General features: G+C 55.7%; 5 protein-coding genes across 8 annotated transcripts; all 5 read left to right on the top strand.

Moving 5' to 3' along the window:
• Positions 1-5,386: 5,386 nt before the first annotated feature.
• Positions 5,387-6,957, top strand: ID3 (inhibitor of DNA binding 3). The gene is made up of 3 exons (XM_084222588.1): positions 5,387-5,895; positions 6,111-6,182; positions 6,644-6,957. Exons 1-2 carry the CDS (start codon positions 5,575-5,577, stop codon positions 6,165-6,167), a joined length of 378 nt encoding a protein of 125 aa, XP_084078714.1. The 5' UTR covers positions 5,387-5,574; the 3' UTR covers positions 6,168-6,182; positions 6,644-6,957.
• Positions 6,958-13,376: 6,419 nt separating this feature from the next.
• E2F2 (E2F transcription factor 2) lies at positions 13,377-20,425 on the top strand (the record flags this gene model as incomplete). Its single annotated transcript, XM_084222673.1, has 6 exons — positions 13,377-13,661; positions 18,521-18,608; positions 18,967-19,186; positions 19,273-19,431; positions 19,588-19,702; positions 19,940-20,425. The coding sequence occupies 6 exons, from the start codon at positions 13,377-13,379 to the stop codon at positions 20,423-20,425; spliced, it is 1,353 nt and encodes a 450-aa protein (XP_084078799.1).
• Positions 20,426-23,717: 3,292 nt separating this feature from the next.
• On the top strand, positions 23,718-40,993 carry ASAP3 (ArfGAP with SH3 domain, ankyrin repeat and PH domain 3; the record flags this gene model as incomplete). Of its 3 annotated transcripts, XM_084222600.1 has the most annotated exons (26): positions 23,718-23,840; positions 27,658-27,730; positions 28,292-28,437; positions 29,923-29,997; positions 30,282-30,331; positions 30,593-30,719; positions 32,744-32,829; positions 33,593-33,668; positions 33,788-33,874; positions 34,121-34,230; positions 34,464-34,533; positions 35,076-35,163; positions 35,677-35,725; positions 35,813-36,000; positions 36,115-36,248; positions 36,642-36,736; positions 36,999-37,179; positions 37,509-37,594; positions 37,702-37,817; positions 37,901-37,968; positions 38,141-38,248; positions 38,385-38,628; positions 38,716-38,989; positions 39,479-39,623; positions 39,772-39,894; positions 40,161-40,993. In XM_084222600.1, the coding sequence occupies 26 exons, from the start codon at positions 23,718-23,720 to the stop codon at positions 40,233-40,235; spliced, it is 2,997 nt and encodes a 998-aa protein (XP_084078726.1). In that variant the 3' UTR covers positions 40,236-40,993. The 3 variants fall into 3 exon arrangements, with proteins under 3 accessions (XP_084078726.1, XP_084078725.1, XP_084078724.1); XM_084222599.1 differs by having other exon boundaries at positions 38,385-38,989; XM_084222598.1 differs by having other exon boundaries at positions 35,813-36,248.
• A 937-nt stretch (positions 40,994-41,930) lies between these two features.
• On the top strand, positions 41,931-48,666 carry TCEA3 (transcription elongation factor A3). 2 transcript variants are annotated; one of them, XM_084222748.1, is made up of 14 exons: positions 41,931-42,182; positions 43,616-43,678; positions 43,774-43,879; positions 44,194-44,359; positions 44,610-44,678; positions 44,865-44,933; positions 45,058-45,132; positions 45,406-45,483; positions 45,601-45,755; positions 46,031-46,092; positions 46,955-47,104; positions 47,628-47,774; positions 47,854-47,925; positions 48,063-48,666. In XM_084222748.1, the coding sequence occupies exons 1-14, from the start codon at positions 42,114-42,116 to the stop codon at positions 48,069-48,071; spliced, it is 1,290 nt and encodes a 429-aa protein (XP_084078874.1). In that variant the 5' UTR covers positions 41,931-42,113; the 3' UTR covers positions 48,072-48,666. The 2 variants fall into 2 exon arrangements, with proteins under 2 accessions (XP_084078874.1, XP_084078875.1); XM_084222749.1 differs by lacking the exon at positions 43,616-43,678.
• An 11,342-nt stretch (positions 48,667-60,008) lies between these two features.
• On the top strand, positions 60,009-67,002 carry OPRD1 (opioid receptor delta 1; the record flags this gene model as incomplete). Its single annotated transcript, XM_084222579.1, has 3 exons — positions 60,009-60,262; positions 65,396-65,745; positions 66,470-67,002. 3 exons carry the CDS (start codon positions 60,009-60,011, stop codon positions 67,000-67,002), a joined length of 1,137 nt encoding a protein of 378 aa, XP_084078705.1.
• Between the last annotated feature and the right edge of the window lie 1,020 nt (positions 67,003-68,022).

Below are 68,022 nucleotides of genomic sequence, written 5' to 3'. Positions count from 1 at the left end.
TGGGGTTGGTGTGATTTAGGGCTAGGCAATGCAGGGTGGGGGGTTGTGATGAGTTTTAACAGTCTCTGATTATAGTAAGGGCAGCCTGGCAAAGCCACATCTGCAGCACAGCAGGAACTGGGGAGAGGAATTTGGGGTGCTGAGAAGGGGAGGGATTGGGAGCAGGGGCTGCAGCGAGCAGCAGAACTCTTCCTGGGACCCCTACATAACACAGGCTGGGCTCCTCTTCCCCATGCCTGTTTCCCCTCTTTGGACCATGCCAGGGCAGCAGCACCCCATGTTTGGGGGGAGGCTGTGGCAGACAGTGCCAGGTTTGGGTGCCCATTGCCCCCCTGCTGCCACACCCCAGCTCCCTGAGGATATTGTGAGAGTTGCTTCACTGTCACCCTGGCAGTGGCAGCAGGGCCCAGGCTCCTCTGAGTGAGCCTAGTGTCGCCACACCCACAGCAGCCAGGGTTGTTCACACTTGCAGCCTTTGCACCCCCAGCCCCATCCTCCTCCTCTTGCAGGGACGCAATTTGGATGGATGTAATTTGGGAAGGGAGGAATCAAAAAGGTGGAGGGAGAAGGGAGCAGAGCAAGGGGTGGGCTGAGCACCAAATTGTGTGTGCATCTCCAGCAGCAGCACCTCAGCACCTACCCTGCTGGGGACACCCACATGGACCCCCTCACCAGGGCCTGGGTTATGGGGGGTCACATGACATGAGCTGATCAGTCTTGGGCCCCTTAGGGTAACACGGGGGTGTGCTGCTCATTAGGGTAACATTGAGGGTGCCCCAAAAGGGTCCCAGGAGGGAAAAGACCCCTCAGGGTGCAGATGGACTCAGAGGGGCTGTTACCGTGTCAGGGGTGGGGAGGGGAAGGGTGGGGTCTGGCCAGCCATGGGGGGAGGTGGTGAGAACGGTGGCTAGGGCAGGGGGGTTGGCACAGGAAGCAGTGGCAGTAGACACAGTGCTCCCGGCTCCCCAGATGCACCCGTGAGATAGAGCAGCAGGAAGCAGCTGTGGGGAATCCTGGTGTTGGGAACAGCCACTGCTGCCTGCCCAACACTGCCTGGGCCCAGCCCCACTGTCTCTCCCCACTCTGGGTACCACTCAGGTATGTTCCAAACATCCCAGCCTCTCCTCTGCAGGGAACAGAGGTGTCCAAGGTTTGCCCTGAAGAAGCAGCTGTGACTCCTCATGGGAATATATGGTTCCCTCTGCCTCTGAGGATGATGGAGGCATGGCTCTGCTCTTGTCAGGGCTTTGGATGAGAGGAAGCGTGGGGAAACTGAGGCATGGACAGTGACTGAGCAGCTTGGCCACAGTTCATGTCACAGTTCCTGGTTCTCTTCCAGAGAGATGAGAGTGTTCCTCTCCCTCCCCTGAGTACTCTGGAACAAGGTAATGCCTCATGGTGTTCATTTGTTCCCCGATGATCACCAGCAGGGACCGTCCTGGGTGCTGCCTCCAGGCTGGGCTCAGGCTGAGGGGAGGTTCCTGGGGCTAATCCCCTACACAAACAGCTGCACATTCCCCAGGGCTGGATCAGGTCTCCTGGTGACCTGGCTTGGGGGGGGCAGGGTACCTCACTGCTGCTTTCTGAGTCTAGGTGCCACTCCTTTTTCCCCCCTTAATTCTCGGCCATTTTGTCTGCTCATCCAGGCCCCTTTGTGGCCCATTATGGAACCTCTGGCATTTTCTGGCTCTGGCAGAGGGTCCCTGTGGTGGGTGAGGGGGGTAAACTGAGGCACAGATCCTCAGAAAGGAGCCAGGTTCCTTTCTGCATGGGCTGTGGACTAACATCCATCCATCCATCCATCCATCCATCCATCCATCCATCCATCCATCCATCCATCCATCCATCCATCCATCCATATCTGCCAGCTCCAATTTATAATCTCCATTGATCCTGAAACACCCCAAATCTGGGACATCATAGCTCAATGTAGGGGTGTCACTGTGGCTACAGGGACCCCAGGGAGGGTTTGCCAAACTGGCACAGGGACCTTTCAGTACATTCTCTGTGTGACCAATGGCCAGAGCAGGGCCACAGTTCCTGTCCCTGCCTGTCCTTGCCCATCTTGGACCCACTGTCCATCCAGGAGCATCCACTTAGCTCCAGCACGAATTGAAATGTCAAGAGAGCTGCCACACAGTGTTCAGCAGGATCACCAAATGCCACTGGATTGCCTCCCCATGGCCTTTGAGAAAAAGTGGGAAAGAGATCTCAGAGCCCATTTAAGAAGCCAGAATCCCTTTTTGTCCTTGAGTTTCCATCTAGATTTCTTCTCCAGCACCAAAACTCCCTCAGATTGCTGCTGTGCTGTGCCATGTGGGTGCCCAAGATGGGGAGGGGGTTGGCTTGAAGCATCTCCAAAAATCAGTAAATGATCTCTGAACTCTTGTTCCCATGTTGTGCTTAGCCAGAGCAAGCCAGCCAGGTCCCTCAGCTTCCCTTGCTCCTGAAGGATCCTGAAGGTCTCTAAAGATCCCTGGAATATGGGATTTACACCTCAGCCCCATCTGAAAGTGAATCCAGATGACCCCTGGGGAAGAGCCCTTGCCTTTGTAGCTGCCTTGGGCACCCTGCCACATCTCTGTTCCTGTCCTCTCCCATCAAATCCCTGCCCCGCAGCGAGCGCTTCCAAACGGCCTCCAGCTTCCAAAACACAAGAAATTCCTCCCAAAATGCTGGTGGTGTTCCCCCAGGACACAGGGACCCCCACACTTGCCCTCCCTGCCCTGCAGCAGCTGCGCCAAATCTGGTCGTCCCTCACATCCTGTCACCTGTACTGACTTATTTCAGGGGAAAAAAAAACCAAGCCCAAGGGGTAGATTATTTTGGGGTGGGGGGAAGCAGCTACTTGTGAGGCTCCCCCCCCCAAGTTTTGAGGACCTTTACAGGTATTTGCAGCATGGGCAAATCCCCTGGGATTAAAAATCTGTTCCCAGGATAAGGAGAAAGGTGGGAAGGGAGTAAAAGCTGAGCTGTAGTACATGGTCACCCCTCCCCCAAGGAATTTGGTATGATTTTGGGGTGCTTGCTGAGGTGGAAAATCCCAGCTCCTGCTTCTTCTGCTGATTCTTTTACTTTTCATTTTAATAAAACACCCAGTGTGGGCCCTTTCACCACGAAATCGTCATGCGCCAGAGCATTCCCACTCCCTTCCTCCCCCATTTTCTCTCCTCCACACCAAGAAATCCACTCCTCCCGCAGCCACTGTGTAAGGGCGCCCCAAACCCGGAGCTGCCACAGCAAGGGCACCCTAAAAGCACCGCTTTGCCCCTGGTCAAATGTGAAGAGACCCATCCGGAGGAATGAGGGGTTGTGACACAAACTTGGGGTGATCAGAAAAAAAACATTCTTGTGCTCCCAGCCCTCTCGCACACTCGGGGTATCCCAGCATTGGAATGAATCCCCCTGGAATACGGCGGCAGCGTGGCCGTGGCGGTGGCGGTGCGGGGGGAGGCGGGGGGGGGAGGTTGCCTTGGCCACGCATCCCTCTGTGAATGCATGACGTGCGCAGGGCTGGCGCCAGGCTGTCTGGGGCCGGGAGTTAGATCAACACAGCTGGAGGGCCCGGGCCACAGCTGGGCAAAGGCAGCGGGTCCCGCCGCCCAGGCAGGGCCTGTGGGAACCGCCGCCAACAAAACCCCCCTGCAAACAAAAGCTCCCCTCCCAGTCCCTCTGAAGCCTTTCAGCGCCCCCCCCCCACCCCCCCCGCCATCCCTTGGGAAATGAGAGGGGGTGTATGGGAATAAGCAGAGGCTGTACGCTGCTGGTTTGTATTGAGGGGAAGTCATAAGAAGGATTCAGGTGGTGGTCTGAGAAGAGTTTCTAAATGTTTTGTAAACATTTTAAAAATATGTGTTAATTTCATTAAGTTTTACACTTATCATTTATTTTTAAAAGATGTTTAATTCTTTCATAACTTTATTTTGTTCGTGTTTTTTTGGGGGGAGGGGAGTTGGTTAATGAGGGTAATTATGCATCTTCCCAAACTGCCATCCTTTACACAGAGGTGATTTCCCACGAAATTCACAACGAGTGAGGTGGGGGGGTTGGGGAGATTGGGGGGGGGGGACGGGACGGGACGTGGAGAGAAAAATAAAAGGTACAAAAATAATCCAACCGCAGTGTTGGATGCTACTCTCAAGGTTTTTTTTTTTTGCTGAGCAGCTCATGCCTTGGGGGAGATGTGGGGAGGAGAGGTGCCCTCCAGCCTGCAGTCCCCAGACCCCTTTGCGGGGGTGGAAGTAAACCCCAGCACCACCAAAATGGGATTTGGGCAGATCTAGAATAAATCGCTGCCGTGGGCAGGAGTAATTTGGTCCAGGTGCCTGTACCCTCACCCCCTGCGCCCCTCATTAGCTGGGAGCCCTGGGCCAAGCAGGGTCCCGAAGTGCCTCCCTCCAACCCTCTTGGCTGTAACATTCCCTTCCTGCACTTTCATAACCAAGCCCCCACAACACCCTCCATAACTAAATCCCACCAAAGTCACTATTTGGGGGAGAGAGGATTTTTCCCCTTGGGCTCATCCTGATTCACTGCCGGGGTGTTGCAGGGTTGTTGCTACTGCGGGACCCCTCCATGTGCCACCCGCTGCAGTGACACCCACCGGGGACCCCACATCGCTCCAGCTTTGGGCTTTTTCTATGGACATTCTCTGATTCTGTAAGTTTTGGGGCAGCAATGGTTCAGTAGGGCAGTTTCCTTCATATCCCGCCGCACCCCCCCCCGTTCCCCCCCGCGCCAATCACTTCTGCTGGGATAACCCCTTTGCCTATAAATCTCCTCTCCCACCTCCAAAATAAAAAACCTTCCAGGCCTCTCACAGGCGCTGACCTAAATCTGGTTTCTCCATCGTAACCTCAGTTTTACCGCAATTAATTTTTTTCTGCTGGTCACAAGATAATTCCTGACGCCAGAAAGTCTGGAGGTCAGATGAGAAGCGGATTGAGGAAAAGGGCGGCACTAATTTCCTTAAAACAGGGAGGTTGGGAGGTGAGAAACCCCACCGTCCTATCTAAAAATAGGGGGAATTCACTGGGAAGGGGAGTGGGACAGTTTGGAGGTGCTAGGGTGTTGAGGGGGTTAGGGGGGGATAATCCCCAAGAGGTTTGGGGGTCTGGCCATGGGGATGGGGACCTGCCCCGTCGGGCCATCAAGGTTCAATCTGGGGGCTGAGGGGGTGAGGTAGAGGGGTTTAAAACTTCATTAATGTGTAGGGGTGGAGTTTGCTGCTTTATTGACACTCGGAGGCGGGGTTTAGGGCTTCGTTTACATAAAAGGGAAGCGATTAATAGTTATTTTACATAAAAGGGGGTTGTGTTGTTCAAAATTTGCATGTAGTGGGCGCGGTCAAGTGGCGCAGTCTATATAAAGGCGGCGCGCGTGCTTCTCCCTCTCCGATCTGCCGGCGAAATACGAAAGTTGGGGGTCCAGGACGTGAGAGTCAAAGCTTTTAGGGCTACCGTCTTTGGCCGTCTGGTGCTCGAAGGTCCCAGCAAAACCCCCGCTGCCGCGACAGCCCCTGAGGCTCCTAGGTATCCCCCCGTCCTGCATCTCTAGACCTGCTCTGAGCCCACCATGAAAGCCATCAGTCCGGTGCGCTCCGTCCGGAGCTGCTACGAGGCCGTTTGCTGCCTCTCGGAGCAGAGTTTAGCCATTGCCCGTGGCAGCCACAACAAGAGCCCGGCCTTGGAAGAGCCCATGAACTTGCTCTACGATATGAACGACTGCTATTCCAAGTTGCGGGAGCTGGTGCCGGGCATCCCTCAAGGCACCAAGGTGAGCCAGGTGGAGATCCTGCAGCACGTCATAGATTACATCTTCGACCTCCAGATTGTGCTGGAGGAGGGGTCCAAGGGCCGCGACCCCTCCTCCGAGGCCACCCTACTCTCCCTTAAGGTAAGGGTCGCTTCGGACTGGGGGCTAGGTATATCGATTTGGGGAGAGAGGATCTGTTAGGTTGGAGGTTATAACAAGTCGGGACGGGGGTGGTCCTGGGTCCCCGAGTGTGTGGGTGGGTCATGGCACGGTGGGGAATGGGGAGGAGTGGGTGGGGAGAAGGGGGGACCACCAGCTGCCGGGGTGATCTTAAGCCCCGTCCCTTCTCTCTGCAGGCGGCTGAACTCGCCTCAGAACTCCGCACCAAAGACGAGAGAAGTTTGTGTCACTAACGCCACCTCCACCAGGTGAGTGTCGCCTCCAATCACCACCGCCACCACCATCCGCAGCCCAGTTCTCCCCATATGCCTTCAACCCAGGTGGCGTCCAGGGGCCACCTCCCGCCCCCCAGCATCAAAATCCCCAGCGGACCGATCCCCAGCAACCCATGCTCCCCTCTCCCTAATTTCCCCTCGCCCCAATTTTTCACCACCCCAACCCAGCACCGATACCGATCCAAATAACGCAGACCAGTGCTCCCCCTTTCTGCAGACGCCCCCCGAGTCTCCCGCCTAAACCCCAGTCCCCACCAGCACCAACCCATCCCCAGCCGGGAGCCAGATACAGTCCCCGAGGAACTTGGTTTCCTGGCTCCCACCCCCTCTTCCCAAATTTCCATCCCCAACTCCACTTACCGCCGCACTAATTACCGCTATTATTTTTTTATCCTCCCTCCCCCTCTGTTCTCTCACCTCCCTGTGCCAATTAGCAAACAGGCAGCGAGTGTCGGTTCCTGGTTCGTTATCAGCCGGAGGTAAATAGCAGTTTCCTCCGTGGCGCCGGGCTGTCTGCGACCTGCCGGCCCCGGCATCGCCTCGCCCAGACACCGCGAGTGGGGAGCGGCTGGTTCCGAACCCCCCAGCCTTCCACCGCCAGCATCCCACCCACGGAGCTCAGCATCCCAGCTTGGGACCCGAATTCACATGAGATATTTTTAACGATAGACTGATGATGAAGCGGAGGTTGTCTGTATATTTTTGGATTATAGCAGCGAGTCCTTTTTTTTAAAGGTCTTTAATGGGATGGCGGGGTGGGGATTAGGGGGCTTTGGGGAGGGGGGGGAATAAACATCCTTGAGTATGAACTAAACTCTCTGGGGCTGTGGCCTCGTGTATTGTGGAGCTCTATACTAGAGTATAACTTTTTGTACCTTTTGTGCAGGAAGGTGATTTTCTGCGAATATGCCTTGTACTTGCTTTATAAACTTTTTATAAAAGTTATCATTTTTGCATAATAAAAACCAGATAATTTTGATTGGTTTTTCTCCTTCATCGCTTCGATGGAGGGAGCTGGGGTGTACCTCTGGGTGGGAAAACCCCCTGGGGGGGTGGGAGCCTCCCAAACTTTGATGGGAACTTCTAGGGTTACTGTAGGAATCTCCATAATTGTGTAATAGTGTTGAAATGTCAGCTCAGGTATGGGAGGAATTAACCCTGGGCTGCCAGCTCCTGGCCGGGGTGGCTGCCAGCTATTTTGAGTGCTGCTGTGCTTACCTGATACTGAAGGAGTGAAGATGGTGCTGAGCCCTGGGGACCCATCAAGAGGTGTAGCTGGAAGGACTCCAGCTTTTTTTCCACTTTTAGGCATGTGAAAATGGGCTGATAGGTGCCCTGATGCTGGATTTGAGCTTCTATTGGGCTAGAAGGGGTGATGCTGCTCCCCCAGAATATACCCCATATGGATAGAGGAGTTTTTGGACTGCTTTTGCTGCCCCAGGTAGTATTGAGAGAGCAACCCTGCTTGGCCCAATCTCCTCTGGGTCAACACTGCAGGGAAGAGGTGTTGGGAGCAAAAATGCTTTTCCCTCCCCTTGGGTAATGCTGTGGTTTCCCTTTGGCCCGGGAGCAGAACAGATGTGACCCTGGGCTGGCTCAGCTGTGGAGCTGGATCATGTTCCCTGGGGAAGGTGCTGGCCTGCCTACGATGAAGTTAAATTGACTTCACCCCCACCTGTAGCACCGTCATCTTTATTCCCTGTGCTAGGCTCTGGTTTTGCTGCTGTGGGCTTAGCCAGTCATGATGTGGATCCTGCCCTGTGGCATTGGGGTGTCCCCCAGGGTGCTCCAGCATCTGGGGTGCATCAAGGGTCTCAGAGCACAGAGTGATACAACGCTTCACACACACACACTGGCTTCAGCCTCTATCCCAATGGGAGAACAGGAGTTTGGGGTGCAGCTGGCACCTGCCAAACACTCCTTGTCCATGGGCATTTCCACAGAGAAAAGCAGGACGCGGAGCTTCCAAAAAGCACCACCTGGTCCAACTGGATCACCAGCCCCTGGGAACTTTCCTCCCTCCTCCAGCTTGATGTCCCCAGGGCCGGTGTCCTCCTGCACCTCTGGGTGGGGTAGGATGCGGTGACATGGGCTGTCCGGGCATGGTGAGACGCAGGTGAAGGTGTCCATCCAGAAAGCACTGCATCTGGGAACAGAGCTGCTGTTATGCTCACAGCAAAAAATTAGCTTTTGCCATCTCCACTGGTTTTTAGCTCTGGAGGAAAAGGCAAGGGGTGGGTTAGGGGTGAGTGTCCGCACTTTCACCCCAGTGTCATGATCCTCCAGCTGTGCCAGTGCTGATGTGCCAAAGGGATTTAAGAGGATGGATGGGAAAAGCATCCTGGGCACAAGCCAGGGGACAGGGATGAGTCTTGGTACCTGGAAAGTGGAGCTTCTTGCAGTGTGAGCACTCCATCCCAGGTCCTAATGGGTCCCTCATCAGAGATGATGGTGGTGGAAATCCTGGAGTCCTGGGAGCATTAGTGAGCCTACTTTGGGGCTGGGATTACTTGGAGAAGTGGGGCTAGGCACTGATGCCGTGGGAGAAACCAGTCCTGCTGGGGCTTTTTGGATGGAAACGACACTGGGGAGGTGGAGGGGGACTGCAGCTCCCGGAGATTGGAGGTGGCCCCTGCCGCTGTCCCCTCCCCGGCATCAGGGCAGGGGATTCCCGAGGCCAGGGGCTGTGGGGGTTCGGCAGGGTGTATGTTCGGCTCTAGCTCCCAAGAAGCCTCCCAGGGCCGTTACCTCCTCCCCCGTGGGGGATGGATCCCGGCGCCTTGCCCGGAACAGCCACCGCGACATTCCCAGACTCTGGCACAAGCCGTGTTCAGACCCCACTGGCTCCCTGGACTGGGCTGTCAGTTGCCAGAGCTTTCTTTGAAACGCCTCTAAATTAAGGAGAAAAAAAAAAAAAAAAAAAAAAAAAAAAAAAAAAAAGAAAAAAGGAAGCCCCCCACAACTAAAAATAACTGCTGGGACCTGGATTTACATCGGGGAGTTGATGGGATGATTTACCCCGGGGGACAGATAGGATTTACCTCGGGGAGAAGATTTACCCCATGCAGCAGATTTATCTTGGCTGTTGTGGGATGCCGACTCTTTCCTGGAAAACCCTGATTAAAAAAAAAAAAAAAATTAAATAGAAAACGGGAAAAACACGCAGCTAAAAATAGCCGCAGGGGCCGAGATTTACCTCGGGGAGAACAGCTGGAACGAGAAAAATGCTCCTGGCCGAGTAAGGCCGGCGTTACTTTTACCACCCCAGCTACACTGCAGGGGTGCAGAAAAGAGGGTGAGGAGGGCAAAAACTAATACCGGGGGACGGGGAGGGAGTGGTGAGGGTCGAGCGCGGCCCCGCCGCGGTGCCGGTGGCCCGTGATCCGGCTCGTTCGCCTCTTGGCAAGCGCCGGAGTCTGATGCAATCGCTGCGCTGACGGAGGCGGCGGTTCCCACCTGTATTTGCCATTGTGTGCCCGGAGCTGTTTGCAGGTGTTTGCTGGCGCCGCGCTGTCTGAGCCGCACTTCCCTCCTCCTCCTTCTCCTCCTCCTCCCGCTGCTGCCCCGGCCAAGGCCTGGCCCCGCGGCCCCCCCGCCCGGCTCCCCGCCAGCCGCGCTGACACAGATGCTGCGCGCACACGCGTGACCTTGGCCAGGCGCGCTCCCGCGGAGAGGGGGGTTCTGGCCTTTGAGCGCGGGTGCGCACACGCGCGTGTGTACTCACATACACTCACTGACACGTGTGGTGTGAGCATATTGAGATGTGTGTGCATGTATGCACGCATGACTGTGCATTTGCACACACCTGTGTGCACTTACACACGTGTTTACAAACACTGACACACGTGTCTGTGCACGCTCACACGGGCAGATATGCATACGTGACTGTGTTCAGTTACACACAGCTATGTGCACTCACACATGTGTATTCAGATGCTGACACGTGTCCAGGCACACTCACGTGCCCATGAATACTTACAGTATGGCTACAGGCACTGACACACGTCTGTGCACACTTAAAATACAGGCACGCTTGTTGTATACGTGGTGCATGTATGCATACATGTGTGCATTTACACACGTGCCTACACACAACATGTGCATGTATGCACAGGAGGCCTCATCCTGCAAACCAGCCCGTGTAGGGGCTCAGCACCCCCTTGGTTGGACCCCCCAGAGATGCTGTGGAATTCGAGGAAGCTATTCCTCCTCCCTCCCACCCCCGTGGAGACCATCCTCCGTCGTGGTAGCCAACTCGCTTGTTCCTGTCAGCCCTTGTCTTCCCTCTCCCACAGGTGACATCAGAGCTTTGTCCCACGGTGGGACAGAGGCTTCACTCGCGTCACAAAATCTGCCGGGGACGACGGAGGGTGGAGCCGGAGCGGTGCGGGCCCCGCAGCCGCGACTCGCTGCTGCCGTCTCCAGGGCAAAGGAAGAAGAGCCCGGCTCTCCGGAAAGGTTCTCCCCTCGGGAAGAACTGAGATTTCAGATTTCCTCTGGTGTATCCTTGGAAACGACCAGGACTTCCCCCGATGCCTATCCCGGCAAGAATTGGGATCTCCTCTGGTGCTCCCCTTGTGAAGGATCAGGACCTTCTCTGGTGCCCTTCCAGAAAGGACTGAGACCTCCTCTGTTGTCCCCATTTCAGGGATGTGTGGCATTGTGCTGTGGGGGCTGCTGGCCACCTGTGCTTGCCTAGTGGCCCATCACATGCTCCTTGGACAGTTGTTCCCCCCACTCTGGGCAGAGCCATAGGGCATCAGCACCCCTTGTACCCTCTCTCTCCTGGGAATGTTCCTTGGCAAGGAACATTAGGGGATGGGATCTCATTTGGGGTCCACAGCCCAGCTTCAGCCCCCTGCTTCTGGGATGTAATCAACCTCCTCCTTGTGCTCTGCATCCTGATGAGGTCCCTCACCTCCAAGCTGAATGTGCAAAAGAATTTCCAGATCCTGAGGTGAGCGACGGTGTGGGGGCCGTACCCCTAAGCCTCTGGTTGTGCCCTCTTGGTCTGGGCAGAGATGCAGTGGCCCAGGTGTAGTGCCACTATTCCATGTGCTGAATCTGCACTGGGAAAAGCAACATCATTACTTGTTCTTTCCCATCAGCTCTTCACCCTGCTTTCCAGGTGCAGTTCAGGCCCTCCCAAGACCCTCAGGGGAGAAGCTGGGAGAGGTCTGGCTCCTCCCCTCACTATGGCCAACACAGTGACGGGATCTCTCACCTTGCTCCAGGGTGAGGAGGCTGGTCAAGGGACTGATTAGGGATGCTTCAGGCCATCCAGGAGGTCATCCCCGATCTCTGTAACATGACAGAGTGAGATGATCTCTAAGTTGCTTTCCAATCCAAAGCCCTCTGGCTTGTAGGGTGGAAGCTGGTGCATGGCCTGCCCTTCTGGACACCTTGGGGTCACAGGAAGATACAAATCTGTGTCTTCTGGTATGGGAGAGGACTTTGCTGGTGCAAAGCCATGGGTGGAAAAGGCTTATTAAGCAAATATTGGCTAGTGGGAAACATGACCTTGACTCCTCCCTCAACTGTCCCTCAGCACAGCTAAGGGGATTGAGGGCCAACAAGTTTTCCCACCTTCTGGGTCAGCCCTTACCCCAGTGAGGTCCCACTAACAACACGTGGGGACGTCACCTCTGCTTTGTCCAAACTGGAGGAGTTGAGGACACAAGCTGCCAGGCCCACCCCATACACCAATCTCCTTATCCCAAGAGTCACCCACTGGAGCGAGCCCAAGGCAGGCAATTGACACAAATTTATCCACTCTGCTGGTCACTGCCTCATCTTTGTGCGCTGGGATCGGCACAGCAGTTCTCTTCTTCCCACAGAGAGGAAAAAAGGTCTGGGTGGATTGATTTGCCAGGCTCAGCCACACTCCTGGCACAGGGGTTGCACTGCCCAGCTGGGATAGCATTGCTGCTTCGAGGCCTTTTGTTCTGCCTCAGAGTCTCGCACAGTGGGAGGCAAATGTCTATTCTTGGTCCAAGGCTCCTGGCACATTTCTGGGTGTCTCTCCCAGCTGAGTGTCCTTCCTCGTCCACAGCAGAGGCCATGCCCAGCATGTGTATCCATCTGTCTGTATTCTAGGAGGCTTCTTCACACAAAACTCCATCTCTGCATGATTACCTCTGCAGGATTATCCTTATCCTGACCTGAGCATGGACTTGGCTCTTCCTGAAGAGGAGAATGAAGGAGAGAAGAAAAATGGGGAGGAATGAATGGGTGGAGGCAACCAGGTAATGGAGATGAATCATGGGACGGAGGCAAACAAGGTGACAGAGAGGGATAAAGGGAAACCAACTGCTGTGACTTGGTGGCCTCAGCAGGATTAAACCCCAGCCTGTCTCAGTGGCTGTGGTGGCCTTTTACTGGTGCCAGTAAGGGTCAGACTTGCCCTTGCTAAGGGGTTTGCCATTGCCTCGGTGATTCCTGTTACTGCTGCACTCTGAAATGCCCTGTAGGCCAGCTTGGGTGCCCTTCCTAAGTAACAGAAAATATATCCTAGTCCCGATCCCCAGCGTAAAAGCCCTCCACCCCCAAAACAGACGCCCCTCCCGCCAGCAGGTGGTCTCAAGAAGGCCCCTCCCCTTATTTGCATCGATGACCCCACCCGCCGCGCGGCCGCTTTAAGGCCCCTCCCGGCCGCAGCGGGGAGGCGGGGTCACGGCCGCGGCCGCCAATCAGCACGCGGCGTTTTCCGCGGGAATTCCGAATTTCGCGGCACGGGTTTTGGCGCTTAAAAAAAAAAAAAACCGAAAAAAAAAAAAAAAAAAAAAAAAAACAACGAAAAGGAAAAGAAGCGCTCGGGGCCGGGCACGGTCGGGCGGGAGTGGAGCCGGGCACGGGGGTCCCGGCCCAGGCGGGGCCGCTCTCCGGCCGCCCCGGCCTCATACGGCCCCAGTGCGGCTGATTTTTGGGGCCAAAAGCGAATTTTCCGCTGGTTTCGGTGGCATCACCGCGTCTTCTTCTCTGCGGGTTTTTCGCGGGGAATCTGGGGACCGACCGGTGACATCGCCCGCCGGAACGCCTTCCTGCTCCCCCAAAATGCCACGGCTGAGATTGTAACCCCCCCTCCCCCGCCCGCCCCCTCCCAGCTACGGAATCGCGGGGTGCTCCTGCCCCCTTCCCCGGGCCGGGCTTCTCAGAAAGGACTTTGCAATGCTGCGGCTTCCCAGGGGAGTGTCCCCCGCCCCGGGGAGGGGGGGTACCGCCCTCCCGCCCCCCCCTCCCCTCCAGCACCCGAAGAAGGTCATGTCAGTGATGGTCTCCTGTGATCCGGGGGCTCCCAGCCTGGGCAGCCCCCCGTTATCCACAGGCTGTTTCACCCAGGTCTACACGCCAGCGGCTGTCAGCGCCCCCGCTTCCCGGGGCGGGTGCCTCTGTGACACCCCCCAAGGCCCCGAGCTCAGGACCCTCTGTTCAGCCTCGGCGGGACGGCTGCCGGTAAGATGTCTGCATCTCGTCTCTTCCTCGGGAATTGCTTCAGGGGCACGGGAGGCTGGGGATGGTGCTGGGTGGGGAGCAAGGGGTGGGTGACCTCAGCATGTACAGCCCCCTCTCAAATTTTGCAGTTTATAATGTGTCTTTCTGGGAGTGGGGGAGGGTGAGGTCTGAAATCAGAAGTCGCAGTGAAATGGCTCAGATGTTTCTCAACTTCCCCTCGCCCCTGCGTGCCCGTGGCTCCAGCTTCCGCTTCTTGGCCTTCTTCACCTTCATTTCCTTTCTCCAGCTTGCAAAAAGTCCGGGTTGTGCCTCAACACCCGGTCAGCAATCCCAGGCCCTTTGAGAAGCTCTTTCTATGGTGGGGAAATGAGGAATGGGTACAGGCAGAGCCCCTGCCTGCTCCGAGTGGGGGGCACCAGCCGTGCCCACTGGCTCTCCCCACTTTGAACCTGTGACCCCCGGGGTGACCCGGGGAGGTGGGGGGGCAAGGAACAGGGGGTGCTTTCTAACCTTGGTTTCTTCCCATGGCTACAGTGGCACTGGCTCTTTTTTTTTGGGAGGGGTCTCATCCTCCATGGATCACCTCAAGGCTTTATAGCTCAGACCCTGGTGCTGGGAGCTGGGTAGGGGGTTACTGTCCTATATCCCTGCCGCCAAGCTGTGGGGTCACGGTTGTGTTTATAAAGCCCAACACTAAGCTACAAAGCTACCCCTAAACAGAGAAAGTGAGGTACAAGCCGGGTGCTGGCCCCATGCCCATTGTCAGGGCGCACAGGAGGCTCTGCCCAGCCTGTCCCTGCTCCCGGAGGGCCCCCTCCGAGTCCTCAGCCTGCCAGCAGCTGGCATTTAATTCCTGCTTGCTCCAGCCTGGGCACACATCCAGCCCTCACTGTGAGCCTCTGTTTTCCTCGGTCCTGGGAGGGATACCAAACCCCACTAACACTGATTTAGTGTTCCCAAAGCTTGATTTATTTATTTATTCCTCTCCTGCCCCCTCCCCTTTTCTCAATCTCTGCTGCTTGGTGCCAGCTGGGGACATTGCCGCAGTGGAGGGAGAGGGATTGTCTTTGCTTCCCCCTTTGTGCCATGGCTGGGGGGCTGGATGCGGCTGTTTCGAGTCCCATCCCGGGGGACTTTGGGACCACCTGTCTCCTCCCCGGCCTCTTTGTCTCTGAACTGTGTGAGACATCCTGCACTGCCCGGGTCTGTTGTTTAAGAAGACCATCATTGCTGCCCCCTCCCTTAAAAACACCCCACAGACTCCCAGTACCTCCCAGTCCCAGATTCTGCACATCTGTGGATGTGCAGAGCTGGTTTTGGGCTAGTGGCCCCTTTGTCATCATCATCATCACCCACTCCAGTGCTCAGGGAACTCCTTCCTGCTGCTGTCCCCTAAATGTGGCTGGGGAGGGGTGTGAGGGTCTTGTGTTACACCTGGGACATGAAGTGCCTGTCCTTAAGTGACATCTGGGATGAAGAGGTTTTGGGCTAACTGCCTTTGTCATCACCACCATCATCACCCACACAAGGAGATGTTCTGCGTGTTGCTGCCCACAACTATCCCTTGTGCAGGATCTGGGGGCTCATGTCACAACTGGGGACATGACAGGCTCCTCTCTCCCCCTTGGTGGCTTGCAAGAGGCATTCCCCCCTCTCCTCACTTCCCGTTGCCATTATCCCATTTGCGGTGCTGAAGATACAGTTTCCAGCCCCAGTATGGCACTCGCAGCCCTGACAGCTGGGGTTCCTGCCGCACACACCCTGTTTATGGCACAACCTTTGTGTGCAGAGCTGCGGCAATCAGATACCAGCGTTTCCTCCCAGTTCCCAAGCAGGGCAATTGCAGCCGCTCCTACCGGCTGTGTGCCACATGAGTGATCTGGGATCACATGGAGAAGCCTATCACCCCACGGGAAAGCAGGATGGGTTGTCTCTCACCATCCAAAAAAGCCTTGAATTTACCATACTCTCCAATTTGAGGGTTCTGGAGTAATTAAATGTGTTTTCCTCCAGGGAAAAATGTGTATTTTGGAGTGGTTTTAGCCCATGCCAATCCCATTGTCAGCATTTGCTGGTCTCTATAAGGGCTTAGGGCTATGCAAGAGCCCTGGAGAGAGGGGTGTTTCTGCCGTGGGATCCCAGCTCCCCACCCTGAAGAGGGACAAGAGTCTTCTGAGGTTCTGAATGAGCTGGCAGGGCTGGGCCATCTGTGCAAAGAGCACCCAAGACTGGCAGCCCCTGTGGGTGCTGGGTTGTGGGAGAACCTGCTCAGCAGCAGCCAAGTTTCTACAGGGGTGACATAGTCCCATCGCACCTTGATCCCATCAAAGGGTTTTCTGCATGGGCAAAAGGGAGGATTTTTGGGGGAGGGATGGGTGGGGAAGTGGTGATTGTGCTGCTGGCCTTGGAGGGGCTTGTTTGGCTATGGCTTGTAAAGCTCCTCCCTACCGAGGAACATCTCCCAGGATGGGGCTGTTGGAGGGGATGCAGATGTTAGCTGCACCCCAGAGTAGGGAGCAGTACCTGGGCTGAGGCTACTGTCTGCTTCCCCAGTGCACGGTGGTCTCACTGTCTCCCAAATCTGGGATCAGGCTCCATTCCCCTGTCCGCCTCTCGTGCACTACTAGCCCTCAGCGACCCCAAGGTAGTGGGGGCTGTACATGTGGGGGTCTGACCCAGCAGCCCCTTAGCACAAGCAGCAGGATCCTGGAGTGGCCCTTGGCGCCCAGCCCCGGGTGCTGCGTTCCCACGCCCCCGTGGGGGCGGCGGGGCTGCTGAAAGGTGGAACCGGGGGGAGCCCCGTGAAGGGCCGGGCAGAGCCCGGGCAAGCCCGGAGAATGCAGCGGATGCTGCTGAAAGGGAAGGTTGGCAGGAGGAGCCCTCTGCGGGGGGGCTGAGGGATGCTCTGATGCTTGGGCTGGGCTCAGGGTGTAGCCCCTGGCGCCAGGGCTGGGCTCCGGGCTGCTTGGCAGGCAGAGCTGGCAGGGGGCCCAGCCTGCCCCCTCACTGCCTTATACACACCTGAAATTTTGGGGTCAAGCCTGATTTCCCACCCCGCACCACCATATTGCATGTAGATGGTATGTTCCCACATCCTGGGGAGCCATGGCTGGGGGCCTGGTGGTCCTGCCATGTCTTGGGGGGGTCTTTGGGTGGGGTCCCTGCTCCCCTGCCTAGTCTGGATCACCTCCCCCCCCATCTTCCCCCATGCTGGGAGCCCCTCGCTGTGCCCCACTCAGCTGTTGTGTGCCTAATCCTGCCCAGCTCAGGGGATGGCAGCTGGGTCACAAGAGGGAGCCCCTTGTCCATTGTCCCTTGCTGGTAGGTCCCAGAACTCAGGGTCCTGCTGCTGTGTGAGCCCACCAAGTACCCAAAACTGCACCTGGGGAAGCAGGGGTCCCCTTTATCCCCTCCTACACATGGGGATGGGGGACTCGGGGGCTTTGGAGGTGTCTGGAAACACCAGGACCTGATGTGGGTTGCTCTGCACCTCAGTTTCCCCCTTGCTTGGGGTAGTGGGGTGCAGCTGATCTCCCCAACAATGACGGGAACATACATTAGCCATGGCCATCCATGCTGGAGAAGCAAGGGATACCGGCGGGGGGGCAGGGTGCTGGCAGATGGATGGGGTCTTATCTGAGGCAGGTGTTTCCCATGTGCTTGGCGTTAACTGTTGTGGTGCCGGCAGCTCCAGGGCAGATCCGGGGGCACAAGGCTGGGGTTGGAGGTGAGTTCACTGGGAAAAACCTGCTCGGGGAAGGGTGGGAGGGAACAGATTCCCACAGGAGCTCGGGACCAACCTGGCTTGCTGGGGGGAGGAAAACAGCCCCTGGCACCTCTCCCGCCAGCCCCCTCAGGTGGGAACGAGGCCGAGGTGCCCAACCCTTCCCTGCAAAGTGCGTTGTGCTCCCAAGGGAGCCGTCAGAGCAGGCACAGGGACCTGGGTGCCATGCGGGATATACTGGGGGGGACCCTGTGGGACAGCCCGGCCTGGGAGCAGGTACTGCTGGGGGGTTGGGATGGGGCTGGGGGGCTGATTTTTGCTGCTGAGCCAAAGCATTCCCCCACAAAACACCCTGTGCGTGTTTGTGGGTGTGAAGGAGTCTTGCGGGATTTGTTTGTATTGGTGGGGGGGGGGGGTTGGTGACACCCTCCAGTTCTCCTGTGGATTTACTCTGCTGCATTTTTCTCTGGGTCCCTTCTGCCCAAGTGCTGCTCGGGGTTCCTTGGTGGGGTTTCAAGGCACTGCTTGCCATGGTGAGGGGACAACAGGTGCAGGGATGTTTGTCTCCCCTCCCAGAACCCAGCATATCTCCCTCACCCCAGTTTCCCTCCAGCTGGGTACACATGTCCAGGGCACCCAGGGGTCCCAGGGGAGGCTGAACCCAGCTGGTCCCAGGTGTGCTGGTGGCAGCTGGGTGCCCTTGGCTGCCTCAACCATGACCTGGTGAGAGGGGGGAAGTGAAATCCTGCACCCCAGTGGGCCGGGTAGAAGGGTGATAATCTGGCTTTGGAGCTGCTGCATTTCCAGGGGTCAGCCCGTGGAGCCCTGCCAGGAGCTGGGGGTGAGGGGGATCCCAGTGGGCTCCCTTTGACTTGCCAGGGTTTGCAGGAAGTCATGGGGAGTGACAGGACCCCTCATCTCCTCTCTGTCCAATGCTCCCAGTGGCCTCTCACCTCATTGCTGGGTGCTGCTGTGCCCCTTCCCAAAAGGAATACTGCAACTGGATGACCCTCTTGCAGGATTCACCCACCCCAGGATGTGGCACCCAGGGCTTGGCTGATGGACCTGAGGCAGTCTGGGGAATCAGAGGGGTGTCTGGCTTGGCCACAATGCAGGGTTTTTTCTCATGCTCCAGGCCAAGAGGAAGCTGGACCTGGAGGGCCCCGAATTTCGCACGCCCAAGGGGAAGGGCTGGACACTGGCACAGGTCCCCAGCCCCAGGAGTAAGTGATGCGGGGTGAGATGGGGCAGGGGAAGCTGGGGGGAGCAGACCCCACTTCTCTTCCCTCTTAGAACCATGTCCCCTCTAGCAATACCTCATGTCACCTCCAGCCCATATCCCACACAAAGGAGAGGATGGGGAGGGGGGGGTTTCTCTCAAGTCCAGCCCAGTGATACCTCCATCCCACGGACCTGGCTATGGAGAGGATGGGGAGATCTCTTGTCTCCAACCCTATATAATCTCTGTCCCAGATCTGACACTAAAGAAAGGAAAACATGGCCTCTCATGTCTACCCCATGTCACCTCCACCCACATCCCAAATTAAGGAGAGCATGGGGGGGTCTCTTGTTTCCCCACAGCCCCGAAGTCTCCTGGGGAGAAGACTCGCTACGACACCTCACTGGGGCTGCTCACCAAAAAATTCATCCGTTTGCTGAATGAGTCTCCCGACGGTGTTGTGGATCTCAACCGGGCTGCTGAGGTGCTGGAAGTCCAGAAGCGTCGCATCTACGACATCACCAATGTACTGGAGGGCATCCAGCTCATCCGCAAGAAATCCAAGAACCACATCCAGTGGATGTAAGTGATGGGACACAGGGATGGGGCAGGGTGGGGGATGCATAGGGTGTCCTGTGCCATCACGCAGATGCCATCTCTGTTGGCAGGGGGACAGGGATCTTTGAGGATGCAGTGATGGTGGCGAAGCAACAAGTGCTGCATGGGGAACTGGCCGAACTGGCTAGGACAGAGAGGATGCTGGACCAGCTCGTGCAGGACTGTGCCCTGCAGATCCAGCAGCTGGCTGACAATGAGACCAACCAGAGATATCCTTGCTGAGGGAGATGGGTGGGAGGGCAGGGTCTTGGGGATCTCTCTGAGCCCCTTCTCCTCTTGGATCCCCCTGGGCTTGGGGGGTGTTTGGAGGGATGCGATGGGTATGCTTGCAGCCCCTCCTTTTCCTATACCTCGTCCCTGTCCACGCTGGCATATGTCACCTACCAGGACCTCCGTGCCATCAGCAGCTTCCAGGAGCAGACGGTGATTGCCGTGAAGGCTCCCCCTGAGACACAGCTGGAGGTGCCAGACTTCAGCCAGGTGTGTGGGTGCTGCTGGATCCATGACACACTCAATGGGTCTCTCTGGGGTGTCCCAAGGACACAGCCCAGCGTGACCCTGGGTGGTTTTGGGGTGTCTCCACGGGGCCGTTTGACCCTGAGCTGGTCCTCCAAGGGTTGCAATGCCCCAACTGGATCCCTCATGGGTTGGGGCTAGTGGAGTGGGATATGGGTGACCTTCTTGGTGCCCACCCTGAGCCTTACTCTGCCCTCCCAGGAGAACTTCCAGCTGTACCTGAAGAGCACCAATGGCCCGATCGAGGTGTACCTCTGCCCAGAGGAGATCATGGAGGAAAGCCCCACCAAGGACCACCCTGTCCCCTCTGCTGCCACCTCCCCACAGGACCACACCGTACCCCTTTGCCTGACGAACAGCTCCCCATCAGCCACACAGCCACCCCACCCCATCTCCCAGAGCTGGGGCGGCACAGGAACTCCTCTCTCACCTCTATCTCTGCCTCTCCCCATTCAGGGGGGACCCAGCTCACTGCTGGAAATGGAGCCTGGGCTCCTGGGCTCCCCTGCCCACCTTTTGCAGCAGACAGAGGACCAGCTGCCCTGCACCCCCTCCCGCCTGGACTCGGGACCCTTTGTTACTTTCTCGCCCCCCCTGGAACAGGATGACTATCTCTGGGGGCTCGAGGGCGAGGGTGTCACAGACCTCTTTGAGACATATGACCTGGGAGACCTGCTGAAGCACTGAGTGTCCCCCCAGTCCCCACTGCCTTTGTTCCCTCTGGCCACTTGTGTCCTGAGCATGTGGGATCTCTGTGGGGTGACTGGAGAGACTGGGATATGTTGGGGAGCACTGGATTTTCTGAGGATTGGGGGGAGAGGGGGCCTCATGTGCCTCACACAGTGTGGCTTCTCTGCACTCTGGGTTGGTTGTCAGTTCCACAAGAGTGCCTTGTGATCCATCCAGGACCCATTCCAGCATCCCCCCCATAAATCCAGGGGGCACCGACTCTTCCCACCATAACCCCCGACCACCTTGGGGATGTTGGTAGACTGGGTGTGCCTTTGGGTGCCCCACGTGGGTCAGGGGTGCCCTTGGGTGGCAGAGGAACTTCTGCCCAGAATGTGCTGTGTCACTCCAGTTCTCCTCAGTTAAACTGGTTCTTCATGGTCACAACAGGTCATTTCCAGTGGCATTTTCCCCACCACGGCTGGAATATCCTTAAAGAACCATTGAGGCAGCAAAGCTGAAGTCACCTTTGGGTGAGGGAAGGGTGAAGCTCACATGGCTCCGGCAAATCTCTGGCCACATATGGAGCCATATTCCCTGAGGGGCTGCATCCCCTCTGCCCCAGTCCCTGCAGCCTCTTGGAGTTGCTGGTGCTGGCAGTATCAAAAGTGGAATGTACTGGGAAGAGATATGCCTGGGGGAGGCAATGACCTCCAGAGAGGGGCTTGGGAAACAGCTTGGGACAAGCCCTGGGACATGGGGTAGGATAGGGCTTTTAACTGTACCATTCTTTGCTAAATATCTGTAATTACCGCACTGTATTTATCCGGGTTCCCCCTTTGGTGTGGGGCTGGCAGGGCTGGGACGGGGTTGGATTTGTCAGTGGGTGTATTTAAGTTGTCCTTCCTTGGGTTGTTGGTGCTCTTGTAGGTTGGCTCAAGAGATGGTGTGGGTGAGAATATGTTTTGGCCTGGATAAACTTGTGGCACTTGATGTTTTCTGCCCAGAAGGGGTTGAAATAAAATAAAATTTTGGATTTATAAAGGGCTGTTTTCCTCTAAGCAGCAAAATGTTGGAATGGTTTGGGGGGAGAGAGGAGCTGAGCTGGTTTTGCTCCTGTTTCAATGGCTTGGTTTGGGACTTTTTAGCTGGCCAGCCTGCTCTGTAGGCACTTGTGGAGAAGGGGTTTGAGATGAAGCTTTGAGTGGAGTGAGGAGAATGGGTCTGACCTGCGCAGATTGATGATTTCCAGCCCAAATCTGGCTGGGATGAGCTTTTGCCTGAGCTAGAGCCCCTCTAGTGTAGGAAAAGCCCCACCAGGGCTGGGCTGGGGGTCAGCTCCCTATGGATCTTGGGGCTGGGTGGGCTTGTGCACCCCAGTTTGGGGTCTGCAGAGCAAGATCCTGGGGGAGCTGTCTCCTTGTAAGGCCCTTCCCCATGTGTCACATGTGACCTGGGGATGCCACCAGTGCTGGTGGCAGAGTGATGGTCAGTGACACCAGGTGATGTCCTGCGGCATGTGGTGGTGGGTGGTGGTGTCCAAGTGATCTCTGGTGGTACCCAGTGATGGCTGGTGGTACCTGATGTTTATTGGTACCAAGTGAAACCCAGCGGTACTCAGTGATGTCTGAAGGTACCTGGGATCATGGCACGTCTTGGCATTGCAATCGTATGATGGTGAGGAGGAGGAGGAGAGCCCCGGGCCAGGTGTGCAGGGCGAGGGGCACAGAGTCCACATCCCCCGTGCAGATGAGTGTCCCACAGCACCAAAGGGGATTTCCCTGCGCGATTTGCCTCCGCCCGCGCAGTCCCCAGGTCAGCCAGGAGGTGGCAGGGCCACGCCGGCCAAGGGACCGCAGGTACCCCGGGGGCAGCGGGGGGATCGGGGGCTGCCTGTCTGCTGAGAGGCTCGTACCCCAAATCCCTGCTGCTCCAGTCCTACTCCAGTCCTGCCTGGGCTGCAGCCTTTTAACCCTCTGCCTGCCAGAGCCCTGCCGAGGGAGATGTCCTGGGAGATCTTGGGTCCTCCCAAACGCGGGGAGGACACCCCAAACCGTGGGCTCGCCTACGTGCTGGTGCCAGAGGGGTGGGATCTTTCAAGCGTAGCTGTTCACCCAAGGCTTGTGATGACTCTTCCTGTACCCCAGTCCCTCTCAGCACCTCAGTAACAGCGTGTTAGAGGGCTTGGGCTGGCCCTGGTTAGGCACATACCTGAGGTTTGCTGAGCCCCACTCTTGCCTCAGTAAAAGGGTGGAGGGTCTGATCCACCGTGGGTGAGTAGTGCAAGGGGCATGGGGACGGGTCTGCAAAGCCCCCTTGCACCCATGCTGGCCTCTCTCATGGCAAACCAGTCACAGTAAGACTTTTTACCCCTTTCTGTTTCAGTTTGTCACCAACCCCAGCCCTGCAGTGGGATTTGCTCAGTGTCTGTTCAACCTAATTGCCTGCACCTAAGGTGTCCTGGCTTCCCCATCCTCCGTGAAGAGCAAATAAACAGGAATGGGACACCAAATTCCATTGAGAGGTGGGACGAATGAGGGGACAGGAGAGGGAACAAAGAGGTTGCCTCCAGAGGGACAAAAAACCAAAGGCTCCAGTAGTTATCCCCTGTCCAAGGGTTGTCCCCTCACGGTCCTAAGAAGGGCAGGGCAGGAATGACCTCCAGTTAAACCGGTGTTCGGAGCAGACTGGGCATAATCCTAAACCGTCACTGTGTGTGTCTCCATCTCCTACCAAGATGGGGAGAGGTGGTTGCTGGGGTCCCTGGGTGAGTACTGGAGTGCTTGGGGTGAGGTGGGTTCCGGGCGGCGATGGGTGCTGGGGTCACTGGGTGCTTGGGTTAGGTGGCTGCTGGGTGCCTCGGAAAGGGGGGTGTTGGCGTTAGGGGGGTGATGGTGCCTGGGGAATGTGGGTATTGGGGTTAGGGAGATGCTGGCTGCCTGGGAAAAGTGGGTGCCGAGACAAGGCTGGGGGTACGGATCCACCCACACCGCAGGGTTTTCTCTTCATCACACCACAGCACGGGGGAACCCCGCACCCCCGACGTCCCGGCATGGGGGTCACGGAAGTAGTTCCTGGGGAGCACCGCGGCTCTTCGCCTTTAACGTGCGGCCGGGCGGGGCCGCCGCGTGACGGCGGAGGGAGGGGCGCAGCGGCTCCCGGCGCGGCGCGGTGCGGGGCTCCCGGCGCGGTGCGGGGCTCCCGGCGCGGTGCGGGGCTCCCGGCGCGGTGCGGGGCTGAGCCGGCACCCTGGGGCGCTCCGCAGGGGAGGCGCTCCCCGCCGCCCAGTGCCCCCGGTGCCCCCCGCACCATGCCCGAGCAGCTCAGCGTGGCCGACTTCTTGGCCGTTGCCAGCGAGGACCTCGGTTCCCCGGCCGCCGCCTTTGCCTCCAAGATGCAGAAGTGCCGAGGGGCCGTGGGGGCTCTGGAGGAGGTGAGCGAGGCCGGGGGGTGTGGCCGGGGGGGTCAGACTGCGCATCCCGCCTGGGAACATTCCCCGCATCCCGCCCGGGAACACCTCCGCACCAATAGGTGCTAGTCCCTTGATGCTTGCGCCTCCCTTGGGCTTCTGTTTTTTAGGGCCCACCCTTTCATCCGGAGACTACGCTGGTCATCCTAAACGGGTGGTTTGGGACCCTCGGATGGGGGGCCGTTTGCATCTTCAGAGCAGCCCTAGTGTACTTTTATGGGGGGCTAAGCCTGTAGAAATGAGCAAAGGCTTCTTTACAGCTCCAAGTGCCCCCTCACCCCGGGGCCAGGACATATCCCCCAACACCCTGAGGCCAGGGCGGCCTATTTCCTTGTTTCTAGGGCCAGGGCATCCCCACCTGCCCCTCCTGGGGATCAAGGCATCCCTCCCCAGGGCCAGGGCATCCTTCTTTCCCACCAGGTCCAGCACACCACCCCTGTCCGGGGACCAGGACATGCCCCCAGAGATCAGCCCCACATTTCTATCCACTATGGAGCTCCTGTGCTGGAGCCAGCCCTGATGGGATGAGGTGTCGCTGAGGAGTATTTTCAACCTCCCCCCAAAGTCATCAGCAGCCGTTTTGGGAAGGGTGGAGGTGGTGGGGTGCCTTCATCCTCCTTCTCCCGCCTGGAATAAAGGCAGTTTCCAGCTGGTCCTGTGGCTTTTGCCAACTCCTATTAGCTAAGGAATGACTTTGAAGGAGAGCCAGGGCTGGCAGGGAGTGGGGGGCCCCCGGTGCCAGGGCTGCTGGGATACCTGGGGGCCATGGGATGGGTGTCCCAGGTCTGGCAATCTGGGAAGACACCATATAGCATCCTGGTCCCTGTCAGCACATGCTGGTCACTGTCATGGATACTCTTCCCAGTGGGGAAGGAGGAGGCAGCTCTAGCCAAGAGGGAACAGCAGGAATTTTGTTTGGCTGCTTGGAGAGGCTGTGGTTAAGGGATGCGGGAATGGGGAGATCTATCCCTCGGGAGTGACAGGGGGTCTCTGGGATTGGCTTAGCAAAGCTCCAGCAAGCATGAGAGATAGCTGGGAATTGTGACTGCTGCGCTGTATGTGCCACGGAGGGCACAGAGCTGAACCCTCCATGCCACTGGAGGCTCTGGGGAGGAGGCCAACCCGCTGCTGGACCTCTGGCATCCCCCTGATCCCAGCACAAGGGGAGGAGGGAAATCTGAGCTAACCAGCTCCATGCTGTCTTTGGAGTCGCAACATGGAGATAGCATGAGGCCAGGGGGATAATCAGTGGTGGATTTGGGGATCACTGGGGGAGGGGAGAGACGCTCTGTAACCAAACTGAGCCATGATCTTTCCTGTCACCACCCCCAAATACTGGCAGGTGGCTTGGTGAGCAGGAGGGAGCGAAGGATACTGGTCAAACTCCAGTGACTGCTGGGTGGGAAGGGATGGCTATATCCCACCAGCACCCTGGGACAGAGCATAGCCCCATGCATCCAAGATAGGAGCAGGTCTCAAATAGGGGGCAGGAGCAAGCAGGGAGAGGACTGGAGATGGCTGCTCAACACTAGGGAGACATCCTGATGCTGTCTGGAGCTACTTTGTGCCTCAGTTTACCTCCTGAGATTAAAGAGGGTGCTCCTCTCCCCAAGGTTTGTGGGACTTCAGGATCCCTGGGGCTGCTGCGGAGACAGAGCCTGAGGTCCCTGGAGTGGGCTTGCAAGGTAGAATCCAGCCCTTGGTGGTTGGTGCTGGCTGCTGTGTACACGTCAGAGGGGACTGGGCACCTCTGAGCTAGGGCAGGGTGACATGGCAGAGGCTGCTGGCAGATGAGCTCCCAGCTCACCTGTCCCCCAGGGCAGTGCCACATACTGCTCCTGGCCTGACAGCTTGGCACCCTGGCCCTGGCACCCGTGGCAGCTCCCTCACCAGATAGCACGAGCCAGCAGCAGCAGGGGAGGCAGAAGAATGGCCTCCATTGAGCATCCTGCCTGAGGTCACAGGCTGTGAGCCCAGCTAGCGGTGGTGCAGGTGTGCATTCATCCCTTACTCCATCCCATGGGGAATTCCTCCTGTTGTGCCAATGTCCACAGCTGGCCCCTGACCAGAAGCCCTTGAGCTGGGCCTGGGGGATGATGGGTGCTGTCGGGGGCTCCAGACATCCCTGCCCCTCCACTCCTGAGCAGCCAAGGACCCCTGTTCCCAGCAGCCAGCCTGGTACATCGAGGATGCCAGTGCTGCCTGCAGATGCCAGTGCACTGTACAGTGATTCCCTCTGTTTATCACTCAAATACTTGTCTCTGCTTGCTCTGTGCCCACTGCCCCCTTTCTGAAAGCCCTTGTGTCCTTCCCTGGATCATCCCTGCTCTGCACCAGCCCTGCATTCTGCATCCTGCAGCTGTGAGCTAGCACCAGGGTGAGCTGCTCCATCCTGGACACTTGAAGGAGCCTGTTCCCACATTTGCCCAGTGATGCTTCCAAAGCATCTCATGCTACCTCAGTTTCCCCTTCCTAAGACTGCCAGGTTTGCAAGCCTGGAGCATCCAGGCATCCAGCCCTGGGTTCCCCCAGAGGCAGGGAATATCTCTGCTCTGGAGAGTTTGGTGCACTTGGCTGTGACACAGAAAGGCCATGAGGGGCTTTGGTGCACCCCAACATTGTCCCCTCTGTAGATGCATTGCAAGACTCCCCTGAGCAGGGTGTTTGGCTCCCACCTCAGCCCCAGTCTGCTCTGAGCCAGTTCATGCTGGCAGCATCCCATCTGATTAAGAGAACAGTGCTGAAGCTGGGCTGACGCTGCTGTCAGGAAATCAGCCTTGACATCAGCCTGAAAACCTTCAACAGAGCTCAAGCAGAGAGAGAGTCTCTTTATTGTAATTCCTCCGAGGTTTCATCCCTGCCCTTTCTGCTGTTCACGCCCTCTAAATATTTCCAGCCTGTTATCATGGCTCTGGTACCTGCAGCCAAGCCGCCCTTAACCCTTTCCTGATGCTGGGGCCAGTGTGTGCTCAGATGCTCATGCTGGCAGCACCACAGCCCCTTGCCCTTGGGTTGAGTGGGGTGAGTTTGTCATAGTGCTTGGTGGGGTTCAATTTGTTGTGGTGCTTAGGGGGCAAATCAGGGCTATACAGGCAGGAAAAGATGGGGAGATGGGGAGAGCTCCAACCCAGAGCAGGATCTGGGTGATGATCTGGGCTGCAGGGAGACTCGTGGTGCTGGGGACCATGGGGGCAAGATCCTGCATGAGCTGGGGGGATTTGGAAAGCCACATTGCTTGTTGTGAGATTGTTGTGGTTTAGCACACAACCAGCACAAGGGTTTATGAGATTTAGGTCCCCATCAGCAGGACATGGGTCCTATCTTTGGCTCTGTGGGGAGCTGAGCACCCTCACACATCTCGCCTGGTTCTGAGCCATGGGAATGGGCTTATGTGCTACATGATGCTTCAGCACCTCCTTGGTTGAAACAGTCCCTGCAAGAACCAGCGAGGCATTTTCCATGCTTAATAGAAGCTGCTGGGATCCAAAGAGCCTCTTACCTCCTCCTACTGTCTTGCTCAAACCCTCCTCTCTGGGGCCAGCCAAAGCCTTGCCTGGCAGCAAAGCTATTGGGACCACAGCCCTGGCAGGGAACCGGCTGGACGCTGTGGTTCCAGCATCTCAGGATGCCTCCAGCTCTTTTCCCAGCCCTTGGAGCTTGGATCCCACCCCACACATCTGCACAGTAGAGTTGCAGCTTTTCCAAGGGCCAGCTGGGCTGGGGGAGTGGCAGCCGTGCTTGGCTAATGAGCTCCATTTGTTTTCTCTCTTTGCTATTGCAGAGCCTGGATGGGGACCAAGCTGTGCTCCAGAGGATCAGGAAATACGTGAAAGCCATTCACATCTCGGGGCTCAGTGAGTTGGGCTTCGGGAGATGATGGGCATTCCCAGAGCACGGGGCTGGGGGTGTGTGGTAGTCCCATCCTCCACCAGCAATGGTCACACTGGGCAGCCATGGGTGCTGCTGAGCCTGGGGGTATTTGCTGCTTGGGTGCTACCAGCCCGCCAGTCTGGAAACATGCTAAGGTGCCAAAAATTGTCTTAAAATTGTATAAAGAGGGAAATGGAGGGCCTTAGGAAACTTGTTTCGGATATTCCAGTGCTGTTGTGCAGCAGGATCAGTCCAGCTTTGCTACAGAGGTGGGTGACAAACCCAAAAATAGTATGGAGGTGGATGCTAGCTGCTGGTGGAACCTCATAATGTGACCTGATAATGTGCTTAGATGCCAAAAACTGTCTGAAATATAAATAAAAAGGAAAATTGAGAACCTCAGGGAAGTTGTTTTGGGGCACTGCTGCTATTCTGCATTAGGATCGGACCAGCCCTGTTAGAAAGGGATGGAGAGATGGTGTGACCCCGATGTGTCAGGTGCTGCAGGGTCAATCCATGTCCCTCTTTGGTGTCTCTCCATACAGCCCATGTGGAGAATGAAGAACAGTACAGCGAGGCCCTGGAGAACTTTGGTAACAACCACCTCTCCCAAAACAACCATGAGCTGTCTACCGGCTTCCTAAACCTGGCCGTCTTCACCCGCGAGGTCACGGCACTCTTCAAGAACCTGGTAAACTGTCCCAGGATTGGAATCCCCCACCAACCAGTGCAGCTCTCCTCCTTCCAGTTTAGCTGCCCTCCACCACATGCAGCAATCCCTACCTCCTACCCTGGGCTCAGGGACACATTCCCAGTGCTCTCAGACCATCTGATACACCCCTTACTGGATTTATAGCTCGCTCCCAGCTCCCTGGGGCCATTGACACTGGGATCTGATGGGAATCTAGGGCTGCTATTTTCATTTTTCCCTTTTTTCTTGCTTTCTGTTTTTTTTCTCACATCAATTGCATCTCTGATCTCGCTTGCCAAGAGTAAATCAAAGCCACGCTGGGCTGCACAGTGGGGCCATGGGGAGCAGGCAGAGGCGGCTGTGAGCCGAGCCAGGAATGGCTCCGATGGAAAACTCAGGTCCTGAATGGAGCTGGGTTCATGCATTTGCCCAGCAGCAAATCCCTGGGGGGTCCCATGTGGCCCCCTCTCTGTTCACTTTCAAATCCCCCTCTCCGAAGGGTGTTTTTGGCCCCTGGCTCTGCTTAAGGAGGAAATTGATTTCTGCTGCCCTTCCCCCAGCAAGAATTTCAGATTTTCGACGTGTTCCTCTCCCAGTTACCCCAATCTGGGCCTCCCTCCTCCTCCCCTTCCCCATCCTGGCTGTCATTGCCTGCGGGACTCCCGTGCTCCAGTAGGGCTCTGCAGAACTGTCCTGATGGAGGAGTTGGACCAGTTCTGAGGGTCCCCACCTCCTGCCCCATGTGCTGCTGAGTAAGTTCTGTGCCAAAAGCAGATCCCAAAAGCTGTTTCCCCTCCTAGAGTCTCCCTGGACCTCCCCCGTTACCCCTGGTTTGGGGGTGGTCCTGTGCCCTGGGGCTAGGTTTCTCCTCAGGTGCTGCAGAGGACCAAAACCCTTTTAAAAGAAATCTGGGTGCACTGGGGAAGTCCCATGTGGGTGCTGGAGCTGCTCTCACAGCTCTAAAATGGGGTGCTGCTCCATGGGCTGCATGGAGGGGTGCCAGGACAGCAGTGGGCTCCCATGTCCCCACCACACACCCCTGCACAGCACTGGTAGGGATAGAGGTGGCTGCACTGCCATCCCCAGATCCCAACAAAGGGAGGCATTTTGGGAAGCCCCTTTGACATGGGTGAGCTCTTTGTATCACAGGACCATGGAGGGGCTGGTCGAGTTGCTGGATGTTGGGGACAGGAATGGGGACAGGGATGAGGTGTCAGTGGGGGAAGACAGCTTTGTTTTTGGCAGCTGCGGCGCTGGTGTGGTTTGTGGGAAGAGCCACATTCGTCAGACATCTTGCAGCCAGTTCCAACAAGCCCCAGCATGCCCTCTGCCAGGATCCTGGATTCAGCCACCCTTCCACCCTCTTTAACCCTTCCTGGGGCAGTGACGGAGTTGGGGGGGAGGTCCCTGGCACCAAGGAGGACCTGGGGCTCCACCTCCCTGACTTCCCTCACCCTGGGGTGACCCTATCTCTACCTTCTGCAGGTGCAGAACCTGAATAACATTGTGTCCTTCCCCCTGGACAGCCTGTTGAAGGGGCAGCTGAAGGATGGCCGCCTGGTAAGTCCTGTCCCCAGGGTCACTCATTTGGCAACACTCTGCAGCGAGACCTCTGGTATGGATTCAGCTCATGCCTGTGGCCAGGAGAAGGAAGGAGTTAGCACCAGGGCCTGGAAGGAAGCAGTGAGCGCTGGGAGTGACAGAAGTGAGGGGTGAAGACCTGGTAGGGACACCCATCACCCTCAAGGGGTGCAGCAATGCAGAGCAAAGCTCTTGGCCCCTTTAGTGCTACCGGCTCTTTTGCTTTCCCTGACAGCTGCCATCCCCCTTTTCCTTTGCCACAGGATTCCAAGAAGCAGATTGAAAAGGCCTGGAAGGATTATGAGACCAAAGTGTAAGTAACAATCTGCCTCTGGCAAAATCTACCTAATCCCACTGTGCACAAAGGTGTTTTGTCCCTGGGCTGGAGCCAGGCACCGATGGTGCCAGTTTGTCAGGGAGAGGGTTCTGGTCCAGCTTTTCCCAAAAGGAAAAGGGAGAGGGGCTGGAGAGGGCTTGGAGATGTTTCTCCTGATCCCATCCCCACTGTAGCCTCCTGCATGGGACACCCCTCAGAGCAGGCATGTCCCCAGCCCACCTCCATTCCATTCCACAGGGGAAAGATGGAGAAGGAGAAGGAACGAGCCCGCGTGGCCGGGGTCATCCAGGTGGAGCCAGCCGCAGCGGAGGTGGCCGAGGACATGCAGAAGGAGCGGCGGCTCTTGCAGCTCCACATGTGTGAGGTGGGGGCTGTGCCGAGGGGACTGGGGACTTTGTCCCCCCAGGAACAGAGTCCTGGGGACCACTCTGCTAGAAGCTGTGCAGGGACATCAGAGCCTGTCCCGGTATCCGACACCAAAGCAGCCCCACCTGGGGGGACCATTCTCCGTGCCCTTCCCCCTGTGCCCCTGCATGGTCCCAGCTTGGGAATCTCCATCCCATCCCATCCCATCCCATCCCATCCCATCCCATCCCATCCCATCCCATCCCATCCCATCCCATCCCATCCCATCCCATCCCACCCCCCTGTTGAGGTCCCTGTGGGATGCAGCTCCAAATGGCACCTATGGTGCCCCACAAGGATGGCCTGGGGGTTCCTTCCATGTTCCCCCAGCCCCATTCCTACCCTTCCTTGGGTGGCATTTGGGTAAAAAGTGAGCTTTTTGACTAACATCCGTGAGGTTGGCTTTGTGGTTTTTGCCTATCCTCAAAACTGCTCCAGGCTTTGATGAAGGCGGTCCCAAGTCACCCCAGATCCTTGTCAATTCTGGGTCCTTGCAGTCCATGCTCAAGAGGTCAGATGGGAAGAAGGGAAGGAGACTCAATTTCAAAGCCCTGCGGCAAGGAGGAACCCACGTGTCCTGGCTCCAGACACTCAGCAACCCCATAAATTTTGAGTGTGGCAGAGCAGGAAACAAGTCTGCCATGGGTTGTCCCAGAGGTCTCCCGTGTTCCTGGGCGCCAGATCCTGGTGCTGCCCCATGCCCACCCAGCAAAGAACAGGGATTGTGAGTAGGAGGCTGTGCCTGCCTCGGAGCTGGGACCCAGCCAGATGAGTCACAACCTTGAATAGCTCCACTGTGGGATAAATAGCAGCACATGGAGAAGTGGGAGCTGGAGCAGGGCATGTGTACCCATGTTTCTGCATGCATGAGAGCTGCGGCTGGCCCTGGAAATAGGAGGGCATTTCTTCCAGGGGCTGGGGGCCATATGATGCACGCAGGTTTATTGGAAAGTGAGTTTTGCTACTTCCAGGCTCCTGTTTCACCCCATGGGGTGGTGGTGTCTCCCCGTTGTGGGCCATCTCACACCCTCAGGGCTGTGGGAGCAGTTGGACACGGGCCCAGGGCTGCTGGGAGCATCCCTTTGTTCACAGGTCCCAGCCAGCACTGCCTGGAATGCTCTGCTGCCACTGTCACTGTAGGATGCGGGTGGCAGGGCAGGGACATCCCACGGGAGCAGGGCACACGTGGCCTTTTCTAGGTGGGACATACTCCCTGACATTGACTTGGCCTCTCCAACTGTCATGGAGCACTTTAGGAGCTGTGCCCAGTCCAGTGGCCCCTCAGGGTGTCTGCAGTGCCTGGGGCATGGTGAGGCTCCATTCCAGGAGCTCTGTCTCACCCTGGAAAGCCCCCAGAGCTCAGGGCTGTCTCCCCTTCCCCTCGCTCCCCACTCAAAACCATTCCAGCAGTGGAGAGGAGCTTGCAGGAGCAAGACTCTGTGTGTTTCCTTCCTTGCCTGCAGCTGATGGATGGGTTTGATGCATAAAGCTGAAATTCCCCATCCCACAGGGCACCTCAGCAGACCTCCAGTGCTGGTGTGCTGCAGGTGCTCACTTCTTGGAATCTGATTTTTTGGGAATAGAAGGGCCATATCTTTAAAAACATTTGGCCTTTTTTGTTGTGTTTTTCCTTTCCTCCGCAAGCTGCCTTGAGTTTTGGTTATTTATTAACTCCAGAAGTGAGGGTGGAATGAGCAGTGGGAGAAGCATGCTTGGCTGGAAAGCCTGGAGGCCTGCCTCAGTCCTTGAACTTTCCATGTCTTGGAGGACTTCCAGAGCCAGGTTTTTTGAGGGTGGTCCCCAGTGAGCTGCCTTCAAATCCAACATCATGACTTGATTTCCTGAAACCCAGCCAGTGTTTTAACCTTCCTCCCTGTACTGGGAAGGGAATCAAGGGCTAGGCAGGCTCTTGCTCTTTCCTCTGGGATATTTTCAGCTGGTCCTTGTCCCTGTCACCTAACCGGGTGTCTTCTCCTCCTCCAGTACCTGCTAAAAGCCAGAGAGTCTCAGATGAAGCAGGGACCAGATTTCCTGCAGAGCCTCATCAAGTTTTTCCACGCTCAGCACAAGTAGGTGCCACCTGGGTCAAAATGGGGCTGGTTGTCACCCTTGGGTGGTCCCATGAGGGTTTGGGGTCTTCTGCTCTCATCCCAGAGCCATCAAGCTGTTGGTGGAGATACTGGGCAGAGGCCATCACTCTTCAGTTTTTTCCAGGGAGTTGAAATGTGCTTTGGTGTCTTGAGGAGCTGTAATCATGTCCATGGGGCAATGGGAGGGGCATTGGCTGGAGATGTATCTGATTGTTTGGTTTCTGGATAGACTTCCAGGGATGAGCTCAGCTGAGCAGCTCTGGCATTAGCCATGGGGCTTGTAACGAGGGTGTTTGGAGTTAGGATCAACATCCCCTTCCCTTTCCCGGTTCTCTGAGAGGGTGGAATAGCAGTGTGTGGGAGTCACCATCTCCTCCAGCTCTCAAGTGGGGAAACTGAGGCAGGTTGAAACAGTCACTGTGGTTAAAAGCATGTCTTTGGTGGGGACTGTGACCCAGGGATCCCCCACAATGTGGCTTTTGGCAGCACTGCTCCCCAGTGAGTTGAGCTGGGATTAAACAAGAGGCCTGCATGCCAAACACCCCAAATATTTGGGGTATCCAAACCCCATGGGCTAGGCTTGGCCTTTGCTGGGCTCTCTCCAGATCCCTGTAGCCAGGGAGCCACAAAGCAAGTACCAGGGAGGAGATCACCATGATCTCCTGCCACATTTTCTCTAAAAACCCTCTTTTTTCCTCCATCTTCCCCATCTGCATCTTAATCACGCTCAACAAACACCCAGTTTCTTCCAAGACGGCTGGAAGGCTGCCCAGAATCTCTACCCCTTCATTGAGAAGCTGGCTGTGTCCCTGCATGCGGTAAGGCCTTCATGCTGCTGTGCAGTGCCCTCAGCCCGTCCCCAGGATGCCCCCGTCCCCGTGCCAGCCCCGAGAGCCCCTGCCCAGGGCAGCCCTGAGGGCAGCTGCTCCCTCTGCAGCTGCGCCAAGCACAGGAGGAGGAGGTGAAGCAGCTCACACAGACCCGCGATTCGCTCCGCAGCATCCTACAGCTGGAGAACAAGGAGGTGAGACCCCAGGATGGGCAGGGAAGAGCTGAGAAGGAGTATCAGGAGGGTGCTGGGTACCCTGGGGTTAGTTTGGGAGAGGGGAGCTGGGTTAACCCCTCCAAGGACCTGGAGACATTTGGATACTGGGAGGGCACAGGGCTGTCTGTCATCTTCTGGACACTGTACCCCCGTAAGGACAAGGTCACCTGCGGCAGCACCTGCCTCTCTGCCTCTCACTTTGCTTTTTTATTGTCTTTTTTTCAGGAAAACTTGAACAGGAAGAACTCTGGCAGTGGCTACAATATCCACCAGCACCAAGGCAACAAGCAGTACGGGACAGAGAAGTCAGGATTCCTGTACAAGAAGAGTGATGGGTGAGGATGAGTGTTTTCCCGGAGAGCTCTTGGCTTCATCCTGATATTGTCAGTGCTCATGGGAGGCCCCAGAGCTGAAATCCAGCTCACAGGACATTTAGTGTTCTATGAGTTAGAGAAAGCATAACCCCATGTCCAGAACTCCCATCAGGCCTCTGCCATGGCTGGTTTGGGATGTGGATGTGGGTGACTGCAGCTGTGCAATCCTCACTCCTCCTTTTCCTCCTTCTCAGGATCCGCAAAGTGTGGCAGAAGAGGAAGTGTGGTGTGAAGTACGGCTGCCTGACCATCTCCCACAGCACGGTGGGGAGCGTGGGGGCTGCAGCCCTGACCCTTTTTTGGGCACCCTTTGGGGCTTTGTGTCCATTAGATTTCAGGTTTAGTTTTGCCAAAACTGATCACAAATCTGCCTGGCTTAAAAGTCAATGCAGGATGAGACTGGACGGTTTAAAGAAAATCCCCCCATGTCTGACAGGGGTCGCAAGGTGGTGCCCCGTGTCTGACAGGATCCGTGGGAGAGGAGGGCGATGCTGGCTGGGGCAGCCGGAGGGACAGTGAGGGTCCCGCGAGCCCAAGGGGACGGGGCTGCATGGGAGGGAAGGGCTGCCACCTGGCGGTCTGGGCTGTGAACTGCAGGGGGGACAGAGGGACCTCTTGGAGCCGTGTTCTCCTGCGAAGGGTTCCCGTTCTTCTGAAATGAGTCAGGCAGGGTCTGATTTGCATGGTAAGCCCACGAGAAACCATCTGTGGTGGTGGTTGTACCACTACAGTTGCCACCGGAGATGGCGATGCCCATCCCATTAGTTCCTGGTCCTTTAACCCACCTCGGTCCTCTCACCCTGCAGATAAACCGTCCCCCTGTGAAGCTGAACCTCCTCACCTGCCAGGTGCGGCCCCATGCTGAGGAGAAAAAGTGCTTTGACCTGGTGACACGTGAGTACCTGGGATGAGGTGCAGTGGCTGGGGTGTGAGGTGTTTGACCTGAAGGTGGAGGCTGTGGTGGGACCTCTCCCTTTTTGGAGTGGGTTTTCCCTCTGAAACGCAGTGGCATCCTCTTTAAAGGCTTATAATCTGGCTCTGGGTGTCTTCCTCGCTGTCTTTACAGATGAAGGACCAATCTTTTCAATGAGTGCTAGAAAGCTGAGATAAAAAGAGGTTGTGACAGGGCTCAGGTGATGTGAGAGTGATGTGCAGTGATTTAATTTGAAATTAAGCAGCTCCTTTGAAGAGATTTCAGCTGATTCCTTGGCAGCCCTAGACCACAGAATCCTAGATTGGTTTAGATTGGAAGCAATCTTAAAGACTGCTTTATTCCACACCATGGGCAGGGATATCTTCCACTAGACCAGATTGCTCCAAGCCCTGTCCAAGCTTAAACAATTCAAGGGATGTGGCAGACACAGCTTCTCTCCTTTCACCTTCTCTCCTCTCTCCCCATCCCTGCAGACAACAGGACGTATCACTTCCAAGCGGAAGATGAGCAAGAGTGTGTTGTGTAAGTGCCACAGCCCATCCCTCCTCCTTGACGTGCCAGATCCTGCTCTGCCTTCCTCATCCTCCTCTTCCCCTCCCTCCTGCCCAGGTGGGTCTCAGTGCTGCAGAACAGCAAGGATGAAGCCCTGAGCAATGCCTTCAAGGGGGATGGGGGCAGTGGTGGGGTGGCGGCAGGCACCGGGGTGGACGGCGGCATGCAGGAGCTCACCAGGCTGGTTATCAGTGAGGTGAAGAACATGCCAGGAAACAAGCAGTGTTGTGACTGTGGTGCCCCAGGTACGTCAGGGCCTGGGGTGTCCCCCTGCCCTGGGTGTGAGTCAGAGATCATGGGGGTCACAGCATCTTTGGGGGCTGGGTATGGTGCTGAGCCCTGCCCTGCTCCCGCTGCAGATCCCACATGGCTCTCTACCAACCTTGGCATCCTGACGTGCATAGAGTGCTCTGGGATCCATCGGGAGCTGGGTGTGCATTATTCCCGCATCCAGTCCCTCACTCTGGATGTTCTCAGCACCTCCGAGCTGCTGGTAAGCTGCTCTCTGAGCTCAGAGATCTCCTGGCCCCTGGGAACCACCCTCTGTGTCTCCCAAACCCCCTGTGACACAGGATTCATTCCTTCTCCTCCATCTCATCTGTCCCCAGTTTGCTCCAGGGTTTGCAGACTTGCCTCAGTTTCCCCAGCACAGTGGTATGGGCAAGGGCCATTTGCTAAGCAGGGAGCTGCTGGCAGCTCCCCAGGATTTTGTCCCTCCTAAAACAGATTTTCACTGCCATAAAACAGCATCATCCTGGCAAAGATGCTGCTCTGAAAAAGCCCTGAGTGGATCCCAGGGATTCCTTCCTTCTGGGATGGAATCTGGCTGGAACAGGGTGAGTGTGGCCAGGAGGGCTCATGTTCCTCTCCTCTCCTCTCTCTCTAGCTGGCTGTTAGCATTGGGAACACTCGTTTCAATGAGATCATGGAGGCTGCACTACCCACACAGGACTGTCCCAAGCCTTCAGCCAGCAGTGATATGTGAGTCAAGGACTTGGGTGGGCTGGGAAGAAGAGGAGGAGAGGTAAAAGGAGTGCATGGCATGTGCCCTGTTCTTGTCCACACGCTGCCACTGTCCATCTAAGACAGCCCTGGGATGAGGCATCCTAGTGTCATTGCTGGTTTGTGGTGGGGATCTGCACCTCTTTAGAGGCTTACCCTTGATCCTGAGGCTTCAGGAAGAGGCAGGAGCACACGGCTCCACATCCCATCTCCATGCCCATCCAAGCCCCCCTTCCGGCAGGGCTGCGCGCAAGGAATACATCATGGCCAAGTACATGGAGCGACGCTACGTGCAGAAAAGCAGCCAGGACAACACCCACAGCCTCTGGGAAGCCATTCAAACCCGTGACCTTCTGGCCCTGCTCAAGGCCTTTGCCGAGGGGCATGACCTGACCAAGCCCCTGGCCACCCCTGAGGGTCAGGTGAGACCTGCACCTGACAGGGAATGGATGTTCCCTCTCTGGGTGCCTGTGCTCTGGGTTGCCTTGGACTTTGGGAAGGGATATGCTGGTTGGAAGATGAGAATCCTTAGGTCCAGCTTTCTTCTCTCCTACATATAGGAGATGAAGCATTGTTGAGGCCAGCTCTCCTCTCCCTTCCATATCCTGGGCGATGAGCATACATGTGTCCAGTGCTCCTTTTCCTTTCATTCAGGGGGGGAGATGAGCATTCTTGGATCCAGTACTTTTCCCTTTATCCTGAGGAAAGATGACCACTCTCAGGGTCATTTCTCCCTCCCATCTCTTGGCAGGATGCAGGCGAGCTGCCGCTGCACGTGGCCGTGCGCCATGCCGACAGATCATCCCTTCCCTTGGTGGACTTCATCATCCAGAATGGGTGCGTCTCCAAGGTCTCCCAGTATTCTCTGCCCCTCTCCCTCATGGGAGGAATGTACAGGATGCTAGTATCAAAGCCTTGACTTTCCTGCTGTTGGTCCTGCACAGGGGAACACTGGACCGGGTGACGCAGAATGGGAACACGGCCTTGCACTATGGTGTGCTCTATAACCAGCCCAATTGCCTCAAGCTGCTTCTGAAAGGGAAAGCCACCTTCACCACAGGTATGGTATGGGGGTTTTGGGGTTCTTTGGTGGGAGTGGTAAGGCTGCAAGGTGGATTTGTCCCCCTTTTGTCCCTTGGGCAGTGAACGCGGCAGGCGAGACAGCTCTGGATGTGGCGAGGAGGCTGAAGTACAGCGAGTGTGAGGAGCTGGTAGGTGGGGTGGAGAAATGGGGGAGAAGCTCAGAGTGGGGAGAGGGGACCAAGTGCCTGAGGAGGGCTGGCATGAGGGCGGGGGGCTTCTGGAACATGTCCCTCCAGTGCTGAGACCACTGTGGGCTGCCCCATCCTGAGATCCCCCTGACCTGCCCCATCCCTCTGGCAGCTGGAGCAGGCGCAGGCGGGGAAGCTATCCCTGCAAATCCATGTGGACTATGACTGGGAGCCCCCATCAGAGTTCCCCTATGACAGTGAGGATGAGCTGGAGGAGAAGGTACTGTGGGGATGATGGTGGGTACTGTGGGATGGTGGGGCCTCCACATCCCCAGTAAGAGAGCTGGGGGAGTGCAGACCCTTTTGGGGGGCTGGTGGCAGTGGGACATCCCTGGAGCTGTTGTGTGTACCCCCAGGTGAGCCCCCTCCAGCGCTCCTTCAAGGGTACATCACCAGTGGCCACCAGCCCACTGCCTGCCTGCCCCCAGAGCCGTTGGAGCTGCATGGGGATGGACATCACCAACAAGACCTACGAGAGCATCCTGGTGCCCTCGCGCACTGCACCCCGCCGGGCTCACAGCGAGGAGATCCCCCCACCGCTGCCCCTCAAAAACCCTACACGGGGCAGCTCTCGCCCCAAACCCAGCCACAGCCCCACTGGTGAGTCGGAGTTGGGGGTCATCGTGTTGGGGCTGTGCCTTCCCCCAGAGACCAAGTTTATTGTCCCCACTGCACGTGTTCCCACAGAGCGCCCTGAACTGCCCCGGCAGGCATCAGAGCCCCACTTCTCTGGGCCAGTGGAGGCAGTGGCACCACGCAGCCTGCCCTGTGCCAGCAGCACGGGTGCCCTGGATGGCAGCCCCAGCACCCGCAGCCCCACCGAGAGCCAGAGGGCAGCGTACTGGGAAACCCGCTCCGAGACGGACACGAGCAGCAGTCGGCGGGGGCCAGAGCTGAGTCCCCCACCCACGCAGCCCCTGCCAGGCAGCACGGTCCCTGACATCCCCCCTGTCAAGTTTGGGTAGGGACCCTGCTCCAGACTGCGGGTGCACTTGGTGTTGGGGGATCGTTGCACAGTGCTGGTGGGTGAGCTTCAACCTCTGCCACCCCCATGGGCATGGAGAACTGCTGTGAAGCAAAGGGGTCCCCACCCTCTGGTATCTCCAAAGAAACTGATGGTGACCCTGGGATGCAGGAGGAGACAAGGGCAGCTGTGGGGATGCTGGGTTGTCGTTGGAGACAATGATGCAGATTATTTGGGAGGACATCAAGATCCTCTGCCAGTTATCAGATGTATTTTTTCTCTCCTTTGGGAAAATGTGGTGGGATGGGCTCATTTGAGGGAGTTTGGGTGCTGGGGACCCTTTTCATCAGCATCCAGGGTGCTGTGGGTGAGATCCAGGTCCCATGGGGGAAGCCCTAACCTCCCTGAGACCTTGTAGGATGGAGAACAGGGTGGGGGAAGGCAACAGCAGAGAGGGGGTGACATTGTTCCCACTGTCACCCACAGCTCAGAGAGCACCCGCTCATACCGGCGCATTGGTGGCATGGTGGGCAAAATGGGGTCGGCTGGGTCCCCCCAGAGCCCTGGTGGCCCCGAGGACCCTGCTCTCAGCAAGGTGCCCCCTGTGCCCATGCCCAGAAGATTTGCTCCGGTAGGTGCAAATCCTCCTCTGCATCCCCACGCATCCCAGCTCCTTTTATCCTGGGGTGGCAGATGGAGTGATCAGGGGGTCCTGTTCCTGTTTCCACCTTCTGGATGGCCACGGGGGGGTCTGTCACCCCCTTTTGATCCCATTTCAGGCCAAGGGGAGGCAGAAGAGGGTAAAGGCAGTAGCTGACTGCAAGGGAGACAAGGCACGAGAGCTGACCTTCTCCAAGGGGGAGGTCATTGTGGTGACACGGGAAGAGGACGAGCAGATCTGGGTGAGTCACCATGGCACAGACAGGTGCTGGGTTTGGATCCTGGTCCTTTTCCCCCTCCAGTTCTCTTCTGGAGGAGGCTGGCTTTTTCTGGGGGGACAGACTTCTGCCCCATGTATGGATGGAGGAGGGCTGGGAGGACTCCACTGATGTGTCACCACAGCTTTGCCTCTCTAAATCCCTGTTCGAATTGAGCAGGCAAGAAGTTCTGGGGCTGATCTCTCGAGATAAGACTTGCACTCCCCTGAACCCTCTTTCTGCACCCTCAGGTCGGCTTCATCGAGGGTGATGGCTCCCGCACTGGAGTCTTCCCTGCCAGCTTCGTCCACCTCTTGCAAGACTGACCATGTGAGGGTGGCCCATTTGTCACTGTCCCATTGACTGGGAGTAGAGCCAGCTCCCTGCTGGGGACTTGATAGAGCCAGACCACAAGGGACATGTGCCCAGGATCCTGGCGTGAGACCACTGCCCTCCAAGGGGGCCCAGAGATCCCCTGCATTGGGAAGACCATCCATGGATGGCAGCAGTAGGGAGCTGAGGAGCAGAGAATGGACATGCTCACTGCACTGGTGGGCTGAGGTTTCTGTGCCAGCCCCTGCTCCCACTGCTCTTCTGTCCTTCCCATGGTCTCTGCCCATCCCTTGGGTTTTCTTCTTCCTTCTCTGCAAGGAATTTGGGAGGGGGGAGCTATATTTGGTATCCCTCTCCCATGAGATGGTCATGAAGCCTTCTCTTCATCCTGGGGGCTGCCGTGAACCACCAGCCTCCTCCTGTATCCCAACTGTGAAGCCTTTGGGATGGGCAAGAAAGAGGAGAGGGGCTTCTTTTTTTGTGTCCATCACCTACCCCAGGTTTTGGGAGGTGCCTGGACTGGTGGAGTTCAGGGATGCTCCAAAGCTTCTCCAAAACTGGTAGCAAAATGCCAGGTGGTACCACAGAGCCCCTGCCCCATGTCCCTCATGTGGGGTGGGTGCTGGATCACTGCCCCTTCCCTTGCGGAGGGGGCAGGAGGTCTCAGAGGGGGTTTTGCAACTTTCTCTAGGACCGGCATACCCCTGTAGCAGTGTCCTTTGGGAGCCCCCTGCCTCCATACCCCCTCACTTTACCCTTCTCATTTCTGTGTCAAATGCTTCATCTCAAAAAAAAGTCTTTTTTTTTTAATGTTTCCTGTCTGATTTCTAATAAACCATCATTTTTTAAGCACCTGGGAGTGTGTTGGGGGGTACAACCCCTGCCCTGGCCATCCCCAGCATGGTGATGCTGCTGATGTGTCCCCAAGGCTCCCAGTCACTGGCATCTGTCATCACCCTTGGGGGCAGCCACGTAGGGCTGGGCTGGGACATGGATCCAGAGCAGGATGCTCATCCTACAGCCACCCCATGTGAGTGCTGGATTAGGGACAAGGTTCTTGTCACCTCCTTATCCAAATGGCCTGTGCCCTGTATTGCTGCCTGTCCAGCCAGGCCTGAGGGGCTCCTGCTCCTGCCCTAGGCTGGCACACCAACTGGCTCTGCTGCCACTGCTGGAGCACCATCTCTGCTGCACTTCAAAGACTGCAGCGTGTCATTTGTCATTGCACAATCATGGAATGTTGGAAGGGGCCTTAAAGATTGGTTCGTCCGTCCCCTGATGTAGGGGGGACATCTTCCACTAGACCAGGTTGCTCCAAGCCTATCCAACCTGACCTTGGACATTTCCAGGGATGGGGTATTCTCAGTACCAAAATACCCCAATATGTGGAGTACTGCAGTATAAGAACTATGCCTGTACACTGGAATTCCACGTATAGCAGAACGTTCCAATGCATGGAGTATAAAGATTATTCCCCCAGCAATCTTGCTGCTGGATCAACTTTGGGAAAAACAGAACTTGGGGCACACTGTACCTATGCCCCTGAGGATGGCAAAGCCCCATCCTGGGCCCTGTGCCTCAGCACCCCAGGCTTCCCATGGCCGTGAGCACCTCCCCCGCTCCTGCAGCCACGGTTCTCAGCTATATTTAGCCCTCCCCTGTGCTATTTTGCTTTCCTGGCAGGAGTTTGTAACTGGCCGGGACAGCCCCACCTCCTTTCTGCTTCTCTCCCTTCCCTTCTCTTCCCTTCCCGTCCCTTTCCCCCTTTTCCCCTCCTCTCTGCTCCCTCCCACCCCGCTGCCCAGGACCCCCATGTCAGCAGTGCCCAGCTGTGCTCGCAGCCAGCGTCCTGCTCCGCTGGAGCCCCCGCCATGGGGCCCGCCGAGGAGCTGGTCCGGATTGCCAAGAAATTGGATAAGATGGTGGCCAGGAAAAGCACGGTAAGGTGGCCGAGCTCGTCGGGGCAGGTGCACATATTTAAACACATATGCATTTACACGTGTACGTATTTACACACTTGTTTACATGCATGTTTGAATGTTGTGTGGCTTGGGAAAGGGGGGGAGTTTGCTTTTCACACCCCTCACGTTGGCACTGAGTGGGTTTAAGGGGTGCTGCCTGTGTCACCCAAGCCCAGCCTCAGACATCATTGTCAGCACCATGGGGATTTAATTTCCCCTCTAATTTGGGGCTCTCCTGGACCTCATTGCTCGCAGACACGGGGATTTGGGGGTAAGGGGGCGTTTGTCCCGGGGTGACAGCTCCTGACACTGCTTGGCAGTGCCGGATTGTGGGCGACAGGTGTTTGGCACCCAGCCTGTGCTCCAACACCCCATCAGTGCCAGGGCCAGAGGCTCCTGTACGGGCAAGGAAAAGCTCCGGGCTGGGGGAGATAAGACCCTCGATGCACCCTCGGGCACAGCCCTGCCTGTTGCACAAGTATGCAAAGGGAGGGGAAGGGGTCAGACACTGTTTCCAGGGTGGTTTTGGTGGTTGTGTTCTGGGGAAGCCAGGATCCAGCCCTGCCACCCTTGTGCCAAGTGAGGATCCTGGTGAGCCAGTTACATGTGCCAAGCCCAGCTCTCCGAGTTAATATTTGACTGTTTCCACTGGCCTTTGCCCTGACAACGTGCAGGCTCCTGGCTGGGGGGGCAGCACTGCTGTCTCCATGGATCTGCTGGCTTTTTGGGATGCCAGTGCTTGGTATCAAACCAGATCCCGTGTCTCTGCTTGCTGCCAGGAATCACCCAGGGGTCAAGGGACAGGGGTGTTCCACACCTCTATTGCTGCACTTTGGGATGGGACAGAGCCAGGGTCCACCTACAGCACAGGAATGTCCTTGCACCCATCAAACTGGGGGGATCTGATCCAGCTGCTCATGGTGGGACTCCATGGAACAGGGAGGGGATACCTGGGAGCTGGTGTCTGCTGCCGGGGCTCTAAAAATACCAAGGGTGAGGAGGAGGAGAAAGAGAGGGAGGAGGAAGAAGGCTCTGTACTGGACTATCTTTATCCCAGCTGCCACTGCAGGGTATCAGGATGAAATCCTGGGGCTTGTGTCCCATGGACCTTCACACCCCTGGGTGGGGGACACTGGGAAATCGCCCAGCTGTTCCTAACTCCCACCAGCCCAGATTCTTCTTGCAGATGGGGGTTTTCCCATGTTTTAAGAAAAGTTCATGCTATCCAGCTGGAGATGTGACCTGGTGCTGGGATGGTCCAGCAGGATTTGGGTGTGGGACTTTTCTATTGGTGTGAGAGGGTCAGGCAATGCCAGGGAGCAGTCCAGAGCTGCTTTGGGTTCTCCTGTCATGCCTTTCCTGGTGCTGCCTGGTGCCTCCTCAAGGGCTCCTGTGGCTTCTCCCTGCTGTAGGAAGGGGCACTGGATCTGCTCAAGTCCCTTACCAGCTACACCATGACCATCCAGCTGCTCCAGGTGAGGGGGTTTTGGTGGGGGGACACCCCATGGGGTAGCTTGTCCCGTGCCAGCCAGCACATCCCTAAGGATGTGTCCCTGGTGTTTGTCCCCAGACCACCCGGATTGGAGTGGCTGTGAACTCAGTGCGGAAACACTGCTCAGATGAAGAGGTGGTGGCCTCAGCCAAAATCCTCATCAAAAACTGGAAGCGGCTTCTGGGTGAGCGATGCTGAAGGGAGATGAGAACCCCCCAAAGCCTCAATCCTCCCTGAGACATCCCCACACCTCAAGCCCCAATCCTTTCTGGGAGGATGGAGTGGAATCAGTCCAGAGCTAGGACGTGCAGGCTCCTATAACCTGTAACCCAGATTTTCCAAGGGCTTGTTTTCCCTCTGGGATAGAGTGGTGTAAATCAATGTGTGCCACATCAAGGGCTGAGCATCTCCACACTCATTCCCCACCCCAGGATGCAACTCTGCAGGTGCCCTGTGCTGGTTTGACCTGTGACTGTGACACCCAAATCCTTCCCACAGAGTCCACCACCACAAAAAAAGAGAAGGATGCAGATAAGAAGAAGGAGAAGGACACAGATGAAGACAAGGAGAAGAAGAAGGGGCTGGATGTTTCCAGCTGCCCCAGTGAAGGGGTGAAGCACAGCAAGAATACAGCTGAGAAGCACAGGGAGAAGCACAAGGAGAGGTGAGGGCTCCTGCTTCCTGTTGGGAGACACTAGGGCCAATATGAGACCACCCTCTGCTTGGTCTTTAAGAGTTTATCCATCTCTGCCTACCCATGGGTGCTGGCAGCACCTCTGGAGACCAAACTGCCTCTGGGACCGCACCAGGGCAGATTTTGGAGGAGGGAGAAGTGGCCATTTTCTATTTTCCCTTCTCTAAAACTAGGTCATTTTGGACAGTGCTCATCTGACCCCTGCTCTCTGTATCCCTAGGAAGCCCAGCAAGTGTGACTCTCATGCCAGCAGCACCCAGGGCCACTCTGCCAATTCCAGCCCGGAGAGGTACCTGCTGAATGATGCCCTGACCCTCATGCCAGGCTCTGCCAGCCCAGAGGAGGCTTTGCTAGCAGCCTGGGGTGGGGCTTAGGGATGGGGGATGCAGATGGACAGGATCCAGCTCACAGGTTGCCAGAGTATGCTGGGTTTGCTGAGAGCTTCTCTCCCTTCCTTTGGGCCTCCGTGGTGAAGAGAGTCCAGTGATGGCAGGAGCCCCACTGTGTCCTCCAAGAAATCACATCTGGATGGCAAAAAAGAGAGGTGGGTGCTGGGCTGGGTGAGGATGGGAGAGGTGAGACCCTGGCCCCTCACTGGCTTGTGCTTGGGGTGTGGACCCACCACTTGTCCCAGTCACTGCCCTCTGACATGGGGCTTGTCCTGCCAGGAGAGCCTCTGCTGATTCCAGGTCCTCAACCGTCTCCTCCTCTTCCTCCACACAGAAAAGACTGTCAGGGGAGAGGTAAGGAGGGGGTGTCCCTGGGCAGCCTGGGGATGCTTCTAGGGTCCCCCTTGGGGATACCATGACCATGGAGGGGGTGAGAAGTGGCTGGGAGCCCTGATCCTGCCACTGGGATATTTCCTGGGAGGAGCAAATGGAGATTCCTGTTGGCTTCCGAGCGAGCTCTCTCATCGATGTGCTGATGCCTGAGGTCCTGCCACCAGTCCCTGCCCCCTGTCCTGCCTGCTCTGTCTCTGGTGTCATCCACACTGTCCTGTTTCGTGCCACTCCCAGGAGAGCCTCTGTGGGCACCAGTCTCTCTCCAGCTCCCACCAGCTCCCAGAGAAACTCCACTGACAACAAGGAGGAAAGGTAGGAGAGAGGAGGAAAGGTAGGAGAGCCCCACTCCACTTCCAAGAGACCCCGTCAGGTCCCTGCGGCTGTGCCAGGACCCTACACCTGCCCGTGCCCCTCCGTGTGCCCCTGCAGAGCCAACAGCAGCAAGGTCAAGCCTGAGGTGCCGCACACCCCCAGCAGCCCCTCCTTCTCTGCCAGCCCCTGCTTCCTGGCCCCTTGCTACCTCACAGGGGACTCGGTGCGGGACAAGTGCATTGAGATGCTGACGGCTGCGCTGCGCATGGACGGTGAGCACTTCTGAGGGTGCGGGACCCCAGACTGGGCTATTTCTCCTGATAGGAGTATTCAGGCCTGAAGGAAAGAAAAGTAGGTTGGTAGGGTCTCTGATAAGGGAGTTGGATGTGAGGATCTTTAAGCTTCAAAATGGGTAAAAATAGGTATTTTAGAGATGGAGGGTCTGGGGCAAGTACAGGGGGAGAGGTGAGATTTTTTGGGGGGGTACAGTGAGATCTGTGGCTGGTTTCACACCTCAAAGTCACCCCTTAATCTCTCTACCCTTTAGATGACTACAAGGAGTTCAGTGTCAACTGTGAGAAGATGGCATCGGAGATTGAAGACCATATCCTTTGTGGGGCTAGGGGTCCCCAGGTTTCATCTGCTGGGGGGGTGTACATGGGCTCAAGAGTGCTGGTGGGGACAGGACAGAGGGTGACAGGGCCAAGGACAGAGGGTGACAGACTCTGCCGTGCTCGTTGCCTGCAGAGGGAGCCCAGACCTCAGTGAGAGGATGCTGAGGCTAAGGCTGAAGCTGATGCTGAGCAAAGCATCTCCTGAACACCTGCCTTCATGCAAGGGTGTTTGTGTGCCCCCCAGTCCCCTCTGGTCAGGGACCTGCTTCATCCCTGGGGAAATAAATCCAAACCCAGCCAAAGCTTTTTCCATGAGCCTGCTGTAGGTGCCTGTGTCTCCTGCCAGAACCAGTCTCTCGCAATGTCTAGGCTGTGCCATGCTGGAAGAGATGGAGTCACCTCTGCCCACCCCCAACTCAAGGCTTTGGGTTCTCCTCCTAGCAGCCCCCTGAGACCAGGACCAACTCCAGGGTGGTTCACCTCCTGGGTGCCCTTTCTGGTGCCTCCCAGACTCTGTGCCTAAATCTGCTACATTAACCTCTCCATACCATGTTCTTTGGGAGGAGGGAGTAGACAGAGTCCTCTGCACCATGAACTTTTGTTCCAGCACAGGGCTTAGTGATAGTCCCTGAGCCCCACAGCCCTGCCTGGATGTCAGACATTCCAAGGCAATCCAAAGTCATTTTCCTCCCCCCATCTCAAGCTGTGCTTCATCCTCTTAAAGCCAAGGATGGGGACACTTCCCACAGGGAGGAAAGCCCCACTGAGATCAGCCACCTCCGTGTGACCACTGGCCCTGGTGACGCAGCACCCAAGCTGCCTTCCCCGTGTTGATTCCTTGACAGACCCCACATATCTTCCAGGAGCTGAAGAGCACAGACATGAAGTACCGCAACCGAGTGCGGAGCAGGATCAGCAACCTGAAGGACCCCAAGAACCCTGGTCTGCGGAGGAATGTGCTGTGTGGGGCCATCGAGCCCAGCCTCATCGCCCGCATGACTGCTGAGGTGGGGACTGGGGCGCATGGTGCCCCTGCATCTCTTCCATGCTGCCTCTGTGGTGCCCAAGTGCTGGCTCTTGGCTTGGTGCTGTCCAAAGTGGGGTTGTCCCAGCACCTCCCTGTCCCACCCCAGCACTGAATAAGACATGGGGAGCATTAGGAGAAAGCTGGCAGCACTGCTAGGTCCCCTTAAAGCCCTGCAGGCCCCCAGCCTATCACAGATCTGGCTGTGGAATGTCACGCTGACAGGAATCAGGCTGGAGTGTCCCCATTTGTCCTCAGCCAGAGTCCACAAATCAGGCTCCTCAGAAGCCCAGCTTTTCCTGTGAGGAGACAGATCCGTGCAGGCAGCAGTTTTAGTTTGAAGATGGGGTGACTTTTTCATCAGGATGGGTCTAAGCCCTCCAGCAAGCACAGACAGCAGGATTAATTTTGTTTTGGGAGAGGATGGGGAAGGTGTTGGACTGTGGTACTTGGATGTGAGCAGAGCCATGGCCACACTGACCCATCTGGGCCAATGCTCCTGGCAGGAGATGGCCAGTGATGAGCTGAAGAAGCTGCGGAATGCCATGACCCAGGAGGCCATCCGGGAGCACCAGATGGCCAAGACAGGCGGCACCGTCACCGACCTCTTCCAGTGTGGCAAATGCAAGAAGAAGAACTGCACGTACAACCAGGTCAGGCCTGGTCTGCAGGGGAGCTTGGCTTGGGGGATGCTATAAGGGTCTGCACTGAGGTGGTGCTGCTCCACCCCAGGTACAGACGCGCAGTGCCGACGAGCCCATGACAACATTCGTGCTGTGCAACGAGTGTGGGAACCGCTGGAAGGTCTGTAACCATCTAGGGAGAGGCTCTGGGCAAGCCACCCCTTTCCTAGCCTTCAGGGGTAGCAGAGCCCCCTGAAGTGGTGCTTTGGGTGCTGGGTGAGGGCTTACCCCCTGCCCTGGGCTCTGCTTCTCCTGCAGTTCTGCTGACGCTGCTGGCGATCGGGCAGGAGGGAACACGGTGCAAGACAAGCTGCTGTGACGCCACACTGGGCAGCTGGGTAGGGGAGGAGGAGTCAGGGTGGCACCAGTCCCTAAACCCCAAATCCTTGTACCCTTGCACTGGGCTCCCTCAAACATCCTGGGGACCTGGCCTTCAGCAATGTCAAGTTCACACCAGAAGGTCCCTGTGAATTCAACGGTTCTCCCCGGCAAATACCTGCCCTTTGATTGGGGTGTGCTGGGATCCCACTGGGAACAGACTCATTGGTTTGGGGGCAGGAGAGACGTTGCTCTATGGACATGGGGCTGTGCCTGGGAGCTGAGGGTGGCAGAGGGCCATGTCATAACCTGAACACCTTCTTCCTCACCTCAGTGCACACAGAGGGAGGGGAGAGACATGGAGGGGACAGGGTGGGTGCAGCGTGTCCAGATGCTGTTGGGATCCCACTGTGCCCCTCTGCTCTGTGGCAAATGGACCATCCAGCCAGGCTTGAAGGCGCCATGTCCCAGGAAAGAAGGAAAGATGGCAGAGCGAGGAAGAACCCTTCCAGCCAGAGTAATAAAGGTGTGAACTATCTCTGCAGCACAGACTGTTTCCTAAGATGGGTTTCGGATGTCTGTCTCAAGTTCATAGCTCCCCAGCTTGAGCCTCAGGGTTGTGGAGAGTACTCTTCCCGTGCCTGCATGAGCCAGAGTGTGAGAGCAGAGAAGGACAGTGAAGCTGTTAATTAACCCATCATTAATTTTTTACTCTCGGGCTGAGGTGTGAATTTTTTCACAGGCCATGCCATTTGTACCCAGACTTGGGTGCTAAACCCTCCGTGTTTGGGGGTCCCCACCACCCTTGAGGCCCCTGAAAGAGCTCTCTGGGCTGCGGTGCTCGTTAACACTCTGAAGTGATTAATGAGCCTCCAAGGCTATTATTTACACTTGTGACAGTGTGTGCGGCTGCAATTAAGGAATATAGTGGATTATAGGGGATGAATAAAACATCAGTGTGACCTTGAGGTGTGAGGGGAGCACAGGAAGGGCAGGACTGGGGCTCCCAGCCATCCCCAGGGTGCCTCAGGGCATGTTTGCCTAGGACAAGGTTGAAATAGGGGGATTTGGACTTATATTTTTTTGCAGTCCAGTCTAATAAAGGTGTTTAAGTGATACCAGAGGGAGCCAGACTCCAAGTGTGTTATGATGGATCTCCTGGCATCCCTCTGTGTCCTTCACAAGAGCCCTCAGGACCTCTGCTGCAGCTCCAGCCCTATGTGGGGCTGGTCGTGACCATGCAATGATGGAGAGGCCCTTACAGTTCCTGCCAGGGGTTAATTTACCCAGCCCGAGGCTCCAGGTTTGGAGGCTCCAAAGCTTCAGCAGAGGCTGGTGTTTCTTCCTGCCTCTCCCTGCCTATCTCTGCATGAATCACAGAATCATTTCAGTTGGAAAAGACCTCCAAGATAATTGAGCGCAACTGCTCTCCCAGAACTGCCAAGCCCACCACTAACTACATGTCCCCAGTGCCACATCAACATATCTTTTAAATCCCTCCCGTTCACTCCAAGGAGATGCTGAATATTCTATGTGATGGAGTTTTTATATTCAACCTCCAACCTGCAACAATTTAAACAACCCCACAGAGTATTAAACTCCAGCCAGGCTTTCCCAGGAGGGGACAGCCACTACTGGTGCTGCCAGACCACATCCCTTCCCCCAAGACTGCCCTCAGCCACCTCAGGGACACCCTGTTCCACAGAATCTGGCACATGGCCAGTTTTACTTTGCAAACCTGGCTTGCCCAGGGGTCACCACACCGTACTGCAGCCCCCCAGCTCACCCGCAGCGTGGGGCTTTGCTGCTGCCCTTCTCCCCCGCATTTTTCCAGCCTTGAGAAAACAATCAGAACTTTGCTGTTCTGTGGTTTCCTTGGCAACCCCATTTCCCCATCCTCTCACTTAATGCATCTATATCTCCCCTGGCCCCGGTCACCGACCCCCAGAGCGCAGAGGGAGGTCCCTGTGCACAGGGATGGAGCAGGAGATGATGTGTCCTGTCCACCACCAGGACAGCTGATCCTGGAGGGACCCTCTGGAAAATTTCCACTCTGTCTCACCTCAGCCAGGGCTTCCCAAGCACCTGGGCTTATTGGAAAGGAATGGAATAGCTGGTGGTAGTTCATGTCTCTGATCTGAACTGAATTAAGGCAGTTTTGGAGCCAGTCTTTACCTCTCTGTGTGGGTCCTAGAGCTCCTGCTGTGCACGGGGTACCCAGAGAAGCTGTGGCTGCCTTATCCCTGAAGTGTCCAAGGCCAGCCTGGATAGGGCTTGGAACAGCCCGCTCTAGTAGAAGGAGTCCCTGCCCATGGCAGGGGTGGAATGAGAAGAGCTTTAAGGTCCCTTCCAACCCAAACCATTCCATGATTCCATGACTGGCAGATTCCCCTGCCCATTCCCATGCTCACTTCCAATCAATAGGTAATGATCCCTTAGGCACAGGCACTCACTGCCTCCCCAGACCTCAAGCTTTTTGTTTTAATAAACCCCTAAGCACTGGTTTTCCTAAACACAAGGCGCTGCCTCTGCTAGAAGGGCAGGAGAATGCAGGGCTTTGGGTCTGGATTCCACAGGGGTGGTTGTCAAAGGATGCAGTGGTATGGTGGTCCCCAAACACCGGGAGGAACAAGGCAGGACACACCCAGCATTGAATGACACACAAATAGCACTGACATAGGAGGAAAAAATTGCTGAGCCTCCTTCTGGTTCCAGCCCCAGGCTGGGATGCAAATGGAATTTCCTTTCTCTTTCATTGTTTTGTCTTGATGTGAGAGATTCAATTGCTTTGGAGCAGCTCTAAAAAAATTAGTGATTGCCCAGGACAGCCACATGATCCAGCCTGGATCTTCAGCCAAGCCAAAATACTTGGAGCAAAGCCATGGATTTGAGCTGACTGGGTATTTGCTTTGGGATGTTTTTCTTGGGGGAAAAAAAAAAAAGAAAAAAGAAAAAAGAAAGAGGAGGAAAATCAGTTTTCATCTGCAGTGTTTGCAGTCTGTTGGAAGGAAATGATTTGTCGAGCTGTATGGCTGCAATTCTGCACACCAGGCTTTGTGATGATTAAAAGCACCAAAAGAGCCCAAACTAGACCCAGACCTTTATTTCTAAAGTGAAATGTGTTGCATGGAAAATTACAGAATATACCTTTCCTAAAGAAAAACCCTGTGCCCTTTCTTTTCCTGGCCAGAGAGGTTTGCTGAGTCCCCAGCCCACTTTGATCTAAGCTTGCCTAAAGTGACAGTGCTTGGCACAGACCTTTTTTTTTCCCTCCATTAGCGGAATACTCAGAGAACTGAGCAAAGATCCCCCACTAAATGCAAAAATCCCTCCACAAAATACATTTTTTCCTCACTTTCAGCTGGAATCATGCATACTCTTCCCGCTTACAGCCAGGATGGAGGAGATGACAGCGAAAAAACCCCGATAAATGCTATTAAACCCCCCGATTCCCTCAAAGTGCACAAATTCCCATCTCTGTGCTTCCCACATCAGTAGGTCGACCTAAATATTGCAGAGAAAAAAAAAAGACATTGGCTTTTTTGCCTGACACTTTTTTCCTCCCTGCCAGGAGCTCTTGGGCACTCAGCAATTAGGAGCTGTGGATTAATCTTGAGTGATATAATGAAGTGCCAGGTGGCTGGAGGACAGAGCTGGTGAACAAGGGGGGAGGAGAAGGGGAGGGACAGTTGCTCTACAGATTGACATGGTTTAGGACCGGCTTAGTGCAGGTAGAGCACCCAAGGTGATGGGAAAGAGGAGAAGGATCCTGGGGGGCTCAATGGGATATTCAGGCTCATCCCTACTCTGTGATCCTCTGCATCAAAATGCAGAGCTTTTGGACTGGGCAGAGCTTGTGTTGCAGAGGAAAAATCATCTTTGCATATTTTCTAACCCTGATTTGCTTGTAATGTCCCCAAAGTATCTTTCCACCTGCTTTACACCATTCCAGAATCTCCCAGCCCCATGTCAGTTATTTATTGAGTAAAAATGCCCCAGGAGGGCAGGTTGGACAGGTACCAAGCTCTTCCCCCAGCCATATCTGTGCCCCTTTCATCGCCGTAGAATCACAGAGTTCTCGGAGTGTGAGGGGACATTAAAGCACACCCAGCCCCACCCCCTGCCACTAAACCAGGTTACTCCAAGCCCTGTCCAGCCTGGCCTTGGACACTTTCAGGGATGGGGCACCCACAGCTGCTCTGGGCACCCTGTGCCAGGGCTTCTCCACCCTCACAGGGAAGAATTCCTTCCCAATATCCCATCTAACCCTGCCCTCTGGCAGTGGGAAGCCATTCCCTGTGTCCTGCCACTCCAGACCCTTGTAAATAGTCACTGTCTGTCTCTCTTTACAGGTCCTTTAGGTGCTGGAAGGCCACAATTAGGTGACCTCAAAGCCTCTTTTCCAGGCCCAGCAATCCCAACTGTCTCAGCTCTCTGCATTTCTCCAAGGTCTCTGGAAGCCTGAAAGTCGAGAGCAGCTGGCACTGAGGGCCACGTTCTTCCAACAAACCGCCTTGTCTTTCCAAAATGAGAATATAAATAGTGTGTCCTGTAACAACGCCATTACCCAGGAGCTGCACCACCAGCGCTGGACACACGCAGCAAACCCCTCACCCACAGCAGCCAATTTATTCCCGGCTCTGGCAGGGTCAGCAACCATCAGGGAAACAATTGCTAATTAATTGCACTGTGCAAAGCAGCCGGTCTAGGCATGGCATGTAATTAGTGAGCCAACTGCACTCGCCACAGTGCTGGGGCTGTGGGGAAGGAGCAGCCACGGAGGAGGGACTGCTGCATCTTTCGGCTGTAACTCAGGGTGAGGGCACTAATTGCTCTGGAACACGTGCATCAGCGAAGCTGTGACACTCTGTGTGTGTGCTCCCACCCCTCTGATCCCTGCACCACCCTCCCTGCTCCAGCCCCCATCCCTGCTGTCTCCTCGACGTGCTCCCTCTGCTCAGACATTTTGCAGGTAAACGTGAAAATTCCTTGGGGCAGGAAAGATACTTGGAAGATAAAAACTCCTGATAGTGGGAGATGTAGAGCCCAGGGAGGAATCATGCTAATGCCCTTACATCTCTGCTGTGGTGAGTCATCCAGGCCCTCAGAGGATCCTGGCTGTGCTTGGATACGGGGAAGGTAGAAGCACAAGGCAAAACAAAAAATTGCTTTGCTCAGAGAATATCTTGGTTACAGCAAGGACTAAAAATTGTCCCCTTGGCACCCACCCTCAGCTCTGCTCCCACAGCCATGGGGAGGAGGGGGTGTTGTGCTGTTGGGTGGGCACAAGAAGGGCCCCATTTATGGGAGAAAGGGGAACACTTAGCCTAGAACATTCAAGCTGTTAATGGAGTGCAGTTATTAGCGGAAGGGAGAAGGATGGATCTTTCCATCAGACTGATGGGGAAAATCCATTCTGGGATTGGGAATTAGGTTGGAACATCACCTGGAAGGTGGTTGTGAGCAAACACTGACTCCCCTCATCCCCAGCAACATTGCTGCTCTGATGCTCCCAGTCACTCTGCCTCATCCATATCGATGTGTGTGTGTAGCTCCTTGATGGGCACAGGGGGACAGCTCCTGGCAGCTGTGGCCATCCCTGACCAAGTTTTGCTCCCTACTGGGCCATGGGAGGGCAAGCCAAGAAGTGCAAGTCAAAAACCCAAATTAAAAAAAATCCTTTAAATCAACAACATTTTATCTAAGCCAACACCTCCCTGAGCCAGGGCTGCTCTTGACGTGGCCCTGCCTCCACCAAACGTGGCAGCAGGAAGGGATTTACACATCAAATATCCTCTCCCTCAACCTGATGAAGCCAAAACCTTGGGACAGAGGAAAAATCTGTTTCCAGCTGTATTCTTCTCCATGTAAATAAGTATCTATTTGCAGAGTATTTCCTTCCGCCTAAGGCTTTCATTGGACATCAGTTATTTAATATTGCTCTTTTAAATCCTTGTGCTTGGCTCTCCGCTGCTTCACCCATCTCAGAGCAGGGATGTTGGCACTTTGTGTTTAGAAAATATATATCTGTATTTAGATAGGCAGACAGATAGCTGTGGAAGAAGAGCTGTTCCAATCATTAAATCACCACTTTCAATTTTTACTTATTACTAGTCTTCATTTAACCACAGGCCAGGCTGGCCAAGTGCCCCCTGGGGACAGCCCAGCTGAGCCCAGCAGGTTTGCAGCTGCATCAGGGGTGGCATCACCACAAATGCTCATCACCAACAAGTGATGCTGTTGGCTTTTCTGCTGGAGAGCCAGAGCAGACAAGCCAGGGATGAGCCAGGTGAAAAGGTGGCAGCTGCTGACCAAAGAGCTTTGCTTGGTCTCTGGCCACAGCTGCATCCAGCCTGGTTCTGGCTGATTCCAGCTCCTGAGCCCTTCAGAGCTTGATCAAAGAATCAAGGAAATATCCTGAGGTTTGCTGAGCTTTTTGGGAAGAGTCCTGCCCCAGCGTTGAGCCATCCATCACCAAAGTCATGAAGGTGAGGGATGCTGCAGCCAGATTCCCTGAACAACTCCGGCTTTCAGGACCTGATGAGCACCTTCAACACCTTCCAGGATCCTGTCATAAACTCAACCATCATTTCAGGACTTGCTGCCTGTGAGCCCACACTGTGAGGGGATACTGGTTCCTGTGCTGCCCCACAACCAGGCAGCTGCCCCGCCCAAATCAAGCACAGGATATGGAGAGTTCCAAGATAACCGGGAAAAGAGCCTTAATCACGTTTAAAACACCTGTAACCACAACTGCTCCCATGCCATTGTTTCCCTGACCCCTACATCCAGGCTCCTGGCAGGGAATGAGTGGTACAAAAACTAAGAGCTGGTAGGAGCTGATGCTCTTTCTGCAGCTCCTGATGCCGCCAGGTCCAAATCACGTAAATCTCAATCCTCTAGCCCCAAACCAACTGGATCCAAACCTTCCTGTGCTTTTCCACCAGTTTTACACTGAAAGGAGGTTTCCTGTCCTCTCCCAGCCCCAACCCTTATTACCCTTATTATGGACTTCTGCAGGAGCATGAAAAAGGGGGGAGAAGGGCCAGGGTCTAAGTCCAGAGCAAGAGGCTCTGAAGCTGCGCTCTGTGATTTGGCACAGTTAGAGAGCAGCACGACTGCAGCTGACCTGGATTCCCAACATCAAAGACAACTCCCGCTTCTTCCCCAGCATCTCCAGAGCCCTCCAAGGAGGTGAATCGATGAGCTGAACAGCCACGTGTCCATCTCATCTGGTACTGCTATGCAGGGCTGCGGGTGATGGCAGGACCATCTTCCCCTGCACTGTGGCTCAGAGCTAAAAAGCTGCACAAAATGTAACATTTATAGGCTGAGAAAGAAGCCTGACTCCTCCATGAACAGGGTGGTCAAAGGTGGCCCCAGAAGTTTAAGCCACAATTGGTGTGTGTCTAACCCCCATCCTCTTGGTACAGTAACAGACATTGGCAAATCTTCTGTCAGACTCACAGGAGACAGACAAACAGACCTTATCCCTTGGGAAACCCAGACCTAACACTCCTCCCTGTGCCCTGGTAGCACTGCATGTGTGTCTGCCCATGTGCACAGGGTCCTTGGCCCTCCATCATGTCACGACCAGCCTGAGGCACCAGGACACCTGGTTCCCATGTTACAACCAGCCCCAGGCAATAGGACACTGAGTCCCCATGTCTCAGTCTCAAAGGACCTGCTCCCTGTCCAGGAAAACCCTGAAAGCCCCTCAGGGAGCCCAGGGGTCACATTGACACCAATTCCTTCCACCAGCAGCAAAAAGCTTTATTTTTCCATGCTGCTGTGTTTTCCCCCTCCCTGTGATGGTTCATTTCTGAGATGACTCACAGGTTGTTAATGCTCCGATGAGCATGGGATGGAAGCAGCTCTGCCGCCCCTGAGCAGCAGCTGAGCAGGGCACAGCTCAGGCTCCCAGCTCCCCAAAATCCAGGGAGACGCTGCCAGTTCCCAGTCAATGCTCCATTGTCAGACAAAGGCAACACAGAGGGGGCAGTGGGGTGGTGAAAATACGTAAATAAGCAACAGTCAGGGTAAAAGGCTCCTGTGGTGATTGAGTTCCCCAGGGATGGGGTGTGATGCCTGTCTTTCCTTCACTGCCAGCACAGCTTGGTGCCCACAAGCTATTTGGTATTGCTGTCCCTGTCCCTGCCACACGGCCAGGCATGAGCCTGGGTGAAGGAAAAGGGTTCATTAACCCCTCCGATGAAATAATCATCACTTTGGAGGCATTTTTCATGGAAAAGGGTGAACTAGCAGATGCATTCACCACGTGTTTGTAAGGAGCCCTGCTGCCCCCAGCCTTGGCAGGAGCAGTGGGCTTGGGGCAGGCTGCCACTGTCACCAGCCTGAGCCCCTCCCACGTCCAAGGACATCTCAGGGATACTGGTGGCATCACCCTCAAGATATCACCAACCTCTGGGAGAGGGATTGTTGCCTGCAAGGTGGCGAGCAGAGATTTTCCATCCAGCCTCTGGACTCAACCCCGACTCTGGCCATCTCAGTGTGCAGACACCCGGCCCTGAGGGACAGCCTCTCCGCACACAGTGCCGAGGAAATAATGCTGCAAACCCCCCACCCCACATGCAGCCATGCAGAATGGTGAGGCAGAGAAGAATATCATCTAATTTTAACTCCCCTGACGGATGGGCTTTGTTCTTTGCAGCAGCTGCCCCGCAAGGTATGAAAACACTCAGATATGTTGACATGGGAAAACAAAACACACAAATCAGCCCATTTTCCTCTTCAAGGCTGATTTATCTGGAGCTGTCAGTGGATGGAGGGGAAGTGATGAGCCCTGGGGAGATGGAAGAGCAGCCTGAACTCACAACTCAGTGGTTACCAGTGCAGTTGGGCTGATGCTCATTGAGCATCTGGTCCATTCTCTCCCAAACCCCAAAACACCTCAGAGCTACAGAAAACAAAGTGGCATCTTCTGCTGCAATTCCCCAAGGTGTGATTCTGTGCGTGTCTTGGCTCATCCTTATAAATGAGGGAAGCTAGATGCCAATGGAGCCCCCCCAAAGTGGTTCACCACAAGCTGAACTCCATCCTGGTGCCCCTATTGTGCTGACTACTTGGTTTTCTGAGTTGGGATGGGTGGGATCAGACACTGGAGAATGGTGACAGGAGCGCAGGGGGAGGAGAGGAGGCTAGGAAGAAAGGAAGGAACCTGGTCTAGTGGAAGGTGTCCCTGCCAATGGCAGGGAATGAAATTAGATGGGCTTTAAGGTCCCTTCCTACCCAAATCATTCCATGATTCTATGAAGACAGGCACTATGAAGGGGGAATAAAAAATGGAGTTTCCTCTCTCTGCATCACAGCTCTGAAATGTACAGACAGGACTCAAGCTGGCTGCCAAAACTGAAATTATATAAAAATATCTAGATATTTTTATATACCTCAGTTTCCCCAATTTTGGAACTCATTCACAGCAGCAGCCAGGCTGGGCAGCTGGAGCAGCAACAGCTGAGAGCAGGCAGATGAGCACCAAAGCCCTTTAAAGATTTTGCATTTGTTTTATGTGTCCACTGGGTTTATTTTTAACATTCCAGCTGAAAAAAATTCCTAAAGAAATGCTGGAGCTGAGCCAAGAGGATGTGCTTGCTGGAACCTGCCAGGATGATTAGTCCTTTGCAGATAACCCATTGGAAAAGGGTCAGTGTGGGGTTCTGGCAATGCCAGAAGCCAAGCAAAGGGATGAGTTTTTTTCAGAGAGTTCCTCAGCCATGCTGAAAGCTATTTCACGCTCCCCACCCTGATTTTTCCTTGCTACTGGGAAAGATCAGCAACCGGCCTGCACCAGAGCTGGGCACAGCAGATGCTCAACACCTTGCTCTGGGTTGCGGAGGCTCTTTTCACCCAGGAAGTTGTTTAAATCCCCTACTCTGGACCACACACAGGTGCAGAACATCCCCCTCTGCCCCCTCTGTCCTGCCAGGGATTATAAAAGCACTGCAGGAATGGGAACACCCTCCAGGTAAGGAGGCGGATGCATTCAAAGTGCAGGACCAAGATATACATGTTGAATCCATCCCTGTGCTCCCAATTCCTGCCTTTACCCATCCCGCCAGCCCTGTGGGACACAGCCAGGACCACAGCCACCTCACACCGTGAGGACAGCACATTGTTCCTATGCCCCTCCTCAGAGGCCCTGGAGCTCTCATCCCATGGTTACCATCTGAACCATGGATTGATTGAAAAGCCATTAATTCCCTCCTGGACGTTTTTATGAGGCTCTTGGTGAAATGTCTGGATGCTTCAGCACTGCAGGAGATTGTGCAAACTGAAAACCCCATCTCCAGTGTTGAACAAGCTGCTGGCCTCTCCTCCATGTCCTGTATCTCCTACTCAGTCTCTCTGGAGCCAAATGTACACAAAATTGCAGCAAATCATACTCTCTGTCTGTGCCAGCGCTGTCCCAGGGCACAGGGCAATGAATTAATCTATTACCAAAGCAAATAGGAGATGGGGACACCCCAAGTGTGTGTACCCATATTCTCCACCTCCATTTGGGCTCCAGGAAAAATAAGGCTCCTGACTCTCAGCTTTGCAGACCCTGAAAGGGGGGAGCCCTGCCAGAGGAAGGCAGTCCTGCCCCAAGGCTGGAAAGGATCCTTGGAAAGGGGAGGGTGACCCTCAACATCCCACAAAGCCCAGCTCTGCTAAGCAGGTGCTGCTGCTGGGTCTGTATTTGCACCTTCACTCTGCAGCATCTCCCTAAATCCCTTATCCTGCAGCAGCACCCCCCGTAAGTGCCCCAGAAACCTTTTTTAGCACTCCCACCATTCCTTACTGCCTTCCAAGCATTTCTCCTAAATCCCCCCTACAATCCCACCCCCCCCAATTGCTCCCCAAATCCCTCTTCAGCATTCCTGCATCACTCTCCCCCCAGCACTCCTCCAGCTCCTTCCCTCACCCCACAATATCCCTCTTGAATCCCCCTGCAACATCCTCCCAGACCTTCTCTGCACCCCCAAACTCACCCAGCACCCCCTAACCCCACAACACGTGATGGGGAGAGTGAAGGACAGGAAGAAAGAGCAGAGCCAAGGGGGAACTGGAGACCACCCGGATTTGCTTTGTGGACAAGAGGGCTGCTTGTCCCCGTGCTTTCTTACAGACAAAGAAAACCCAGAACAGTCAGAGCGCCTGGATCCATCGTGCTCCCCCTCCAGTCGGGGACCCGTGCGGGCTCCGGGGATGGGGGGGAGGCAGGGACCGGGAGGAGCCGTGGGGAGAGACAGGGACTAAGAAGGCGAGCAGGGAGGGGATGTAGAGGCAGGAATGAGGGAGGGGGTGCGGGTAAGGAACTGGATGGAGGGAAAAGAGGCAGGGACTGGGGAGACAAGAACTGGGAGGGGAGGCTAGCAGGGACGGGCAGAGAAAGCGACAGGCTTGGGGGCGGGGAGTGGGGGGACGTGGAGGGAGGACAAGGAGGGATCTGTGGGGGAGAAAGGTAGGCAGAAATGGAGGCATGGGGCGAGGCAGGCAGGGATGGGGAGAGGCAGACAGGGATGCGGGGAAAACGGGACCGTGGAGGGAAGATAAGGACCAGCCGAGTGGAGAAAGGCAGCCATCGACCGAGGTGGAGGAAGGCGGGGACGGGGTGGGGGGACAGGTAGGAGCAAGGGGGAGAATAGCAGGCAGGGATCTTGGGAGCAGGCAGGGAGCGGGAGGGGTACAGACAGGCGAGGGGGCGGGCGGGAGAGCAGGGCCGCCCCCGGCCCCACGTGGCTTTCGGGACACGCGGGTTTATAAAGAATTCCGGGCCCGCGCGAGTGCGGGAGGAGGCGGCGGCACCGGCCGGGAGCGGGTCTCGAACCCGCAGTTCGCGGATGCGCGCGGCGGCTCCAGCGGGGCCACGGGCGCCCGCGGGCCATGGAGCTGCCCACGGGTGTGAGCGTGGACGTGCCCGTGGAACTGCCCTCGGTGCTGCCCACGGCCACTGCCACCCCCTGGGGCAACGGCACCGCCTGGGCCCCCCTGCCCGAACACGGGGTCAACGACACGGGCCTGCAGCGGGCCAAGAACGCTACATCCATCCTCATCGCCATCGTCATCACCGCGCTCTACTCTGTGGTGTGCGTGGTGGGGCTGCTGGGCAACATCCTGGTCATGTACGGCATTGTCAGGTGAGAGCTGGGCAGGGGCTGGGTATGTGCGGGGAGCAAGGGGACACTTCGGGCATACCGAGTGCGAGAGCACCAATGGAGCCAGGCTGTGCTAGGGGTCAGTGTGCGGCACACGGGAGGTGCAAGCTGGTGACACTGAGCGAGTTTGCATCAGGAGTGGGTGTGCACTAGGGGTGAGTGCACACCAGGGTTGAGACAGGACCAGGAGGCAGTTTGCACGAAGAGAAAGTGTGCACAGGGGTTAGTGTGTGCTGGGTGCCAAACAGCGGCAGAAGTGTGAACCAAGAGTGGGTGTGCAACGGTTGTGAGTGTGCACCAGGTATGAGTCTGCACTGGGTGTGAGTTTGCCAGCAGCAGGAGGATGGTTGGGTATGAAACGGCTGCTTGTGTGCATCGAGACAGCCGCGATGTGCGTGTGAGCAGTACGTGTGCAAGCTGTGCAAGTGTGGGGGGTGCAGGTGCTGTGCAAACGGTGAGAGCAGAGGCCATGTGTGTCTGGAGCAGCTCAGGGAGATGTTTGGGCATAGGGCAACACAGCCCGACCCCAAGTGGGTGCCTCTTGTCCTTTGTGAGGAAGAGAAGCCGCAGGGCTGGTGACGCTGCGGGCTGGGAGCTGCCCTCTTTGCAGGGTGGGTCCAGACGCCCCCCCCCCCCCCCTTCTCCCCCCAAGCCAGGGGCTGGTGGGTTCCCGCTGCTGCCACCTCACTCCATCAGTGGGAATTACCCACCCAGCCCGTTCCCAGCTCCTTCTTGTGCCAGCACCTCCTGCAGCTGCCTGCCTTCTGTTTTTCTCTAACAAAGAGCAGAAACTGCACGGCCCAGCCCCATCTCCCACAACAGCTGAGCTGTCCTCTGATTCCCTCAATGTGGGGTACCATCTCCAGTAGCCAAGAGACCTACTTTGGCTGCATCCAAGACCCCAGGACCTGTGGTGAGGCTTTTCCTGGGCAGAGACAGGGTCTGCAGGGGTCTCTGCACCCCAGGACCAGCAACATGACCCAAATGCCCCCCATTTTAAAGATACTGCTGTATCCAGCCAGACACTTGTGCTAAGGTACAAAACCTCATCAGTCCCTTTATCCGAGATGCTGGGTGGTCCTGCCTGGTTAAGATAGGTTGACATAGAAAATGGGACCATAAAGCCAAGTCTTACAGGCTACAGGACCAGTTCCAGCAGCAAGGGCTGACAGAGCTCCTCCACAGCTCTGCCAGCAGCAAAGGGTGACTCTGTGAGGGTGCAGACACAACACCTTCAGCCTGGCAGGAGGGGGCAGAAGGGTCTCACTGGGTGCCTGGGCTTCACAACCACCCCCTCTGCACTGGAGAGGGCTTGGTCCTGTAGGTCCAGAATCTGTGAGGTAATTCCAATTTCCATTGCCTCAGGTGATGCCGTAACCCCAGCTTGGCCAAAACCCTAGAGCCAAACCACAGCTGGTGGCTGGATTTAAACAAACTCTCCAAATTCACTTTTTTTTACCATTTCCACCCTCATTTCCCCATCCCTTTCAGTCCATAGCTGTTGTTACAGGAGGTCAGCACAGCCTGGCACTGCATGCGCACAAATAAATGTGGTGACTCACCGGAGGGAAGGAAACCATCCTGAAACGTCTCCATGAGCCACCCTGGAGTGCCCACTGCCCTGGTATCAGGCTCTGCTGCCCCTGCTCCCCACTCTCTGTGGGGCCCTGGTGTGTGTTTTTAACGATCCAAGAGGGCAGGCAATGGGGAGTGGCATGGGGGAGTAACTCGCTGACCCAACCTGACCCCTGATGGGATTTTTCATCCAGTCAAAAAGGGGATCAAAAATGAGCCCTGGTCTGAAAAAACAAATTGAGGTAATTGCAGCAGAGACAGATGCCATGAACGATGTCAGGGTGAGGGATGAGTGTTATTAGACCCCCTCCAGCTGGTTCTGCTCAGAGAGGAGAAGGAAGGCATTTTAAAGAGAGTGATTTCATGAGGAAACATCCTCCCTATTTTACTCACTGAGTAACTCCATGTTACCCAGGCTCTGGCAAGCCTGACAGCCACAGATCTCTTCACGACACCTTCTAGCCCCACATTTTCCAACTGATGATGGTATTAAACACAGAACCACAGAGTGGCTTGGGTTGGAAATGACCTTATAGACCACCTTGTTTCCACTAGACCAGGTGGCTCCAAGCCCTGTCCAAGCAGGCCTTGAATACTTTCAGGGACGGAGAATATCTCCCATGAAATGAGCAAATATCATCCTCCAAGCCCCTGGGACAGGAGGGGCTGCAGGGACATGTGCCTTCGCCCCTTCCATGCCAAAGCCTCTGGAGTTTCCCAGAGGTCCTTGTCAGAGTTGCTCCATGTTGACAGAGTTTAGGCCAGGACCAGGGGAGACTTGTGTCTGTGGAAGAAAGGGCTCTGAGGTGGGATCAGCATGGACATGGACCTCACTGCCAGGGAGACTTTGGGTGTTTGCTTTGTGCTCTTCTCCTAATGCCACCTCTAAGTGCCCTAGGGGTCGAGGCGGGGTGTTCACATAGTCTGGAAGCACGCCTGGAGCACATCCTGGGGGTCAGGCACCTCTGGGACCACAATGAGTTTGCCACAAAGTCCATGAGTGCCAGAAGCTGGCAGATGCAGACACAGGACCCTGGTATACAGCTCTGTGAATGGAGACACTTTGAGCCAAGCACAGCCAAACTCCAAATAAATCCCTCTCCAGAGCAGCTAAACCCATCCGCACACCCGGAGGCAGCCCAGCACAGCCAGCACCCTCCCCACCACAGCTCTGACCAGCACTGCCATGCCCACTGCATTGTCAGATGCTTTCAAAAATAGTCCTGGAAGCAATTTGCAGCTATGAGCTCAGGGCTGCAAGTGCCTTCATCCCCCCTAAGCCCATCAGCCCCCCACCAGCTCCCACGCGGGCTGCAGGGACAGCTGGGTGCACGCTTTGTCAAGCCAGGCTTTTTCAGGCAGCAGCTTTTAGCAGTTCCAGTTTTTCTTTCACTTATTATTCACTTTTCTTTCACTTATTTATTTTCCAAGAGGTTTGGAGAGGGCATCCCCACCTGGGAGTCAAGACTGGAATGTGGAGCTGCCCTGTGCTTGCCCCATCCCCTCCCATCTCTTCTCTCCATCAACACTACGCAGATTGTTCTATTCAAGTGCATGACTTCCCAATCAAGGCACTCACTTAATTGCAATGGGTTTGGCAACCTGGGGAGGTCCATCAGCAGCAGTGCATGATTTGCTCTAATGTGGGCAATAAACCTCTTTCCTGGAGCAGCAGCTTCATTTGCAGCTCAGGAGGGTCAACAGGATGGATGCCTCACCCTGTGCAGGGGGTTGAAACCTCAGCCCAAACCTGGAGGAGGCTGAATCTTGCCTCAAAACCCCAGTAATGGAAGCTAAATTGCCATCCTTATTATCCCAGTCATCCCTATCATCATCCCAAATTATTCCCATCAACCCCATCATCCCAGTTATGTCCTTCATCATCCCAGTTATCCCTGTTATTTCAGTCAAATGCATCAGCAGAGTCAATCCATCATCCTAGACATTCCCATTATCATCCCCAGTCATCCCTGTCACTGCTCTGCCCTCACCAGCCCCATCCTGCCTGGGGATGGGTGACAGCTCTGGCCCTCCAGTCCCCCCTGGTACATCTGGCAGGGGGTTGGGAAGTGCTTACCCAGCACAGCTAAGCACATCTGGCAGATCATTTTTACCATTTTGCTCAAAAAACAGAGACCAAAGATGTGTGAATCTACCTGAACTGACTGTTCACATAAGAGAGGCAAAACCTGACAATACCACAAATTCTCAGCTTTTTGTTTAACCTGGGAGGAAACTTTTCTGCTTGGAAAATAACACTAAAGAGAACAGAAAAGGACTTTTCAAGGACAAGACATTTTTAATGCCATATTTAAATTTTAAAAAAAAGCTCAGCTTGAATATTTCCACCCTTGGGCAATGGGCTGCCATTTGCAGCCATGGTGAAGGAGACGGGAATGCTCTTGGAGCAGGGAGCTGGATTAAGCTGCTGTTTTCTGTTTTCTCCCAGAGAGAAATTCGTTTTTCAGCTCCAGTTCCCAGTTCTATTAACAATGGAACCTGGTGGGCCTCTGTCCCCACGAATACACTCTCCTGACCCTGCTGAGATGGGGAGAGGATAAGGGGAAGGGATTGGGTACCACCATCAATGCCAGGAGCCTCTTTCCCACACCAGCTTGCTGCCCTGGGCTCCAGCCATGGCAGGACCACCTGAGATGGGAGCCCCTCAATCCCCCCACTTCAATTTATTTCATGTGATGAGCTGTACCAATTATCAAAGAATCCTAAAATGCTTTAGATTGGAAGTGACCTTAAAGCCCATCTCATTCCACTCCCTACAGGTACATCTAAAAAAGCTTGAGGCTGGGGAGGACAATCTCTGAGCAATGGGGATTTGCTGGAAGGGAGCACAGGAAGAGCTGGAGCTGCTGGTGTAGCCCTGCAAAGAGCAGGGTTTACCACGGAGCCACTCCCACCCCGCTTTGGGGGTGCCCAGCAGATCCCCCAGTATCCATTTCCACACCATTCAAAGCCACCACACCATTCAAAGCATCCCTTTGACCAACACTTGCAGGAATGGATGCTCCTGGGACACACACACACATATCCCTGCTTCTCTGGCATCTGCCATAACTGCTTCATCCCCTCAGGAAAGGTTTGCACATGAGGGACCATGCATTTCTCTTGCCATGGTATGACAAGAACCAGAAGCAGAGCCAGCCCTTCCCAAATGCCCTGAGGGGATACAGCCAGGCTTCCCCAAAGGCTCTGGAGCTCCAGGTTGGCTAATTGGGCTGCTTCCAGATGGCCTATTTCCGGGGGTAATCGATCCAATTTCTGCAAGCAAATTTGACAGGGAAGCAGGTTGGATAATCACAATTTACTAGGTGGAAAATCAGATGAAGGAGGGTTGAGGGAATAAAGGACATTGCACAACTGGTTCAGAGAAATGGTGAGCACATTGGTGCTGCAGAAAGGCACATCACAACACTTTTGCCCACCAAGGCTGGTGTCACCTTGTGAGCAGACAGGCTGGGCCCCCTCCTCACCACATCAAGTGCCCTGACTACCTGTAACACACCCTTTCTCTGCCACCCCCAGGTACACCAAGATGAAGACAGCCACCAACATCTACATCTTCAACCTGGCACTGGCTGATGCACTGGCCACCAGCACGCTGCCCTTCCAGAGCGCCAAGTACCTCATGGAGACCTGGCCCTTCGGGGAGTTGCTCTGCAAGGTCGTGCTCTCTATTGACTACTACAACATGTTCACCAGCATCTTGACCCTCACCATGATGAGTGTGGACCGCTACATCGCCGTGTGCCACCCGGTCAAGGCCCTGGACTTCCGCACGCCGGCCAAAGCCAAGATCATCAATGTCTGCATCTGGGTGCTCTCCTCCCTCATCGGGGTGCCCATCATGGTCATGGCAGTCACCAAGTCAAAAGGCAAGTGTCTCGGGGACCACATCCCCTCCTGTCCCATCAGTCCATCCCAGGAGTGACCTGGCAAACTTGAGCTCTGGTCCTGTAGCAGATTTGTGGTCAGTGGTGGGCACCTGTCTCTGACACCATAAATGTGCCCTGTCTTGGAAAAAGCATCATGGTGTTATTTCCCATCTTTTAAACTGTCCCAGAAATTGTCCTCCCTTCCCCTTAAGGGTAGGGATCCCACACCTTTCCCTATCTCCTGTCCAATCAGTGCCTCTCCCCACCTCCTGGGATGCAAAGCAGGGGCCTAAAAAAATTCCCAGTGATGCTGCAAAGTCTCCAAGTGGCTCACACTGAGATCTGCAGCTCCTGTGTGGGGACACTGGTCCTTGGCTGCTAGGAAAGTTCTGGGCACCTTGATGAAGTGGCCAGATTTCAGTGGATGGTGATATGTGGATGTGACATGGGGATGTCCATCGTGGGGGTTGAGAGAAGGCAGGAGTGGCCTTGAGTGGCCCAGGAGGCTCTGCAGGGAAAACGTTCCAGAGTCACTGCATCCACTGCCTCCCCTCAGCGTCTTGTGGACAGGGGTCTGATGGCACAGACCTCCTGGGGAACCTCTGCCAAGAGCAGGCAGGTAGGAATGCAACTCCCTGGGGTTTTAACAAGCCATGACTGAGCAGAAGGCAGAATATTCTCAGGAGACACTGAGCTTCCTTTTTGACCCTCCTCTCTCCTACAGATGGTATGGTCCTGTGCACTCTCCAGTTTCCTGACCCTCCCATCTACTGGGACACTGTGACCAAGATCTGTGTCTTCATCTTTGCCTTCTTGGTCCCTATTCTGGTCATCACCATTTGCTACGGGCTGATGATCCTTCGCCTGAAGAGTGTCCGGCTCCTCTCAGGCTCTAAGGAGAAGGATCGCAACCTGCGGCGCATCACGCGCATGGTGCTGGTGGTGGTGGCAGCCTTCATCATCTGCTGGACACCCATCCACATCTTCGTCATCGTCTGGACGCTAGTGGACATAGACAAGAAGAACCCCTATGTGGTGGCCAGCCTGCACTTCTGCATCGCTCTGGGCTACACCAACAGCAGCCTCAACCCTGTCCTTTATGCTTTCCTGGACGAAAACTTCAAGAGGTGCTTCCGAGAGTTCTGCCTGCCTTTCCGAGCCCGTGTGGACCAGAACAGCTTCTCCCGCGCCAGGAACACCACGCGGGAGCACGTCTCCACCTGCACCCCTTCTGAAGCCCGCAACAAGCCGGCATGACTAGACGTGGGCAGCCTCCAGAGGGGCTGCCAGGGACACGGAAGAGATGAGCTGCGCTCAGAAGTCACCCAGGTCACCACCACAGAGTTGTAGCAGAATGGTGGGTTGGGCGCTGCTCGTTAACACTGCTGGGTTTGCAAACAGACTGACTGCAAAAACTTTTTATATCCTGAGAATGAAAAATGGGAGAATTGGAACTCACCAAATGACATAGGGAGAGGACAAGAACAAGAGGCAAGTTGGGCAAATATGCTCCACTGATGCCACCACTTCACCAACAACACCCAGCAGGGGCTGTCACCCTCCAACATGTGGCTCTTGGCAAAGCCCAGGGCACCAGAACTGCAATGGCCATGTGCTTATCCTCCTGCATGGGCCAGGATGACACCTCAGCCATGGCAAGAGGGGAAACATGCACATAGCTGAAAGGAACTGTGCCAGGAGGCAATCATAGCATCACAGAATCATTCAGGTTGGAAAAGCCCACAAAGATCATCAAGTTCAACTGTTCTTCTACCACTACAAAGGCCACCACTATCCACATGCCACATCCACACAGTGGTCAAATCTCTTCAGTAATCATTACTCCACCACTGCCCTGGGCAGCTGTGCCAGGGCTGGACAACCCTTTCAAGGAAGAAACGTTCCCTAATATCCAGCCTAATCAGCCCCTGGAATGACTTGAGGCCATTTTCTCTGCCACATCATGGGACCTCATTCCATCCCCCTCTGAGTAGTGTCTAAAAAAACAACTGGAGGTAGGAAGAAAAACTTATGCCACTTCAGAAACACTGTTTTCAAAAAGCTCCAGATCCATTATAAAAATTCTCCTGGAGTTCCTCAAAGTGGGGTTGCTCCCACAGAAAGCTTTCTACTCTTAATGTCATTGTTAGGTTAGTGTTATTTAGAGACCTTTGACTGCAGCTAAGGCTGCCCTGGACATGGATGTGATGCTCGGCTGGAAAACTGGGGACAAATCCTAGTGCCAGCAAACAGCACTAGGAGATGCTTCCCTGACTG

The sequence above is a fragment of the Fringilla coelebs genome (assembly GCF_963513975.1).
Source record: "Fringilla coelebs genome assembly, chromosome: 28".
NCBI lineage: Eukaryota > Metazoa > Chordata > Aves > Passeriformes > Fringillidae > Fringilla > Fringilla coelebs.
This window is presented reverse-complemented; position numbering and strand designations above follow the sequence as displayed.

What these genes read in the sequence shown, in the direction of transcription:
- ID3 (XM_084222588.1), top strand. Translation starts at nt 5,575, where the DNA reads ATGAAAGCCATCAGTCCGGTGCGCTCCGTCCGGAGCTGCTACGAGGCC. An exon ending in CCACCCTACTCTCCCTTAAG is followed by an intron (nt 5,896 to 6,110) that starts GTAAGGGTCGCT and finishes TTCTCTCTGCAG; the next exon opens with GCGGCTGAACTCGCCTCAGA.
- TCEA3 (XM_084222748.1), top strand. Translation starts at nt 42,114, where the DNA reads ATGGGGCCCGCCGAGGAGCTGGTCCGGATTGCCAAGAAATTGGATAAG. An exon ending in CTGGATGGCAAAAAAGAGAG is followed by an intron (nt 44,934 to 45,057) that starts GTGGGTGCTGGG and finishes TTGTCCTGCCAG; the next exon opens with GAGAGCCTCTGCTGATTCCA. An exon ending in TCGCCCGCATGACTGCTGAG is followed by an intron (nt 47,105 to 47,627) that starts GTGGGGACTGGG and finishes TGCTCCTGGCAG; the next exon opens with GAGATGGCCAGTGATGAGCT.